The 72089-nt window shown below is 47.9% G+C and overlaps 1 protein-coding gene across 1 annotated transcript; it reads right to left on the bottom strand.

The window, feature by feature from the left end:
* Positions 1-38232: 38232 nt before the first annotated feature.
* Positions 38233-39165, bottom strand: LOC138296944 (olfactory receptor 2K2-like). The gene has a single exon (XM_069236463.1). The coding sequence runs from the start codon at positions 39163-39165 to the stop codon at positions 38233-38235; it is 933 nt and encodes a 310-aa protein (XP_069092564.1).
* Between the last annotated feature and the right edge of the window lie 32924 nt (positions 39166-72089).

Here is a 72089-nt window from a genome sequence, read left to right as displayed (position 1 = left end):
CCGTCCTGTCTGGTGACGTTGGGTAGGGGTCCTGTAGGGGTGGAAAGGCATGATTATTGCATCTGTGTGTGTCATGGTGTGCAATGGGTGGGTGACCGTGTACCCCAGTGGTGGCATTCCTGTGTGGGAGCTTGTGTGATGATGGTTTAGGGGGGTGTATGGGTATGTGCAGTGGGCATGCTTCAGTGATGGTTGTCCATGCTTTGTTGTTGCATGCAGGGCTTGGTGTTGGGATGTGTGGTTTGTGATATTGGTACATTTGTGAGGAGTTGGAGTGATAGGGGTGAGGGTGGGGGTATGTGATAGAATGCAGGTAGGGTGGGGGATGTAATAGTTAAGATTTGACTTACCAGAGTCCATTCCTCCACCAACTCCTGTGAGGCCCTCAGGATGCAGAATCGCCAAGACCTGCTCCTCCCATGTTGTTAGTTGTGGGGGAGGAGGTGGGGGTCCGCCGCCAGTCCGCTGAACCGCAAGGTGGTGTCTTGAGACCATGGAACGCACCTTCCCCCGTAGGTCGCTCCACCTTTTCCTGATGTCCTCACGATTTCTTGGGTGTTGTCCCACTGCGTTGACCCTGTCCACTATTTTTCGCTATAGCTCCATCTTCTTTGCAATTGAGGTGTGCTGCACCTGTGATCAAAATAGCTGTGGCTCTACCCGGACGATTTCCTCCACCATGACCCTGAGCTCCTCCTCCGAGAACCTGGGGTGTCTTTGCCGTGCCATGGGGTGGTGTAGGTGATTTGTGGGGTGGTGTGTGTGGTGATAAGTGTGGTGATATGTAGTGGTGTGTTGTGTGAGGTGCGTGGAAGTTGTGTGGGTGATGGTGTTATGTGCCTGTGGATGCTGTTGTACTTGCTGGTGGTGTCTCTCTCTGTGCTTCGTTCTCAATTTTTGGTAGTAAGGGTTTGTGAGTGATGTGGGTGTGTGTTTTATATAGTATTTGGTGTGTGGGAGTGGTGTGTGTATGTGTATCAGGGGTGTGTATTTTGAATTGTCCAATGTGGCTGTGTTTTGTAAGAGTGTGTGTATTTTGAGAGCGGCGGTGTGTACCGCCAATGGAATACTGTGGCTGAAAGACCGCTGCGTGGATTCGTGTGTCGTGATAGTGTGGGCGTATTTCTGTTGGCGTGACGGTGGAGGTTTTGTTTCTGCCAGTTTATCACTGACCTTTGGTGCGGCGGACTTGTGTGGGTGTCTGAATTTTGGCGGGTTCCGAGATGTGGGTCATAATAGCTGTGGTGGAATTCCGCAGCCGCGGCGGTGTGTTGGCGGTCTTCTGCACGGCGGTAAGCAGCTTTTACCACCAATGTTGTAATGACCCCCTATGTTTTTCCAACTTGTGAAAAATTTGTACTCCAAAAGTGCTGATCTCTCAGCAGAGAAGTGAAACATTCCTGACATCCTGGAAAGTAAACACTTTGCAGTTTTGCTTGATCAGTAAAAATCATGCACTATTGTGGTTACTTTCTGAAGATCATCTTTTCTGGCTTCTATGGGTATACAGCTGCAGCTGCTGGTACTCTTTTGTAAAAAAAAAAAAAATGTGTTACTGATTCCAGAAACTTCAGTATTAGGGTAGCATTGTGTATGCCACCTCTCACTCAGGAGCTTCACTTCCTCCCAATGCCAGGCAGTCCCTTCAGACTACAAACATTTAAATATAAGGGATAAAGAACCCCTTGCTGTCTATTATAGGGATATTGAAAGTCACCAAGGACTTACATAACCTAATAGAGGAACAATGCCCAAGGCCATGTTCCTTTATACGATTATGGAACACAAAGGTAACTTGCAATATCCTTATCATGTAGGCCAGGGGATCCTTTATCCCATATAATACATGGTAACACCATCACCGTCCATACAATCCACTTGTTCTGTAGCTCTTTCATCGGAAAAGCAAGCGTGCTTACAAATAAATAAAAATAAAAATTAAACTTCTGGGGAAAAATTCAATGCATCAAATTCCTGTTAATTATTTGTTACAAACATGTATTAGAAACAGTTCAATGCACTGCTCTGCCTCCTGTGGCTCCACCTGGTGAGTAGAGCCCTTTTCCTGGCTCCTCTGAACTCCTGACCCCTGTCAGGAGTTCGAGACCCTCCTCCATCCGCAGACTTCTGCCTGCGCCTCATCCCTGGTGTCTAGTGGGAGAGATATGCTTTCCTACTAGACTACCTTCTGCCTCTCTCCTCCACTCCCCTCTTCTCTCTGCTTTGCTCTGCTCTTCTGTCCCTTTGTGCTCCTTTTGCTTCCCTACTCTCTTTCTCCTTTTTCTCTCACTCTGCTCTCTCTCTCACTTCCAATCTCCCACCTCTCTCTCCCCCGCCGCTGCTGTCCCCAGGTCCGCACCCCCTTTTTGTGGTCCTGCCCCCTTTTCCTGCCGTTTTTCACCCCCGCTCCCGCCTCCCAGCTGTCCTCTCCTCCCCCACCTCCCTACTTAATGGCAGCCACAGGTGCAACAAAGGCAAGCACATCTCGGCCAGTCCGCGCCTGGACCACGCCTGCACCATGCCCAGCACCACAACCCCTGGCTCCCATCCCCTCCACCGCCACCATGCATGTCTTCACTATAATGCCACCACCCTCTGCGCCCTCAACACTGACTTCTCTCCCGCCTGTCTTCAAGCCTCCCGCAGACAAACCCACGGACCCTTCTCCTGCCGGAACTGCACCATCACCAGCCTCAACGCTAACAACCCACCCACCAAGGCAGGACACAACCATCTCAGATGTATCCTCCTCAACACTCGCTCCATCCACAAGTGCGCAGTAGAGCTATGGAATCTACTCGACTCAGCTTCCCCAGACGTCGCCTTCCTGACCGAGACCTGGATGAACCCCTCCTCAGCGCCTGACATCTCCATAGCCATCCCAGACGGCTAGAAGATCACCCACAGGGACCGCTCTAACAAACCAGGAGGAGGCATCTCCGTTGTCCACAAGAACACCCTCAGGATGACGACCAGCACCGAAGACACCCTCAGCACCACTGAACACCTGCACTTCCAGTACCACACTGACCGAAACACCACCCTGTAGGAAAGTAACATCTTGCCTGGCATGTTACCCCCATTTTTACTTGTGTGTCAGTTTATTTTTGCCTTTCTCAGGGTATTGGGGTTCCAGGAGATCCCTATGGGCTGCAGCATTTCTTTTGCCACACATAGGGAGCTCAGACCAATATTACACAAGTCTGCCACTGCAGCCTGAGTGATATAATGTCCATGTTATTTCACAGCCATTTTACACTGCACTTAAGTAACTTATAAGTCACCTCTATATCTAACCCTCACTTGGTGATGGTTAGGTGCAAAGTTATTAAGTGTGAGGGCACCCTAGCACTAGCTGCGATACCTCCACATGGTTCAGGATAATTTCCCAGGACTATGTGAGTGTGGGGACACCATTACACGTGTGCACTACATATAGGTCAATACCTAAATGTAGCTTCACAATGGTAATTCCGAATATGGCCATGTAACATGTCTAGGATCATGGAATTGACCCCCCATACCAAATTTGGCATTCGGGTGCCAATCCCATGCATCCCCGGGGCTCCAGCATGGACCCTGGGTACTGCCAAACCAGCTCTCTATTGTCTTCACTGCAGCTACTGTAGGAAAGAAGCATCTTGCCTGGCATGTTACCCCCATTTTTTACTCATATGTATGTTTGTTTTTGCCTGTGTCATTGGGATCCTGTTAGCCAGGACCCCAGTGCTCATAAAGTGTGCCCTGTATGTGTTCCCTGTGTGGTGCATAACTGTATCACTGAGGCTCTGCTAACCAGAACCTCAGTGTTTATGCTCTCTCTGCTTGTAAAATTGTCACTGCAGGCTAGTGACTAATTTTACCAATTCTGATTGGCACACTGGAACACCCTTACAATTCCCTAGTATATGGTACCTAGGTACCCAGGGTATTGGGGTTCCAGAAGATCCCTATGGGCTGAAGCATTTCTTTTGCCACCCATAGGGAGCTCATATAATTCTTACACAGGACTGCCACTGCAGCCTGAGTGAAATAACATCCATGTTATTTTGCAGCCATTTTACACTGCACTTAAGTAACTTATAAGTCACCTATATGTCTAACCCTCACTTAGTGAAGGTTAGGTGCAAAGTTACTAAGTGTGAGGGCACACTTGCACTAGCACATTGTTCAAGGCAATTTCCCCGGACTTTGTGAGTGCGGGGACACCATTACACGTGTGAACTACATATAGGTCAATACCTATGTGTACCTTCACAATGGTAACTCCGAACATGGCCATGTAACATGTCTAGGATCGTGGGATTGTCACCCCAAAACCATTCTGGTATTGGGGGGACAATCCCATGCCTCCACGGGGCTCCAGCATGGAACCCGGGTACTGCCAAACTAGCTCTCTGGGGTTATCTCTTCAGCTACTGCTGCTGCAAACCCACAGACAGGTTTCTGCCCCCCCTAGGGCCTGGGCAGCCCAGTCCCAGGAAGGCAGAACAAGGGATTTCCTCTGAGAGAGGGTGTTACACCCTCTCCCTTTGGAAATAGGTGTTAAGGGCCTGAAAGGAATAGCCTCTCCTGGCCTCTGGAAATGCTTTGAAGGGCACAGATGGTGCTCTCCTTGCATAAACCAGTCTACACCGGTGTAAGTAGCCACCAGCCCCTGCTCTGGCACGAAACTGGACAAAGGAAAGGGGAATGACCACTCCCCTTTCAATCACCACCCCACGGGTGGTGTACAGAGCCCCTCCAGTGTGTCCCAGACCTCTGCCATCTTGAATGCAGAGGTTTGAGGGCACAATGGAGACCTCTGAGTGGCCAGTGCCAGCAGGTGACGTCAGAGACCCCTCCTGATAGGTTCTTACCTGGTTAGGTGGCCAATCCTCCTCTAAAGGCTATTTAGGATCTCTCCTATGGGTTTCTCTTCAGATAACGAATGCAACAGCTCAACAGAATTCCTCTGTACTTTCCTCTTCGACTTCTGCCAAGGATCGACCGCTGACTGCTCCAGGACGCCTACAAAACCGCAGCAAAGTTGCAAGAAGACTACCAGCAACATTGTAGCGCCTAATCCTGCCGGCTTTCTCGACTGTTTCCTGGTGGTGCATGCTCTGAGGGCTGTCTGCCTTCTCCCTGCACTGGAAGCCAAGAAGAAATCTCCAGTGGGTCGATGGAATCTTCCCCCTGGCCAACAAAGGCACCAAACCTTTGCATCACCGGTCCTCGCGGTCCTCTCTCATCTTGACGAGCCTGGTCTCTGGAACACAGGAGCTGGATCCAAGTGACCGTGACAGTCCAGTGGTCCTTCCATCCAAATTTGGTGGAGGTAAGTCCTTGCCTCCCCACGCCAGACAGTAATCTGTGTAATGCGTGAATGCAGCTGCTAGGGCTTCTGTGCACTTTTGCAAGACTTCCTTCAGGCACAGCAGAGCCCAGGTCCCCAGTACTCCATCCTGCATTGCCGAACTCGCTGAGTTGGACTCTGACTTCGTTGGACCCTCTTTTGTTGTGCTGAGACGACCGCTGTGCTCAGATTTTCTGAATGCCTGTTCAGGTGCTTCTGCAGGTGCTGCCTGCTTCTGCATGGGCTCCCTCTGCTGCTGAGTACCCCGTCTGTCTCCTCCTTCAAGGGGCGACATCCTGGTCCTTCCTGGGCCCTGGCAGCCCCCAAAATCCTGAACTGTGAATCTTGCAGCTAGCAAGGCTTGTTTGCAGTCTTTCTGTGTGGAAACAACTCTGCATCCTCCAGCAAGCCGTGGGACAACTTTTGATCAAAGGAGAAGTTCCTAGCACCTTCCGTTGTTGCAGGATCTTTGGCTTCTTCCACCCGGAGGCATCCCTTTTGCACCTTAATCCGGGGTTTAGTGGGCTCCTGCCCCCCCGGACACTAGCGGGACTCTTGGACTTGGTCCCCTTCCTTTGCAGGTTCTCAGGTCCAGGAATCCGTCTTCAGTGCTTTGCAGTCAGTTGCTGTCTTTGCAGAATCCCCTATCTCGACTTTACTGACTTTCTAGGGTAGTAGGGTAACTTTACTCCTTCTTTTCAGGGTCTTGGCTTGGGGTATCTTGGACACCGTTAATGTTTTCTTACACTCCCTGCGACCCTCTACACCCTACACTAGGCCTGGGGTACATTCGTGGTTCGCATTCCTCTTTTGGAGTATATGTTTTGTGCTGCCCCGAGGCCTATTGTCTCCTATTGCATTCTATTGTGTTCTACAGTATTTGCACTACTTTTCTAAGTGTTTTACTTACCTGATTTTGGTGTGTGTGTATATTTGGTATATTTTACTTACCTCCTAAGGGAGTATATCCTCTCCCTTAGGAGGGATATTGGCATATTGTCACTCAAATAAAGTACCTTTATTTTTAATAACTCTGAGTATTGTGCTTTCTTATGATATAGTGCTATATCATATAAGTGGTATAGCAGGAGCTTTGCATGTCTCCTAGTTCAGCCTAAGCTGCTATGCTATAGCTACCTCTATTAGCCTAAGCTGATAGAACACCACTAATCCATTAATAGGCGATAACTGGACCTGGCACAAGGTGTAAATACCACAAGTTACCCACTATAAGCCAGGCCAGCCTCCTACATTGGTGGTGCAGGGGTGGGATAAGTACTTGTAACTGCTTTACCACTTTGTCATTGGTTCTTTTCATTAAGAAAAACATATACCAAATACTTCAGAATATACACACTAACCTAGACAGTTTAACTTTCCTTCTCTAAAACTTTCTTTAAAGTTTCTGAAAAGTTTCTGAATACTTTCAAAAGTTTTCAAAAGTTTTAAAAGGTTTTTGTCTGTTCTTTTAAAAGTTCCAAAAACGTTTTTCTCTCTCTGTCCTAAACATTTTCTGTCAAGTCTGCAGTAGATCTTACTCCCACAGTTGTCCAGGCAACATATGTGAATATAAACTTTAATAGTTTGAGGGGTCTCTGCATTGAAAGAGGTTTAGCAATTGGTAAGAATCCAACAAAAGATCTTCTCCTTAGCCTTCTCCTAGAAAGTGATCAGAACCAGTCTGGCCCATCCCAGGATCAGGAGGTAGAGGAGAGGATGCTGGGGAGGGTTCTTCCAAGGACCTGTCAGCTAACAGGCCACCTAGTGACACTGGTAGTGGGAGGGGGTCACACGCTAGTAGGGCACCTTTCACTCCTAAAGGCCAGGTTACTATGGTCCAGCCAGTCAGGGACAGGTCTCTCTGTGCCAATTCCCACATTTCTTCTGTGTCTCACAATTCTCAAGCCTCCCACCCTGAGGATAACTTAATGGAAAGGGAACTCAGAAAGCTGAGGTTGGAAGAGGCCAGGCTGAAGCTTAAACAGCAGTAGCTGGCCTTAGACAGGGAATCTCTGGATGTGGAAAGGGAAAGGCAGAGGTTAGGGTTAGTTGCCTATGGTGGCAGCAGCAGTGCTTTTGATAGCAATTCTGTTAGAGAGCAAGATTCCAGAAACCTGCATAAAATAGTACCCCCTTACAAGGAGGGGGATTACATTAACAAGTGGTTTGCTGCACTTGAGAGGGCCTGTATGGTACAGTTGGTCCCTCAAAGGCAGTGGGCTGCTATCTTGTGGCTATCGTTCACTGGTAAGGGTAGGGATAGGCTCCTTACTGTCAGAGAAAGTGATGCTAACAATTACACAGTTTTGAAGGATGCACTCTTGGATGGATTTGGCTTAACCACTGAACAATACAGGATTAAGTTCAGAGACACCACAAAATAATCCTCACAAGACTGGACAGACTTTAATAGACTGTTCAGTGAAGGCCTTGGAGGGGTGGTTACGTAGCAGTAAGGTGACTGACTATGAAAGCCTGTATAATCTAATCCTGAGAGAGCATATTTTAAACAATTGTGTGTCTGATTTGTTGCACCAGTATTTGGTAGACTCAGATCTGACCTCTCCCCAAGAATTGGGAAAGAAGGCAGACAAATGGGCCAGAACAAGAGTGAACAGAAAAGCTTATACATGTGGTGTCAAGGAAGGCAAGAAGAAGGAGGGTAAGTCTTCTGACAAGGGTGGGGACAAAGGTAAAAAAACATTCTGAGTCTTCATTAGGCCCACAAACATCCTCTGGGGGTGGTGGGTCCAAATCCTATTCTCACAGTCAGAAAAAAATATGGTGGTATTTATGAAAAGTAAAAGGCAATTGGGCAAGTGATGCCACTTGCCCAAAGAAAAACACCAGGGCTCCCACTACCACAACCCCAACTGCAACCTCTAATTCCCCTAGTAATAGCAGTGGTGGTGGGGAGTCTACTACAAATAGCCAATCAAAGGGTACAGCTGGGCTCACTATTGGCAGTGTAGTTGGGGTTGCTCTTGTTAGGGAGACCACAGAGGCTGTTTTAGTCTCTGATGGTGGCATTGACTTTGCCACCCTGGTTGCTTGTCCCCTTAATATGGGTAAGCACAAGCAACTAACTCTAATTAATGGTGTTGAGGATGAGGCCTACAGGGACACAGGAGCAAGTGTAACTATGGTTACAGAGAAACTGGTCCACCCTGATCAACACCTACTTGGTCACCAGTACCAAGTGACAGATGCTCATAACAACACTCTTAGCCACCCCATGGCTGTTGTGAATCTCAATTTGTCACGGGTTTCAATGGGCTTACCGTCGAAGTTGAGAAGCGTAGGGGAACGGCCCCGGTTCCAGCAGGTTCTGCTCTGGCCGAGGTAGGGGCGACCCCTTCCGGTAGCCACGGTGCTGTTTGGCAAGAGCAAACCACTACAGTCCGTGCCCTCCAGAAGGAGTCCCAGAGGAAAAACCCCAGTAGGGTAAAAAACCTCCACAGGAACTCCCTGAAACGAAAGGAGGACACCAAGGCGTTAGGACTGAAGATCAGGAAGACTGGAGAACAAGACAGGCCAGGAAACACTGGATTCGCAGGAAGAAATCAATCAGAGCGTGACTACCACCAAGGAGTGTTGCAACGCAATGAACCAGCAGCTGAATTCCCCTTATATACCCCTGGGCAGGAAGTAGGAGACAGGAAGTAGAAATACCACCATCTTGGATTGGGGAAAAGAATGCAATAGTGAATCAGGTACATGCACCTAAAGAAGAAAAAACAATGCATGCTGGGAAGAGAGGAAGTGCTCAGCATTCTGGGAAAGGAAAAGGCAGGTACAAAAATACCACCATGTGCAAGGGTTCGGCTTTTGACTGAGGACATGGTAAGTGGTGAGCAGATGTGAAAAGCAGAATGCAGAGATTAGATGTAAACGCGCATAATGCGCTACACGCGGTCAGACCTGAAACCCCCTCGGGGTCTCAAGCCCTGCCGCGTCTGCCTTTATGGCAGAACTTAAAGAAAGGGGCGCGGCGAGTGCCGCGACCCCTAATCAGGCTCCTTGTAACATCCACGGCCTGCGCCCAAACCGCGGCGTCCCCCGCGGCCTGCGCGCCAGCCGCGGCGTCCCCCGCGGCCCGCGCGCCGGCCGCGGCATGAATGAAGTGCCGCGCCGCGGCGACCTGAGCCCGCGGCCGCGGCTGCCGCAAGAGCCGCGGCCGCCGCGGCATGACAGTATGCCCCCCCGAGGCCCCAGGTTTGTGAGGGAAGAGTTGAAAAAAGCGACAGACCAAAAGAGGAGCATGGATTGAAGGGGCATCCTCCCAGGAACACTCACTCATAGGGTATCCCTTCCAATGAATAAGATATTGGAGGCGCCCATGGAAAAACCGAGAGTCACAGATTTCCTGAACCTCGTATTCAGGCACATTATCAACCAACAGAGGAGGGGGACAGGGTAATTGCCTATGAAAAGGATCGGGACGGTAAGGTTTTAGTTGAGAGACATGAAATACAGGGTGGATCTTCCACGTCCGGGGCAGGCGAAGACGCACAGACACTGGGTTGATCTTTTTGAGAATTAGGAAGGGACCATAAAAGCGAGGTTTGAATTTGTTCTGAGTGAGTCGGAGAGGTAGGAATCTCGAGGAGAGCCAGACCTTATCATGAACCTGATATTGAGGAGCCGCACAGCGTCTCCTATCTGCTATCTTTTTCATGCGGAACTTAGTGGCCACAAGGTTGGAATGGATAACTCGTTGTATACCCCGTAGCTGTCGAACATAGGAGGAGATGGCAGGAAGATTGGAGTTATCTCTCAGGGGAGTTGGAAAGGCCTTGGGATGGAAACCGTAGGAGCCATAGAAAGGAGAGACCTTCGAGGCACTGTGTAGGGAGTTGTTATAGGAGAATTCTGCAAGCGGTAAATAGGTAGCCCAATTACTCTGTGTAGCATTGCAGAAGCTACATAAATACTGTTCGAGACCTTGATTGAGTCGTTCCGTCTGTCCGTTGGTTTGAGGGTGGAACCCGGATGACAAGGCCACCTTGATTCCCAAGGTCTTACAAAATTGATTCCAGAATCGGGAGATATATTGAGGACCCCTATCCGATATAATGACCTGAGGTAACCCATGAAGCCGAAATATTTATTGAGTAAAGATCTGACCCAATTCTTCTGCCGTTGGTAACTTTTTTAAGGCCGTGAAGTGAGCCATCTTGGTGAAGGAGTCCACGGTTACCATTATTACGTGGTTTCCCATTGAGGAAGGTAATGCGCACATAAAATCTGTGGAGATAGTGTGCCATGGGCCGGGGGGAACTGGTAATGGACGGAGTAATCCTACTGGTCTGGTACGGGTGTCTTGGCTTGCGCACATATAGGACAAGATGATACATATGTCTCAGTATCAGTCTTGAGAGTTGGCCACCAGAAGGAGCGCAGCAAAAGTTCTTGGGTAGCTTTCATTCCTCGATGACCTGCGATAGGGGAATCATGGCACATATGTAAAGCTTCAGTTTGTACTACTTTAGTGTGTAAAAACAGGGCCTTGTCATGATAATAATAGCCATGATCTGTATGTAGTTGCGGACGCAACTTATTCAGCTCTGTTTCGTCTAGACGGGCATATTCGGACTTGACTTGGTCTAAGAAAGTCTGTGCTACCCCAATGATCTTGTCGTTGTCAAATAAGTTCTGAACAGTAGAATCGCTGCACTCAGGATAACGTCGGGACAAGGCATCCGCCAGGCTGTTCTGAGAACCAGGGATGTAAGTGATATAGAAGTCATATTGGCTGAAAAAGAAAGCCCATCGAGCCTGCCGGCTATTTTGACACTGAAAGTTTCTTAAGCACTGTAGATTTCTGTGATCTGTCCGGGCTTCAAAAGGTTCCTTTGATCCCATCAAAAAGTGTCTCCATTCTGTGCACGCGGTTTTTAAGGCGAGTAATTCACGTTCTAACACAGAATAGTTCCGCTCGGAATCAGATAAAATGTGTGATAGGTAAAATACAGGGTGTTCTAAATCATCATCGTCTTGTCTTTGCAATAAGGCAGTTCCAATGGCCCTTTCTGAGGTGTCTGCGACAACAATGAATTGTTTGCTGGTGTCTGGGTGTCGTAGGATAGGGGCTTGAATAAAGGCTTTCTTTAATTCCTGGAAGGCTAACTCTGCACCTTGTGTCCAACAAAAACCCTTCTTTAGATGTTCTTTTTTAAGGGTTTGAGTAATATAGCTGGTTCTCTGGGCAAAGTCTGCTATGAACTGTCGATAGAAGTTGGCTAGTCCCAAAAAACACTGAGGGGGTGATTCTGAGTCTGGCGGGCGGCGGAGGCCGCCCGCCAGACTTCCCCCAACAAAATACCGCTCCGTGGTCGCAAGACCGCTGAGGGTATTTTGAGATTTGCCATGGGCTGGCGGACGGCCGCCCGCCAGCCCAGGGCAAATCAACCTTCCCACGAGGACGCCGGCTCAGAATTGAGCCGGCGTAGTGGGAAGGTGCGACGGGTGCAGTTGCACCCGTCGCGTATTTCAGTGTCTGCTGTGCAGACACTGAAATACTATGTGGGGCCCTCTTACGGGGGCCCCTGCAGTGCCCATGCTATTGGCATGGGCACTGCAGGGGCCCCCAGGGGCCCCGCGGCACCCCCTACCCCCATCCTGTTCCTGGCGGGAGACCCGCCAGGAACAGGATGGCGGTAGGGGGTGTCAGAATCCCCATGGCGGCGGAGCGCGCTCCGCCGCCATGGAGGATTCTGTAGGGCAGAGGAAAACCGGCGGGAGACCGCCGGTTTTCCCTTTCTGGCCGCGGCTGAACCGCCGCGGTCAGAATGCCCTTAGGAGCACCGCCAGCCTGTTGGCGGTGCTCCCGTGGTCGGTGACCCTGGCGGTCAACGACCGCCAGGGTCAGAATGACCCCCTGAGTCTCCTTGATGGAAGAAGGAGATGGCCAATTCAATATAGCCTGCACCTTGTCTGAATCCATGGCGACTCCGGTTTGGTTTATGCAATATCCCAAGTATTTTACTTCCGTCTGATCAAATTCGCATTTTTCAGGTTTGCAGAATAAATGATGTTGTCGGAGTCTCTTTAGGACTTGGCGAACATGCTTGGAATGTTCCTCTGGATGAACAGAAAAGATTAGAATGTCGTCAAGATACACCACCACTGTTTGTTGCAAAAGATCAGAAAAGATAGAATCCATGAACCTTTGAAAAATGGAAGGGGCATTAGTGAGCCCGAATGGCATTACTCTATATTCGTAGTGACCAAAAGGTGTTCTAAAGGCGGTCTTCCACTCATCACCTTCTCTTATTCTTAGAAGATGGTAGGCTCCTCGGAGATCCAGCTTGGTGAATCTCTTTGCTCCTCTGACTGCTTCTAAGATGTCCTTTATGAGGGGTAACGGATACCGATCTTTAATAGTGATCCTGTTTAACCCTCTGAAATCGATACAAGGACGCAAGTCTTTAGTTTTCTTTGGTAGAAAGAAAAGAGGAGCCCCGGCGGGTGAAGAAGAGGGAGTAATCAACCCGCTTTATTGGTTCTCATCAAGGTACTCCTTCAGAATCTGTTTCTCCGGTTCTGTGAGAGAGTACATCCGTCCAAAAGGAACCACTGTGTCTGGTTCTAAAGAAATGGCACAGTCGTATTCTCTGTGGGGTGGCAATTCAGGTTTTTCTGGCTTCTGGAATACATCGGCATAATCCTGATAATGCCTGGGAACTCCCTGTAGGACGTTAATGGAGCATCCCACCTTAGGAGGTGCTGCTGAGAGACCTTTTGGGGACCAATAATCCCCAGCGTGATAGTAGTGGTGTTGGCAAAAGTGAGAGGACAAGGAAATGGTTTTTGTTTCCCAGTTGATGTAAGGATTATGCCGTGTGAGCCATGGAATTCCCAGGATCATGACGTGGTGTGGTGATGAAATTAAATCAAACAAAAGATTTTCTTGGTGTTTTCCAAACTGTAGACAGAAGGTAGGGGTGGTATATTGTACAGGTCCAGAGGCCAAGAGTGACCCATCCACGGTGTGTACCTGTTCTGGTACTTCCTTAGGTATTTGTGCTATCTGTCGTTCTTTGGCCCAGGCTTCATCTAAATAGATGCCACTTGCTCCGCAGTCCAATAAGGCCAAGGTTCTTTCTTCCCGGCCATCAGTTAGATGAAGGATAACTGGTAAGAGAAAAAGAGCAGTTCCTTCCTCCCTGGAAGAGCAAATAGAAGGTATGTCACGATATCCCGTCCTCACCCTTCTTACTGAGGACGGGAGTTGGCGTTTCCCAAGGGCTTGGTTGGACGAATGGGGCAAGTGCGAATTAGGTGACCAGCTGCACCACAATATAGACAAAGCCCCTTCCTTCGTCTATGTTCTCTTTCACTGGCTGATAAAGGTCCTCGAGCCGTGTCAATCTGCATTGGTTCTGCCTCGGTATTCCCCTTAGGTTCAGGACGGACTTCCTCGGTACGATGAGAGAAGGAGCGAGACGGTACTGAGTGAGATGGCAGACGACTCTTCTTTTTCTCCATTCTTCTTTCATTCAACCGATATTCTATCGTCAGAGCCTGGTCCATCAATCCTTTAAGGTTCTCTATTCTAGCAGAGTGCACTAGTTCATCTTTAATGTCCTCTCTGAGACCTCTACGGAACAGTGTCACCAAGGTACGTTCCACCCAGGTTGTTTCTGCTGCTAATTGTCTGAAACGGTTGATGTATTGTAATACATCTAGATTCCCTTGTTGGACATCGCAAAGAGCTTCTTCTGCTGACGCCTCGAGTCCAGGGCGTTCAAACATCTGTTTAAAAGTAGTGATAAAGGTGGAGTAATTAGATAGGCAGGGATCGTTTCTGGTTACTAGAGGAGTGGCCCAAGCCAAGGCTGGCCCCGATAAGGCACTAATCAAATACCCCACCTTGGTTTTGTCTTGTACAAATTGCGAGGGGCGAAAGGCAAAATAAACTGTCAAGGCATCCAGGAATTCTTTTAATTTGTTAGGATCCCCAGCAAAACGAGGTGTAGTGGCAGCTACTGAGGGGACATCTGTGGTCCTGGATGCAAAGGCTTGTCGATAGACGGTATTTTCAGTACGTAACTGTTGGAGCTCTTGAGCCTGTTGTTGTATCGTCATAAGCAGGGTCTGGCTCGTAGGTTCCGAGTTTGCCACTGGATTATCCATGATACCGGACTGCAACTGGAGTTTTGGGCGTTGCAATCTGTCACGGGTTTCAATGGGCTTACCGTCGAATTTGAGAAGCGTAGGGGAACGGCCCCGGTTCCGGCAGGTTCTGCTCTGGCCGAGGTAGGGGCGACCCCTTCCGGTAGCCACGGTGCTGTTTGGCAAGAGCAAACCACTACAGTCCGTGCCCTCCAGAAGGAGTCCCAGAGGAAAAACCCCAGTAGGGTAAAAAACCTCCACAGGAACTCCCTGAAACGAAAGGAGGACACCAAGGCGTTAGGACTGAAGATCAGGAAGACTGGAGAACAAGACAGGCCAGGAAACACTGGATTCGCAGGAAGAAATCAATCAGAGCGTGACTACCACCAAGGAGTGTTGCAACGCAATGAACCAGCAGCTGAATTCCCATTATATACCCCTGGGCAGGAAGTAGGAGACAGGAAGTAGAAATACCACCATCTTGGATTGGGGAAAAGAATGCAATAGTGAATCAGGTACATGCACCTAAAGAAGAAAAAACAATGCATGCTGGGAAGAGAGGAAGTGCTCAGCATTCTGGGAAAGGAAAATGCAGGTACAAAAATACCACCATGTGCAAGGGTTCGGCTTTTGATTGGGGACATGGTAAGTGGTGAGCAGATGTGAAAAGCAGAATGCAGAGATTAAATGTAAACGCGCATAATGCGCTACACGCGGTCAGACCAGAAACCCCCTCGGGGTCTCAAGCCCTGCCGCGTCTGCCTTTATGGCAGAACTTAAAGAAAGGGGCGCGGCGAGTGCCGCGACCCCTAATCAGGCTCCTTGTAACATCCGCGGCCTGCGCCCAAACCGCGGCGTCCCCCGCGGCCCGCGCGCCAGCCGCAGCGTCCCCTGCGGCCTGCGCGCCGGCCGCGGCATGAATGAAGTGCCGCGCCGCGGTGACCTGAGCCTGCGGCCGCCGCCGCATGACACAATTGGGGGGGGGTTACTGGTCCAAAGAAATCTGTGGTAGCCACTGAATTACCTGTAGATTGCTTACTAGGCAATGATTTGGAGACATCAGCTTGGGCTGACGTGGAGTTGGAGGCTCATGTAGCAATGCTGTGAATTCCTGGGCATATTTTTGCTTTGACAAGGGCTCAGGCCAAAAAGCACAAAGGACAGGGAAACCTGGATCATGAATCAATGGACCAAGTGCTCCCAAAAGCAAGGGGTAGGAAGGGTAAATCCTTGCTCACTATCCCTCCCTCACCAGAAGATTCCCCTTTTGAGTAAGAGGAATTCTCTCCCTGTGCAGAACCTACACCAGATGAGTTGGCAGCAGACACTGCTGAGCTTTTGGGTGCAGGGGGGCCTGCAAGGGAAGAGCTGAGTGTGGCACAGCAGACCTGTCCCACACTAGAGGGTTTAAGACAGCAAGCTGTGAAACAGTAGAATGGGAATGTCAGTGATAGCCATAAGGTGTATTGGGAAGACAGCCTCCTGTATACTGAATCAAGTGACCCTAAACCTGCAGTTGCCAGGAGATTCGTTATCCCTTTGCAATACAGAGAGTTTCTTCTTACCTTGGCACATGTGTAGGAGGCTGGCCTGGCTTGTAGTGGGTACCAAGGGGTACTTACACCTTGTGCCTGGTCCAGTTATCCCTTATTAGTGTAGAAAAGGTGTTTCTAGCAGCTAAGGCTGATAGAAGGTAGCTATGGCAAAGCAGCTTAGGCTGAACTAGGAGACATGTAAAGCTCCTACTATACCACTGGTGTCATATGCACAATATCATAAGAAAACACAATACACAGATATACTAAAAATAAAGGTACTTTATTTTTATGACAATATGCCAAAAGTATCTCAGTGAGTACCCTCAGTATAAGGATGAGAAATATACACAAGATATATGTACACAAACCAAAATTATGCAATTAATAGCAAAAGGAAGTAATGCAAGCAATGCAAAGTTACAGTAAATTGCAATGGGAGCACATAGGTATAGGGGCAACACAAACCATATACTCCAAAAGTGGAATGCGAACCACGAATGGACCCCAAACCTATGTGAGCTTGTAGAGGGTCGCTCTGAGAGGGTTAGAAAAATAGACAACCCCAAGACCCTGTAAGGTAGGTGTAAAGTGCACCTACAACCCCCAGAGAGCACAGAAGTCGTGATACGGGTATTCTGCAAGGAAAGCCAACACCAGCAATACAAAAACAGTGGATTTCTGGACCTGAGTACCTGTAAGACAAGGGGACCAAGTCCAAAAGTCGCAAAAGTGTCGAGAGTGGGCAGGAGCCCAGGAAATGCCAGCTGAGGGTGCAAGGAAGCTGCCACTGGATGGAAGAAGCTTGGTGTTTTGTAAGAACGAAGCGGACTAGGAACTTCCCCTTTGGAGGATGGATGTCACAAGTTGGGAAGAAGCTTGCAGAGGTGTTCCCACGCAGAAAGACCACAAACAAGCCTTGCTAGCTGCAAGGGTCACAGTTAGGGTTTTTGGATGCTGCTGTGGTCCAGGAGAGACCAGGATGTCGCCACTTGCATGAGGAGACAGAGGAGCCACCCAGCAAGCCAGGGAGAGCTCACAGAAGCAGGCAGCACCTGCAAAAGTACCTGAACAGACACTTGGAAGAAGAGTGAACCGGAGTCCACGTGAAGTCACAAAAGGGAGACCCACGACGCCAGAGGACAACTCAGAAGGTTGTGCACTGCAGGTTAGAGTGTAGGGGACTTAGGCTTGGCTGTGCATGAAGGAAATCCTGGAAGAGTGCACAGGAGCCGGAGCAGCTGCATATCACGCGGTGCCCAGCAATGCAGTCTAGCGTGGGGAGGCAAGGACTTACCTCCACCAAACTTGGACTGAAGAGTCACTGGACTGTGGGAGTCACTTGGTCAGAGTTGCTGAGTTCCAGGGACCACGCTCGTCCTGCTGAGAGGGGACCCAGAGGACTGGTGATGCAGTCTTTTGTTGCCTGCGGTTGCAGGGGGAAGATTCAGTCGAACCACTGGAGATTTCTTCAGAGCTCCTGGTGCAAGAAGGAGGCAGGCTACCCCCAGAGCATGTACCACCTGGAAACAGTCGAGAAAACCAGCAGGATAAAGCAATACAAGGTTGCTAGTGGTCGTCTGGCTACTTTGTTGTGGCTTTGCAGGCGTCCTGAGCAGTCAGCGGTCGATCTTTTGGCAGAAGGTGAAGAGGGAGATGCAGAGGAACTCTGGTGAGCTCTTGCATTCGTTATCTGGTGAGATTCCCAGAGCAGAGACCCTAAATAGCCAGAAAAGGAGGTTTGGCTACCTAGGAAGGAGGATTGGTTACTAAGAGAGGTAAGAGCCTATTAGAAGGAGTCTCTGACGTCACCTGCTGGCACTGGTCACTCAGAGCAGTCCAGTGTGCCAGCAACACCTCTGTTTCCAAGATGGCAGAGGTCTGGGACACACTGGAGGAGCTCTGGGCACCTCCCCTGGGAGGTGCACGTCAGGGGAGTGGTCACTCACCTTTCCTTTGTCCAGTTTCACGCCAGAGCAGGGCTGGGGGATCCCTGAACCGGTGTAGTCTGGCTTATGCAGAAATGGGCAGCATCTGTGCCCATCAAAGCATTTCCAGAGGCTGGGGGAGGCTACTCCTCCCCAGCCTTCACACCTATTTGCAAAGGGAGAGGATGTTACACCCTTTCTCAGAGGAAATCCTTTGTTCTGCCTTCCTAGGCCAGGGTGCCTGGACCCCAGGAGGGCAGAAACCTGTCTGAGGGGTTGGCAGCAGCTGCAGTGGAGACCCCGGAGAGGCAGTTTGGCAGTACCCGGGTTCTGTGCTAGAGACCCGGGAGATCGTGGAATTGTCTCCCCAATGCCAGAATGGCATTGGGTTGACAATTCCATGATCTTAGACATGTTACATGGCCATGTTCGGAGTTTCCATTGTGACGCTATACATAGGTAGTGACCTATGTATAGTGCACATGTGTAATTGTGTCCCCGCACTCACAAAGTCTGGGGAATTTGCCCTGAACAATGTGGGGGCACCTTGGCTAGTGCCAGGGTGCCAATACACTAAGTAACTTTGCACCCAACCTTCACCATGTGAATGTTAGACATATAGGTGACTTATAAGTTACTTAAGTGCAGTGGTAAATGGCTGTGAAATAATGTGGACGTTATTTCACTCAGGCTGCACTGGCAGGCCTGTGTAAGAATTGTCAGATCTCACTATGGGTGGCAAAAGAAATGCTGCAGCCCCTAGTGATCTCCTGGATCCTCAATACCCTTTGTACCTCAGTACCATATACTAGGGAATTATATGGATGTACCAGTATGCCAATGTGAATTGGTGAAATTGGTCACTAGCCTGTTAGTGACAATTTGGAAAGCAGAGAGAGCATAACCACTGAGGTTCTGGTTAGCAGAGCCTCAGTGAGACCGTTAGTCATCACACAGGGAACACATACAGGGCACATACTTATGAGCACTGGGGCCCTGACCTGATGAGTCTTCATTGTCTAAGTGGAAATATCTGGAGAGTCCATCTGCATTGGAGTGGGTACTCCCAGGTCTATGTTCCACTGTATAGTCCATCCCCTGAAGAGATATGGACCACCTCAACAATTTAGGATTTTCACCTTTCATGTGTTTTAGCCAAAGTAGAGGTTTGTGGTCTGTCTGAACAATGAAGTGAGTGCTAAACAGGTATGGCCTCAACTTCTTCCGTGCCCAGACCACAGCAAAGGCCTCCCTCTCAATGGCAGACCAACGCTTTTCTCTAGGGGTCAACCTTCTGCTGATGAAAGCAACTGGTTGATCCTGGCCCTCAGAATTCAGTTGTGATAAGTCTGCCCCTACCCCTAATTCAGATACATCAGTTTGAACAATGAATTTCTTGGAGTAACATGGGCTTTTTAGGACAGGTGCAGTGCACATGGCCTGTTTGAGCTCCTCAAAAGCTTTCTGACAGCTAGCTGTCCACAATACCTTTTTAGGCATCTCTTGCTAGTGAGATCAATAAGTGGGGCTGCAATGGAGCCATAGTTTTTAATGAATCTCCTGTAATACCCAGTGAGGCCTAGAAAGGCTTTCACCTGGGTCTGAGTTGTAGGGGGAACCCAATCCATGATTGTCTGGATTTTCCCCTGAAGTGGTGCAATCTGTTCTCCACCTACCAGGTATCCCAGATAAACCACCTTTCCCTGCCCTATCTGGCACTTTGAAGCCTTGATTGTGAGGCCTGCCTTTTGCAGGGTCTCCAAAACTTTCCACAGGTGGACCAGGTGATCATCCCAGGTGGAGATAAAGACAGCTATGTCATCTAGATATGCTGCACTGAAAGCCTCCAACCCTTTCAGGACTGTATTCACCAACCTCTGAAAAGTGGCAGGTGCATTTTTCAACCCAAAGGGCATCACTGTAAATTGGTAGTGCCCTCCTATAGTTGAAAATGCAGTTGTAGGTTTAGCATCCTCTGCCAATTTGATCTGCCAATACCCTGCAGTCAAATCAAAGGTGCTTAGATACTTGGCAGATGCCAGTGTATCTATGAGCTCATCTGCCCTGGGTATAGGGTGAGCATCAGTTTTTGTTACCTGGTTGAGACCTCTGTAATCTACACAAAACCTCATCTCCCTTTTTCCATCTTTTGAGTGAGGCTTTGGCACAAGCACCACAGGAGGGGCCCATGGGCTTTCAGAAGGTTCAACCACTCCTAGATCAAGCATTTTCTGAACTTTTTGCTTTATGCAGTCCCTGACATGGTCAGGCTGCCTATAGATTTTACTTTTGACAGGCAAGCTGTCTCCAGTATCAATTGTGTGTTCACACCAAGATGTGGTGCCTGGCACAGTTGAAAAGCGTTCAGAAATCTGTCCAAGGAGATTTATGCAGTTGTCTTTCTGTTCTGCAGTAAGACAGCCTGCCAAAACTACTCCCTCCACTAAAGCATCATCTTCAGTGGAAGAGAAGAGATCAGGGAGAGGGTCACTCTCTTCTTCCTGTCCTTCATCTGTTTGCATGAGCATGGTGAGATCAGCCCTGTCATAGTAGGGTTTTAGGCGGTTGACATGAATCACCCTAAGGGGACTACTGGCAGTGCCCAGGTCAACCAAGTAGGTAACCACGCCCTTCTTTTCAACAATGAGGTGGGGTCCACTCCATTTGTCTTAGAGTGCTCTTTGGGCCACAGGCTCCAATACCCACACCTTCTGTCCTGGTTGCCACTGAATCAGAACAGCGCTCTGGTCATGCCATTGCTTCTGGAGCTCTTGGCTGGTCTGAAGGTTTTTACTGGCCTTTTTCATGTACTCAGCCATTTTGGATCTTAGGCCAAGTACATAGTCCACTATGTCCTGTTTGGGAGCTTTTAAAGGTTGTTCCCAACCCTCCTTCACAAGTGTTAGTGGACCTCTTACAGGGTGCCCAAAGAGGAGTTCAAAGGAGCTGAAGCCCACTCCTTTCTGGGGTACCTCCCTGTAAGCAAAAAGGAGGCAAGGTAACAGGACATCCCATCTCCTCCTGAGTTTTTCAGGGAGTCCCATTATCATTCCTTTGAGAGGTTTATTAAACATCTCTACCAGTCCATTAGTCTGTGGATGATAAGGTGTGGTGAATCTGTAGGTTACACCACATTCCTTCCACATAGCCTTCAAGTATTCTTGCTACCCCTGTCTGATACAACCTCTTTTGGAAAACCCACCCTGGAAAAGATTCCCAGGAAGGCTTTTGCCACTGCAGGTGCTGTAGTGGTAGTGGTCCTTAGAGGAATTGCTTCAGGATATCTTGTGGCATGGTCCACAACCAACAAGATAAACCTATTGCACTATGTCAACCCCTACCCTTTCAAAGGGGACCCCAACCACAGGTAGTGGAATAAGGGGAGCCTTTGGTGTGACACCAGTCTTGCCACTGGCTTGGCAGGTCACACAAGACCTACAGAAATATTTTGGGGGTGATTCTCACCCTGGCGGGTGGCGGAGGCCGTCCGCCAGAGTTCCCCCCTCCAAAATACCGCTCCGGGTTTTGGGTTTTGCACTGGGCTGGCGGGCGACCGCCAAAAGGCCGCCCGCCAGCCCAGTGCAAAACACCCTTCGCACGAGGACGCTGGCTCAGAATTGAGCCGGCGGAGTGGGAAGGTGCGACGGGTGCAGTGGCACCCGTCGTGTATTTCAGTGTCTGCAAAGCAGACACTGAAATACAAAGTGGGGCCCTCTTACGGGGGCCCCTGCAGTGCCCACGACAACCCATACCGCCATCCTGTTCCTGGCGGGCGAACCGCCAGGAACAGGATGGCGTTATGGGCTGCGCCGCCATGGAGGATTCTTAAGGGCAGCGGAAAACCGGCGGGAGACTGACGGTTTTCCGCAACTGACCGCGGCCAAACCGCCACGGTCAGAATGCCCTGCGGGGCACCGCCGGCCTGTCGGCGGTGCTCCCGCCGACCCTGGCCCCGGCGGTCTCTGACCGCCGGGGTCAGAATGACCCCCTTTGTGTCCTCTGACATCCTAGGCCAGTGAAACAGGGGGACAAGCCTTTGCCATGTTTTGATCTGGCCCAAATGCCGAGCCAAAGGAATGTCATGTGCCAGAGTTAGGAGTAACTCTATACTGCAGGGGAATGACCAATCTCCTGGCTGCTCCAGGTTTTGGGTCCCTTGCCTCTGTATACAAAAGGTTGTCCTCCCAGTAAACTCCACGTGAGTTACTGACATCCCCATTTTGCTGCTTGACAGCTTGCTGTCTGAGACCCTCTAATGTGGGACAGGATTGCTGTGCCACACTCAGCTCTTCCCTGGCAGCCCCCCCCCCACCCAAAAGCTCGGCAGTGTCTGCTGCCAGCTTATCTGGTGAAGGTTCTGCACATGGAGGAAATTCTTCTTACTCAGAAGGAGAATCATCTGTAGAGGGATGGATAGTGGGTAGGGATTTAACCTTGCTACCCCTAGCTTTAGGGAGAACTTGGTCCATTGTTCCAGGATCCAAGTCACCCTGTCCTTTTCGCTTTTCGGCCTGAGCCTTTGGCAAAGCAAAAATATGCCCAGGAATGCCCAGTATTGCTCCATGAGCCTCCAACTCCACTTCTGCCCAAGCTGATGTCTCTAAATCATCTCCTAGTAGACAGTCTAAAGGTAAATCTGAAGCAACCACAACTTTCTTTGGACCAGTAACCCCCCCAAGTTGAGATTCACAACAGCCATGGGGTGGCTAAGAGTGTTGTTATGAGCATCTGTCACTTGGTACTGGTGACCAAGTAGGTGTTGTTCAGGGTGTACCAGTTTCTCTATCACCATGGTAACACTGGCACCTGTGTCCCTGTAGGCCTGAACCTCAACACCATTGATTAGGGGCAGTTGCTTGTACTTATCCATATTAAGGGGACAAGCAACCAAGGTGGCCAAATCAATGGCACTTTCAGAGACTAACACAGCCTCTGTGGTATCCCTAACAAGACCAACCCCAACTAAATTACCAAAAGTGAGCCCAGCTACTCCCTTGGATTGGCTATTAGTAGGTTTGCTCCCACCACCACTGCTATTACTAGGGGCACTAGAGTTTGCAGTAGGGGTTGTGGTAGTGGGAGGTTTGGTGTTTTTCTTTGGACAACTGGTATCAGTTGTTCAATGGCCTTTGACTTTACACAAATAACACCAAGGCTTTTTAACTTGATTTGAAGAGGATTTGGACCCACCATCCCCACCAGAGGATTTTTGTGGGCCTGATGAAGACTCATTTTTAGATTTGTCCCCACCCTTGTCAGAAGACTTACCATCCTTCTTCTTGCCATCCTTGTCACCTCCTGTATGAACTTTTCTGTTCACTCTTGTTCTGACCCATTTCTCTGCCTTCTTTCCCAATTCCTGGGTAGAGGTCAGATCTGAGTCCACTAGATATTGGTGTAACAAGTCAGACACACAGTTATTCAGAATATGCTCTCTCAGAATAAGATTATACAGGCTTTCATAGTCAGAAACTTTACTGCCATGTAACCACCCCTCCAAGGCCTTCACTGAACAGTCAACAAAGTCTAACCAGTCTTGTGAGGACTCTTTTCAGGTGTCTCTGAACTTAATCCTGTATTGTTCAGTGGCTAAGCCAAATCTATCCAAGAGTGCATCCTTCAAAACTGCAAAATTGTTAGCATCACTTTCTCTAACAGTAAGGAGCCTATCCCTATCCTTTCCATTGAAAGATAGCCACAATATAGCAGCCCACTGCCTTTGAGGGACCCCCTGTACCATACAGGCCCTCTCAAGTGCAGCAAACCACTTGTTGAAGTCATCCCCCTCCTTGTAAGGGGGAACTATCTTGTGCAGATTCCTGGAATCATGCTCTCTCACAGGATTACTATCAGGAATACTGCTGCTGCCACCATGGGGTCCTAACCCCAATCTCTGTCTCTCCTTCTCCAGGTCTAGGGATTCCCTGTCTAGAGCCAGCTGTTGCTGTTTAAGCTTCAGTCTGGTCTCTTCCACTATCAACTTTTTGAGTTCCCTTTCTAACATGTTGTCTTCAGGGTGGGTGGGTTGGGAATGCTTGGACACTGAGGACAAATTGGAAACAACAGAGGGAGATCTGTCCCTAACAGCTTGGACTCTAACAACCTGGCCCCCAGGAACAAAAACATCCCTACTATGATGGGAGCTCCTATTACTACCAGCATTGCTCTGTGGTCTTCTGAGGGGCAGGTTTGGAATAGAACCCTCCACACCACCCTCAAGGGGTTCCCCTGACTCAGAATGGGAGCTATATACTAACTTCTCAGTTGAAGTGCCTGCTAGGGACTTATCATTCTCAATGAGCATGATATATAGTAATTCTCTTGAAGGGTTCTTTCCCATCACTAAACCTCTATCAATGCAGAGACTCCTTAGGTTCTTGAAGTTTAAATTGTCATAAGTAGTATTGACCATTTTAAGAGCAGCCCCTACATCAGACATGATAGAGGAAGGTTTAGAGACAGTGAGAAGAGAGAAAAAGTTTCAGGACTTTTTAAAGAACAGGGAAAAAAAACTTTTTCTAACTTTTTGGAAACTTTTCCAAGTTTAGGAGTACTTTTCAGCACTTAGTAGAAAGTGTAAGAGAAGGCGCGCCAAAGGCAAGCCTGTCTGCGCCCGTCCGCGCCTGTCCCTCCTGTCCCGCTTGTCCCGCGCCCAGTGCCACGACCCCTGGTCCCCAGCTCTCCCAAACCCTGCTGATCCGCTACGACCCCACGACCCTCCTCGCCCTCAACCCAGGACGCTCCAACACCTGCTTCCAAGCTCACCCCAAACGCACCCATGGACCCTTCGTCTGCAACTCCTGCAAACGTATCTTCCACCACGCAACTACCACGACCACAAGCCCACGAGTCATCAACCACCTCAAGTGCATCCTGGTCAACGCTCGATCCGTCCACAAGCATGCCGTTGAACTCTGGGACCTCCTGGACTCCACAGCACCGGACGTCGCCTTCATCACAGAGACCTGGATGAACGCCTCCTCTGCTCCAGACATCGCCACAGCCATCCCCGAAGGCTACAAGATCTCCGGAAAAGAACGCACCAACCAAGTAGGAGGAGGTATTGCCATCGTCTTCAAAGACTCCATCAGCGTCACCACCTCCAGCGAAGACACCCCTCTCGCCGCTGAACACCTGCATTTTCAGATTCGCACCGACCCGAGGACCACCCTCAGAGGATCCCTCGTCTACCGTCCTCCTGGACCGCGCGCCCCCTTCAGCGACGCCATCGCCGACTTCATCTCCCCGCACGCCCTCGCCTCACCGGACTACATCCTCCTAGGCGACCTCAACTTCCATCTGGAACAAAACAACGACCCCAACACCACCACCCTGCTCTACAACCTCACCAACCTCGGCCTCAAACAACTGGTGAACACCGCCACCCACATCGCCCGACACACGCTTGACCCTATCTTCTCCGCCAGCAAACACGTCTACTTCAGCCACACCTCCGCTCTACACTGGACCGACCACAGCTGTGTCCACTTCACATTCAGACGCGAGACCCGCCACCTCCGCACTCAACCCATCCCTCGTTGACAGTGGAACAAGATCCCCGAAGAGCAACTCTTCTCAGCACTCGCTGCCAACCAACCCACCCTCACCACCGACCCCAACGACGCAGCCCTCAGCCTCACAAACTGGATCTCCAACTGCGCAGACAACCTTGCTCCCCTCAAACGCACGCATCGACAGACCAACACCAAAAAACCTCTCTAATTCTCTGACACCCTCAAAGAATCAAAGAAAACTTGCCGCGCCCTCGAGAAGGCCTGGTGCAAGGACCACTCTGCTGACAACATGACCGCCCTCAAGAACGCTACCCGCGAACACCACCGCCTGATCCGCGCTGCTAAAAATAACTTTTTCACCGACAGACTGGACAAAAACAGCCACAACAGCAAAGAACTCTTCAGCATCGTCAAGGAGTTCTCCAACCCCAACGCCAACGCCAATGCCGTCACGCCCTCACAGGATTTGTGCGAATCCCTCGCCACTTTCTTCCATCGCAAGATCAGCGACCTCCACGACAGCTTCGGACACCAGACCCAACATAACACCACCGAACCCGCATCCCCGGCCATTACCCTCAACAACTGGACCCACATCAACACTGAAGAAACCAAATCCATCATGAACTCTATCCACTCCGGCGCCCCTTCGGACCCCTGCCCTCACTTCATCTTTAACAAAGCCGACGACATCATCGCCCCGCACCTCCAGACCGTTATCAACTCTTCTTTTTCTTCGGCTACCTTCCCCGAATGCTGGAAACACGCCGAAGTCAACGCCCTACTAAAGAAACCTACGGCTGACCCGAGCGACCTGAAAAACTTCCGCCCCATCTCTCTTCTGCATTTCCCAGCCAAGGTAATAGAGAAGACCGTCAACAAACAGCTGACCACCTTCCTGGAAAACAACAACCTGCTCGACCCTTCACAAACCGGATTCCGAACCAACCACAGCACGGAAACCCCCCTCATCTCAGTCACTGACGACATAAGAACCCTGATGGACAACGGTGAAACAGTCGCCCTCATTCTCCTCGACCTCTCGGCTGCCTTCGACAGCGTCTGTCACCGCACCCTAATCAGCCGCCTCCGCTCCACCGGGATCCAAGGCCAGGCCCTGGACTGGATCGCCTCCTTCCTCTCAAACCGTTCCCAAAGAGTTTACCTCGCTCCGTTTCGCTCAGAACTCACCGAGATCATCTGCGGCGTACCTCAAGGCTCATCGCTCAGCCCGACACTCTTCTATGTCTACATGAGCCACCTCGCCAGCATCGTTCGCAAGCACGACATCATCATCACCTCCTACGCCGACGACACCCAACTAATACTCTCCCTCACCAAGGACCCCGCCAGCGCCAAGACCAACCTACAAGAGGGCATGAAGGACGTCGCAGATTGGATGAGGCTCAGCCGCCTAAAGCTGAACTCTGAAAAAACGGAAGTCCTCATCCTCGGCAACACCCCGTCCGCCTGGGACGACTCCTGGTGGCCCACGGCCCTCGGCACCGCACCGACCCCCACAGACCACGCCCGCAACCTCGGCTTCATCTTGGACCCTCTTCTCACCATGACCAAGCAAGTCAATGCCGTGTCCTCCGCCTGCTTCCTCACCCTCCGCATGCTCCGCAAGATCTTCCGCTGGATCCCCGCTGACACTAGAAAGACCGTGACCCACGCCCTCGTCACGAGCCGCCTGGACTACGGCAACACCCTCTATGCCGGGACCACAGCCAAACTCCAAAATCGCCTGCAACGCATTCAAAACGCATCGGCACGCCTCATCCTCGACGTACCCCGCAACAGCCACATCTCCGCACACCTGAGACACCTGCATTGGCTCCCAGTCAGCAAAAGGATCACCTTTCGACTTCTCACCCACGCACACAAAGCCCTCCACAACAAGGGACCGGAATACCTCAACCGACGCCTCAGCTTCTACGTCCGCACCCGCCTCCTCCGTTCCTCTGGTCTCGCACTTGCTGCCGTCCCTCGCATCCGCCGCTCCACGGCGGGTGGGAGATCTTTTTCCTTCCTGGCGGCCAAGACCTGGAACTCCCTCCCCACCAGCCTCAGGACCACCCAGGACCACTCCGCTTTCCGGAGACTCCTAAAAACCTGGCTATTCGAGCAGAAGTAACCCCCCCTTTCCCCTAGCGCCTTGAGACCCGCACGGGTGAGTAGCGCGCTTTATAAATGTTAATGACTTGATTTGAAAAGCAAAACTTTTTGGTTAGGTGTACATACACTGAACTTGTTTTGTATATTATTCTCTTATGAAAAGTACACAATGACAAAGTGGTAAGTAGTTACAAGTACTTATCCCACCGCTGCACAACCAAAGTAGGAGGCTGGCCTGGCTTGTAGTGGGTACCTTAGGTACTTACACCTTGTCGCCAGGTCCAGTTATCCCTTATTAGTGTAGAAGAGGTGTTTCTAGCAGCTAAGGCTGATAGAAGGTAGCTATGGCAAAGCAGCGTAGACTGAACTAGGAGACGTGTAAAGCTCCTACTATACCACTGGTGTCATATGCACAATATCATAAGAAAACACAATACACAGATATACTAAAAATAAAGGTACTTTATTTTTATGACAATATGCCAAAAGTATCTCAGTGAGTACCCTCAGTATGAGGATGACAAATCTACACAAGATATATGTACACAAACCAAAATTATGCAAGTAATAGCAAAACGAAGTAATGCAAGCAAAGTAAAGTTACAGTAGATTGCAATAGGAGCACATAGGTATAGGGGCAACACAAACCATATACTCCAAAAGTGGAATGCAAACCACAAATGGACCCCAAACCTATCTGAGCTTGTAGAGGGTCGCTGGGACTGTAAGAAAACAGTTAGGGTTAGAAAAATAGCCCACCCCAAGACCCTGTAAGGTAGGTGTAAAGTGCACCGACAACCCCCAGAGAGCACAGAAATCGTGATGGGGGATTCTGCAAGGAAAACTAACACCAGCAATGCAACAACAGTGGATTTCCGGACCTGAGTACCTCTAAGACAAGGGGACCGAGTCCAAGAGTCACGACAGTGTCGAGAGTGGGCAGGAGCCCAGGAAATGCCAGCTGAGGGTGCAAGGAAGCTGCCACCAGATGGAAGAAGCTTGGTGTTTTGCAAGAACGAAGAGGACTAGGAAATTCCCCTTTGGAGGATGGATGTCCCACATCATGAAGAAGCTTGCAGAGGTGTTCCCACACAGAAAGACCACAAACAAGCCTTGCTAGCTGCAAGGGTCACAGTTAGGGATTTTGGATGCTGCTGTGGGCCAGGAGGGACCAGGATGTCGCCATTTGGATGAGGAGACAGAGGAGCCACCCCGCAAGTCAGGGAGCCCTCACAAAAGCAGGCAGCACCTGCAGAAGTACCTGAACAGACACTTGGAAGGAGAGTGAACCCGAGTCCACGTGAAGTCACAAAAGGGAGTCCCATGACGCCGGAGGACAACTCAGAAGGTTGTGCACTGCAGGTTAGAGTGTCGGGGACCCAGGCTTGGCTGTGCATGAAGGAAATCCTGGAAGAGTGCACAGGAGCCGGAGCAGCTGCAATTCCCATGGTACCCAGCAATGCAGTCTAGCATGGGGAGGCAAGGACTTACCTCCACCAAACTTGGACTGAAGAGTCACTGGACTGTGGGAGTCACTTGAACAGAGTTGCTGAGTTCCAGGGACCACGCTCGTCAGGATGAGAGGGGACTCAGAGGACCAGTGTTGCAGTCCTTTGGTGCCTGCGTTAGCAGGGGGAAGATTCCGTCGATCCACTGAAGATTTCTTCAGAGCTCCTGATGCAAGAAGGAGGCAGGCTACCCCCGGAGCATGCACCACCTGGAAACAGTCGAGAAAGCCGGCAGGATAAAGCGATACAAGGTTGCTAGTAGTCGTCTGGCTACTTTGTTGCGGTTTTTTCAGGCGTCCTGAGCAGTCAGCGGTCGATCCTTTGGCAGAAGGTGAAGAGGGAGATGCAGAGGAACTCTGGTGAGCTCTTGCATTCGTTATCTGGTGAGATTCCTAGAGAAGAGACCCTAAATAGCCAGAACAGGAGGTTTGGCTACCTAGGAAGGAGGATTAGCTACTAAGAGAGGTAAGAGTCTATCAGAAGGAGTCTCTGACGTCACCTGCTGGCACTGGCCACTCAGAGCAGTCCAGTGTGCCCCCAACACCTCTATTTCCAAGATGGCAGAGGTCTGGGGCACACTGGAGGAGCTCTGGGCACCTCCCCTGGGAGGTGCAGGTCAGGGGAGTGGTCACTCCCCTTTTCTTTGTCCAGTTTTGCACCAGAGCAGGGCTGAGGGATCCCTGAACCAGTGTAGACTGGCTTATGCAGAGATGGGCAGCATCTGTGCCCATCAAAGCATTTCCAGCGGCTGGGGGAGGCTACTCCTCCCCAGCCTTCACACCTATTTCCACAGGCAGAGGGTGTTAACCCTCTGTCAGAGGAAATCCTTTGTACTGCCTTCCTGGGCCAGGGCTGCCTGGACCCCAGGAGGGCAGAAACCTGTCTGAGGGGTTGGCAGCAGCAGCAGCTACAGTGGAGACCCCGGAAAGGCAGTTTTGCAGTACCCGGGTTCTGTACTAGAGACCCGGGGGATCATGGAATTGTCTCCCCAATGCCAGAATGGGATTGGGGTGACAATTCCATGATCCTAGACATGTTACATGGCCATGTTCGGAGTTTCCATTGTGACGCTACACATAGGTAGTGACCTATGTATAGTGCACGCGTGTAATGGTGTCCCCGCACTCACAAAGTCCGGGGAATTTTCCCCGAACAATGTGGGGGCACCTTGGCTAGTGCCAGGGTGCCCACACACTAAGTAACTTTGCACCCAACCTTCACCAGGTGAAGGTTAGACATATAGGTGACTTATAAGTTACTTAAGTGCAGTGGTAAATGGCTGTGAAATAACGTGGACGTTATTTCACTCAGGCTGCACTGGCAGGCCTGTGTAAGAATTGTCAGATCTCCCTATGGGTGGCAAAAGAAATGCTGCAGCCCATAGGGATCTCCTGGAACCCCAATACCCTAGGTACCTCAGTACCATATACTAAGGAATTATATGGGTGTACCAGTATGCCAATGTGAATTGGTGAAATTGGTCACTAGCCTGTTAGTGACAATTTGGGAAGCAGAGAGAGCATAACCACTGAGGTTCTGGTTAGCAGAGCCTCAGTGAGACAGTTAGTCATCACAAAGGGAACAAATACAGGGCACATACCTATGAACACTGGGGCCCTGCCTGGCAGGGTCCCAGTTACACATAGACTAAAACAACATATATACAGTGAAATTTAGGGGTAACATGCCAGGCAAGATGGTACTTTCCTACAACATGACATTCCTTTGGCTGGGCATTTGGGCCAGAGTAAAACGTGGGACAGGCTTGTACCCCTGTTTCACTGGCCTCATATGTCAGAGGACACTAAAGAGTTGTGTTGCTCTTGTGTGACCTGCCAAGCCGGTGGCAAGACTGGTGGCACTCGAAAGGCCCCCTTAATTTAAGTTCTAGTGGTTGGGGTGCCCTTTGAAAGGGTAGGGGTTGACATAGTTGGCCCCCTTGGCCCTCCAACAGCTTCAGGCAATAGGTTTTTCCTTGTGGTAGTGGACCATGCCACTAGGTACCCTGAAGCAATCCCCTTATGGACCACTACAGCTCCTGCAGTGGCAAAGGCACTCCTAGGAATCTTTTCCAGACTGGGTTTCCCTTAGTAAGTGGTGTCAGACAGAGGTAGTAACTTCATGTCTGCATACCTCAAAGCAATGTGGAAGGAGTGTGGTGTAACATACAAGTCCACTACTCATTATCATCCACAAACAAATGGTCTGGTTGAGAGGTTTAATAAAACTCTCAAAGGAATGATAATGGGACTCCCTGAAAAACTCAGAAGGAGATGGGATGTCCTGTTGCCTTGCCTCCTTTTTGCTTACAGGGAGGTATCCCAAAAAGGTGTGGGCTTTAGTCCCTTTAAACTCCTCTTTGGGCACCCTGTGAGAGGTCCTCTTGCACTTGTTAAGGAGGGTTGGGAACAACCTTTAAAAGCTCCTAAACAAGACATTGTGGACTATGAACTTGGCCTAAGATCAAGACTAGCTGAGTACATGAAAAAGGCCAGTAAAAACCTTCAGGCCAGCCAGGAGCTGCAAAAGCAATGGCATGACCAGAATGCTGTTCTGATCCAGTACCAACCAGGACAGAAGGTGTGGGTATTGGAGCCTGTGGTCCCAAGATCACTCCAAGACAGGAGTCTGCCAGGAGTCCCTTTATGGTGCTCCATGTCAACCACCGAAAACCCTACTATGACAGGGCTGATCTCACCCTCCTCATGGCAATTGATGAGGGACAGGAAGAAGAGAGTGACCCTCTGCCTGGTCTCTTCTCCACCACTGAAGCTGATGGCTTAGTGGAGGGGGTAGTACTTGCAGATTGTCTTAATGCGAAGCAGAAAGATAACTGTGTAAATCTTTTAAGTCAGTTTTTTTAACTCTTCTCACTGATACCAGGTACCACTACTTGGTGTGATCATACAATCAATACTGGAGACAGTTTACCTGTCAAAAGTAAGATTTATAGGCAGCCTGACCATGTCAGAGACTGCATTAAACAAGAAGTTCAGAAACTGTTATAGTTAGGATTGATTGAGCCTTCAGAAGGCCCATGGGCTAGCCCAGTGGTGCTTGTCCCAAAACCTCACAGTAAGGATGGAAAAAGAGAGATGAGGTTTTGTGTTGACTATAGAGGGCTCAACCAAGTAACCAAAGCAGATGCTCAGCATATACCCAGGGCAGATGAGCTAATTGATACACTGCCTTCTGCCAAGTATCTGAGCACTTTTGACTTAACTGCAGGGTATTGGCAGATTAAGTTATCGGAAGATGCAAAACCTAAAACTGCATTCTCAACCATTGGAGGGCACTATCAATTCACTGTGATGTCCTTTGGTCTGAAGAATGCAATTGCCACTTGCCAAAGGTTGGTGAACACAGTCCTGAAAGGGTTGGAAGCTTTTAGTGCAGCATAACTGGATGATATAGCTGTCTTTAGCTCTACCTGGGATGATCACCTGGTCCACCTGTGGAACGTTTTAGAGGCCCTGCAAACGGCAGGCCTCACTATCAAGGCCTCAAAGTGCCAGATAGGGCAGGGGAAAGTGGTTTATCTGGGCCACCTAGTAGGTGGGGAACAGATTGCACCACTGCAGGGAAAGATCCAGACCATTATGGAATGGGCTCCCCCTACAACTCAAACCCAGATGAGAGCCTTTTTAGGCCTCACAGGGTACTATAGGAGGTTTATTAATAATTATGGCTCCATTGCAGCCCCTCTTAATGACCTCACTAGTAAAAAGATGCCTAAAAAGGCATGGCCTAAAAACCATGTGAAAGTGGCGGCAATTTTGAAATGGCACCTTTTATGTATAATGCAATCGGCATGCCAGTAAAATCTAATTTGAAAACATATACTGGTGGCGGCCAATTTAGAAAGGCACCTTTTACCTTATATTTGTACAGAATCTACATAAGCGAATTTGATGTAAGTTGTTATTTTCATCGTCTACTAAGACAAAATAGACGTTTTAATACTTGTGTGATCGCTTCCACCTTAAACAAGCAAAATGACCTCCTTTTAAGACATATAACAATAATGACGTTTTAAACCTCGTTTTAAAATATGTAACAGTGGCGGCCATTTTAGAACCACACTTTTTATTTTCCCCACATTTATATTGATCATGTACAAAGAGTTATAAAAGATATATTATTGTTTTGTCTTCTACTAAAACAGGATAAAATATACCTGCTACAACATATAACAATAATGCAAATTATTAAAGTGGAAACACCAGTCCATACCTCACGGTTAATACCTATAACGTGCTCCACTGCCAAAAGCCATCAGGCCACATATCACTAAGACGTCGATTGTATTTTTATACATCATTTTAATACTCATACTAGACACTTTTACCTAACACAGTTATAGAAAACCTCACTTTAAATCATGTAACAGTGATAGCCATTGAAAAGTGGCACTTTTAATCACACATTTCATTAAGTTCCCAAAAAGTAATGAAATTCGCTATTAATATTGAATCCTTCTTGCACTGTTTGTAATCTATTTATCCATTTTGCCTCAGATGTTCTTACTGTCAATTCCCTGGTGTCTCCCCTTTCATCATGAGGTACATGTTCTAAACCATGAAACCAAATCTGAGTGTTGGTGGGATGGGAAGACTGTACGTGTGTAGCCACAGGAGATTTGATATCTCTGTTTTTTATAGCTCTTATATGTCCCATCACTCTTGTCTTTAGACTTCGTATACTACTGCCGATATACAATACTCTAAAAAATATACTGTGTCCCAGTTACGTAAACGATAATCACAATAATTCTGAGGTAGGAACATGGTTGGATGTGAAACCAGAAGGTTTTTATATGTGTGGGGGTTGCTCCATATGTAAAATAGGAGTTAACAAAAAAAAGTTCAAATACAATACCCCGAAGGAATGCACCATCAATTTGTTTATTAATTGTAACACAACATTTGTGGTCTACGTCTTTGGATGTTCATGTGGCAAATTGTAGATTGGCAGTAGTATACGGAGTCTAAAGACAACAGTGATGGAACATATAAGAGCTATAAAAAACTGAGATATCAAATATCCTGTGGCTACACACGTACAGTCTTCCCATCTTGGACACCCTTAGTGTTTTCTGACACTCCCAGCGACCCTCTACACACTACATTAGGCCTGGGGTCCCTAAGTGGTTCGCATTCCACTTTCTTAGTATATGGTTTGTGTTGCCCCTAGGCCTATTGCATCCTACTGTATTCTACAGTGTTTGCACTACTTTTCTAACTGTTTACTTTCCTGATTTTGGTTTGTGTGTATGTTTTGTGTACTTTACTTACCTCCTAAGGGAGTAATATTTTGAGATATTTTTGGCACATTGTCACTAAAATAAAGTACCTTTATTTTTAGTAACTCTGAGTATTGTGATTCTTATGATATAGTGCTATATGATATAAGTAGTATAGTAGGAGTTTTGCATGTCTCCTAGTTCAGCCTAAGCTGCTCTGCTATAGCTACCTCTATCAGTCTAAGCTGCTAGAACACTACTAATCTACTAATAAGGGATAACTGGACCTGGCACAAGGTGTAAGTACTATCAGGTACCCACTATTAGCAAGGCCAGCCTCCTACACACCCTCTGAGGAACCCTCACCTACAAGCCCCCCGTCCCCTGACTGCAGTTCAGCAACTCCATCACCTACATCATCAGCACGCACGCTCTCGCATTCATTGACTACATACTCCTCGGGGACTTAAACTTCCACTTTGAGAATACCAATGACAACAACACCACTATCCTCCTCGACAACCTCTCCAAACTTGGCCTCAAAGAGGTCATCAGGACATCGACCTACTCCGCAGGACACACACTTGACCCTATTGTTTCTGCCAGTAATCACGTCACCTTCAGCCACACCACCGAACTCCACTGGACAGACCATGGCTGCATCCACTTCTCCTTCAAGAAAGCCACAACACAACACTACCCACAACGGATCCCCACAGCAGTTGGAACAAGGTCACCAAAGACAAACTTATCGTGACCCTCTCCAGGAACCCATCCATAGACACCACCAACACTGATGTAGCTGCGTGCAAATTCAGGAAATAGGTTCACACCTGTGCCAAAACTCTCACCCCAATCAAGAATCCCTCCAACAGACGCACCGACAGAAAGGCCTTCTGGTTAACCGCCAACCTCCACTAAACAAACTTGCCGAAGACTCAAAAGAAAGTGTCGCCAAGATCAGACTCTGTACAACCACACAGCCTTCAAAAACGCCATCCGCAGACACCACCAGCTCATCTGAGCTGCCAAGAGAACCGCCTTCAAAGACCGAAGCAATAACAACGCACACAGCCACAAGTAGGCCTTCAGTGTCGTGAAGGAACTCTCCAGTCCCAGTCTCCAACGCCAACAACATCCCACCATCCCAAGACCTCTGCGACTCCCTTGCATCCTACTTCCACAGCAAGATTGCAGACATCCAACAACAGCTTCAGCACCCAGATCCCCCCGGCAACTTCCAACATCACAGATTCACCTCTGACCAACCTCTTGCTCTCCTGGACCCCCGTCAATGACAACAACATCATCGAAATCGTGAACAGCATCCACTCCTGCTCTCCATCTGATATCTGCCCTTACCACATCCTTAACAAAGCAAGCTCCGTCATCGCACCCCAACTACAGAAGATCATCAACAGCTCCTTCGAGTCTGCCACCTTCAGGGAGAGCTGGAAACATGCCAAGATCAACGCCCGCCTCAAAAAACCCAAGACAGACCCAAAGGACCTCAAGAACATCCGGCCAATCTCCCTGCTCTCCTTCCCAGCAAAAGTCTTTGAGATGGCTTTCAACAGACAACCAACCCGCTTCCTTGAGGAGAACTGCACCTTGGACTCTTCCCAATTCGGATTCCACAGCAACCACTGTACTGAAACTGCCCTCATCGCCGCCTCCGACGACATCAGAACCATACTGGACAGTGGCTAAACAGTGGCCCTCATCCTCCTGGACCTCTAGGCCGCTTTCAACACCGTCAGCCACCACACCCTACGCTCACTACTCAGCAATGCAGGAATCCACAACAGAGCCCTGGACCGGGTCACCTCCTATCTCACTGGCAAAACCCAGAGAGTCCACCTCCCCCATTCTGTTCAGAGGCCACCAAAATCATCTGTGGCGTACCCCAGAGTTCGTCCCTGAGCCCAGCCACCTTCAACGTCTTCATGGCCCCGCTCGCTATCATCACCCGATCCCACAACCTCAACATCATCTCATATGCCGACAACACCCAGCTGATCCTCTCCCTCACCAACGACTCCGCCACGACCAACCTCCATGAAGGAATGAAGGCCATCGCCGAATGGATGAAGAGCAGCTGCCTCAAATTCAATTCCAACAAGATAGAAATCCTCATCTCCAGCTCCACCCCCTCCACATGGGATGACTCCTTGTGGCCTGCCACTCACAGAGCCACTCCAACTCCCACCTACCATGCACGCAACCTAGGATTCATCATGGACTCCTCATTATCCATGACCCAGCAAGTCAACACCATCTCCTCCTCCTGTCTCAACACCCTTCGCATGCTTCAAAAGATCTACAAATGGATTCCGACCGAAACCAGAAGAACAGTCACCCAAGCCCTCGTAATCAGTAAACTGGACTACGGCAATACCCTCTAAGCAGGAACCACGGACAAACTCCAGAAGAATCTGCAACACATCCAGAACCCCTCCGCACGTCTCATCCTGGACATACCCTGCCACTGCCACATCACAGACCACCTGAGAAACCTGCACGGGCTCCCAGTCAACAAGAGAATCACATTCAAACTCCTCACCCACGCTCACAAAGCATTGCACAACACCGGACCACAATACCTCAACAGACAGCTCTCCTTCTACACCCTGACTCGACATCTCAGCTCCGCTGAACTCACCCTTGCAACCATCCCATGCATCCGCAGAACTACAACCAGTGGTAGATCATTCTCGCACCTCGCCACAAAAACGTGCAGCACTCTTCCCAGCCACCTGCGCCAGACCAAAGACCTCCTTACCTTCAGGAAACTTCTCAAGACCTGGCTGTTCGAGCAGTAGCAGCACCCCCCTCTATCTCCCCCCTCAACCCCTTGAGACCCTCACAAGTGAGAAGTGCACTTTACAAATTCCTGATTGATTGAAAGCCAGCCATTTAAAAAAAAGAAAAAGCTAGAACAGCTCAAATGTATAAAAGCTTGGAGTGCAAAAATGAAACATGCTCTCTCTGCTTGTCGTTGTAAGCTAAATAAATTGAACAGAAGAAAGAAAAACAACTTTCTGTTTCTGTTGCATTAAACGGCTGCTATAATTAAGCTTCCTGAACTGACCTGCCTTTCAACTCAGCTGATGGTTCTCGCAGCCGGCATTGTAATGTCAGAACTAAACTGAAATCAACTGCAATAATTTATTGTAAATGAGTTCTGGTGCCTTTTCTTTGCAATCGGCGACTGGGTGCATTACGTCAGTTGTAAATAAAATAGAGCCAGGTTAATATACGGGGATTACAGACCTCCGTGTACTATAAATACATTATTAGACTCAACCAAAACCCAAAATCAGAAATTCCCTCGAGTGCATAAAGTGAACTCCATCTATTCTGCTGCACACTTAGAAAGGGGAAACACCTCTTCTGATTGTTTTTGTGCAGCAAGGTGCTCCTTCCTGCACAAAAACAATAAATCCTGCAACACAGTCCCCCTTGCACCATGATGTAAGGGTGTCTGCGCTTGAGCGTGGCAGCCTATTGTGCACCAGCCAAGATCCAAAGGATAGGAATGTGCTGTATCCCAAAGATATGGCGCATTCCTGCCCTTTTCTTGTGATGCAGGGCAGTTCCAGAAGAACCCTTGCAGCACTGTCCTGCGTCAAAACTTTGTAAATGAGGCCCTAAGTTTAGAGTTAGGTAGAGATGTATGGTTACAGTTGGAGCTAGGGTTAGGGTCAGGGTCAGGGCTAGAGTAAAAGTTAGGTTTATAGTTAGGGTTAGTGTTAATTTAGCTTTACGGCTAGGGTTAGTGTTAGGGTAAGGGCTAGGGTGAACGTGATACTGCTGTGGAAGCCTCGGTGTCCAACTTTGCTTCTGCTTGATTGAAAGAATCACAGTAAAATGTTGAATAGTTCAGGGTATTGCAGCATTTTCCCATAATGATTTATAAATCATCATCTTTACTAGGATATATTTGGGTGACCCAATTTCTTGAAAGCCACTGTCACATCCTTGTTTCTCAGAGTGTAAATAAGTGGATTGAGTGCTGGAGCCACCTGTCCATAGAATACCGCAGACACCTTGTCCACCTCTGAGGAGAGCGTTGACTTGGGCTTCAAGTAAATCCCCATGGCTGTTCCATAGAAGAGAACAACGACCAGGAGGTGGGACCCGCAGGTGGTGAATGTCCTGTGCCTTCTGTCCGCTGTTGACATTCGCAATATGGTGGAAAGGATCCGGAGATAGGTGAAAAGAATCAGACAAAGTGGAGCAACAAGACTGACAAAGGCAAAGAAAGGAGTCGAAATATCAGAGAAGTTGGTGTGAGTGCAAGTCAATCTGGATACAGCTTGTAGTTCACAGAAAGTATGGTCAATGTCCTTGTGCCCACAGAAGTGTACCACTGGCAGGATGACCACTGATGTCAAAGAGATGAGAAATCCACTGGCCCAGCAAAGTACTGTTAACTTGACACAGACTTGACTGTTCATAATCTGATGATAGTGAAAGGGTTTGCAAATGGCTGCATAGCGATCCCAGGCCATCACTCCCAGAAGGAAGCATTCGGCCTGACCCAAGGAGAGCGCAATGTACATTTGAGTCATGCATCGGGAGTAGGCAATGCTGATGCGCTGAAAAAGTAGCCCTTCCAGGACTGTGGGACCACTGACCGATGAGTAGCAGAGATCCAACAATGCCAGATTGCAAAGAAGGAAGTACATGGGCAAGTGGAGCTGAGAAACAGCAAGCGTAATTATGATGAAAAGGCTGTTTGCAATGAGGGTGACCAAATAAATTGCAAGGAGCACTACAAATAAGGCAACCTTGGTTTGAGGGTGATAGGGGAATCCAAGAAGAATAAACTCAGTCACTTGGGTTTCATTTCTATTTTCCATGTGATCTAATTATCTGCAGAGAGAAAACACAAACAGCAGAGACATGCTAAAAGTATAATCATTGCACCAAAAAGTGGTAATGCATGAAACCCATTTTCTTACATGAAGTAGACCTGATGGAAAGTAATTAACAATGCAGATTTAGACAGGGGGAGAACAAAACACAGAGTTAAGAACTGAGATAAATTGAACACCATATTCTGAGAGGTGTTCATTCTTATTTTACCCTGGATTACCACCTCTTCTCAAGAATGTTCTTGAAATTGGTACACATGAGAGCAACAGGCGTGCCTGTAGGAAGGTAGCCTCTTTCTAGCTTTGTTACCCCCACGTTTGGCCTGTTTGTGAGTATATGTCAGGGTGTTTTTACTGTCTCACTGGGATCCTGCTAGCCAGGGCTGTAGGAGGCTGGCCTGGCTTATAGTGGGTACCAAGGGTACTTACACTCTGTGCCAGGTCCAGTTATCCCTTATTAGTGTAGAAGAGGTGTTTCTAGCAGCTTAGGCTGATAGAAGGTAACTATGACAAAGCAGCTTAGGCTGAACTAGGAGACATGCAAAGCTCCTACTATACCACTGGTGTCATATGCACAATATCATAAGAAAACACAATAGACAGATATACTAAAAATAAAGGTACATTATTTTTATGACAATATGCCAAAAGTATCTCAGTGAGTACCCTCAGTATGAGGATGCCAAATATACACAAGATATATGTACACAATACCAAAAATATGCAGTCATAGCAAAAGGAAGTAATGCAAGCAATGTAAAGTTACAGTAGATTGCAATAGGAGCACATAGGTATAGGGGCAACACAAACCATATACTCCAAAAGTAGAATGTGAACCACGAATGGACCCCAAACCTATGTGAGCTTGTAGAGGGTCGCTGGGACTGTAAGAAAACAGTGAGGGTTAGAAAAATAGCCCACCCCAAGACCCTGAAAAGTAGGTGTAAAGTGCACCTATATTCCCCAGAGAGCACAGAAGTCGTGATAGGGGAATTCTGCAAGGAAGACGAACACCAGCAATGCAACCAAAGTGGATTTCCGGACCTGTGTACCTGTGGAACAAGGGGACCAAGTCCAAGAGTCGCGACAATGTTGAGAGAATGGCAGATGCCCAGGAAATACCAGCTGAGGGTGCAAAGAAGCTGCCACCCAATGGTAGAAGCTGTGGATTCTGCAAGAATGAAGAGGACTAGGAACTTCCCCTTTGAAGGATGGATGTCCCACGTCGTGAAGAAGCTTGCAGAGGTGTTCCCACACAGAAAGACCACAAACAAGCCTTGCTAGCTGCAAGGGTCGCGGTTAGGGTTTTTGAATGCTGCTGTGGCCCAGGAGGGACCAGGATGTCGCCACTTCGATGAGGAGACAGAGGGGGCACCCAGCAAGTCAGGGAGCCTTCACAGAAGCAAACAGCACCCTCAGAAGTACTGGAACAGGCACTTGGAAGAGGAGTGAACCGGAGTCCACCTGAAGTCAGAAAAGGGAGTCCCACGACGCCGTAGGACAACTCAGAAGGTTGTGCATTACAGGTTAGAGTGTCGGGGACCCAGGCTTGGCTGTGCACAAAGGAAATCCTGGAAGAGTGCACCGGAGCCGGAGCAGCTGCATATCATGCGGTACCCAGCAATGCAGTCTAGCGTGGGGAGGCTAGGACTTACCTCCACCAAACTTGGACTGAAGAGTCACTGGACTGTGGGAGTCACTTGGACAGAGTTGCTGAGTTCCAGGGACCACGCTCGTCGGGCTGAGAGGGGACCCAGATGACCGGTGATGCAGTCTTTTGTTCCCTGCGGCTGCAGGGGGAGGATTCTGTCATCCCACGGGAGATTTCTTCAGAGCTCCTGGTGCAGAGAGGAGACAGGCTATCCCCAGAGCATGCACCACCAGGAAACAGTCAAGAAGGCGGCAGGATAAGCGATACAAGAATGCAGTAGTCGTCTTTGCTACTTTGTTGCGGTTTTGCAGGCGTTCTGAGCAGTCAGCAGTCGATCCTTTGGCAGAAGGTGAAGAGAGAGATGCAGAGGAACTCTGGTGAGCTCTTGCATTCGGTATCTGAAGAATTCCCCAAAGCAGAGACCCTAAATAGCCAGGAAAGGAGGTTTGGCTACCTAGGAAGGAGGATAGGCTAGCAACACAGGTAGGAGTCTATCAGAAAGAGTCTCTGATGTCACCTGCTGGCACTGGCCACTCAGAGAAGTCCAGTGTGCCAGAAACACCTCTGTTTCGAAGATGGCAGAGGTCTGGAGCACACTGGAGGAGCTCTGGGCACCTCCCCTGGGAGGTGCAGGTCAGGGGAGTGGTCACTCCCCTTTCCTTTGTCCAGTTTCGCGCCAGAGCAGGGCTGGGAGATCCATGAACCGGTGTAGACTGGCTTATGCAGAGATGGGCACGATCTGTGCCCATCAAAGCATTTCCAGAGGTTGGGGGAGGCTCCTCCTCCCCAGCCCTGACACCTTTTTCCAAAGGGAGAGGGTGTAACACCCTCTCTCTGAGGAAGTTCTTTGTTCTGCCTTCCTGGGCCAGGCCTGGCTGGACCCCAGGAGGGCAGAAATCTGTCTTAGGGGTTGGTAGCAGCTGCAGTGAAACCCCAGGAAAGGCAGTTTGGCAGTACCCAGGTCTGTGCTAGAGACCCGGGGGATCATGGAATTGTCTCCCCAATGCCAGAATGGCATTAGGGTGATAATTCCATGATCTTAGACACGTTACATGGCCATGTTCGGAGTTACCATTGTGACGCTATACATAGGTAGTGACCTATGTATAGTGCACGCGTGAAATGGTGTCCCCGCACTCACAAAGTCCGGGGAATTTGCCCTGAACGATGTGGGGGCAACTTGGCTAGTGCCAGGGTGCCCACACACTAAGTAACTTAGCACCCAACCTTCACCAGGTGAAAGTTAGGCATATAGGTGACTTATAAGTTACCTAAGTGCAGTGTAAAATGGCTGTGAAATAATGTGGGCATTATTTCACTCAGGCTGCAGTGGCACGCCTGTGTAATTATTGTCAGAGCTCCCTATGTGTGGCTAAAGAAATGCTGCAGCCCATAGGGATCTCCTGGAACCCCAATACCCTGGGTACCTCAGTACCATATACTAGGGAATTATAATGGTGTTCCAGTATGCCAATGTAGATTGGTAAAATTGTTCACTAGCCTGTTAGTGACAATTTTGGTATACAGAGAGAGCATACCCACTGAGGTTCTGGTTAGCAGAGCCTCAGTGAGACAGTTAGGCATCACACAGGGAACACATACATATAGGCCACAAACCTATGAGCACTGGGGTCCTGGCTAGCAGGGTCCCAGTGACACATAACAAACATACTGAAACCATAGGGTTTTCACTATGAGCACTGGGCCCTGGCTAGCAGGATCCCAGTGAGACAGTGAAAACACCCTGACATATACTCACAAACAGGCCAAAAGTGGGGGTAACAAGGCTAGAAAGAGCCTACTTTCTCTCACCCCTAGGCCTATTTCTACCTATTGCATCCTATTGTGATTCTAAATTTTTGCACTACTTTTCTTACTGTTACTTACCTGTTTTGGGTTTGTGTACATATAATTTGTGTATAGTACTTACCTCCTAATTGAGGGTATCCTCTGAGATACCTTTGGCATATTGTCACTAAAATAAAGTACCTTTATTTTTAGTAACTCTGAGTATTGTGTTTTCTTGTGATATTGTGCTATATGATATAAGTGGTATAGTAGGAGCTTTGCATGTCTCCTAGTTCAGCCTAAGCTGCTTTGCCATAGCTACCTCTATCAGCCTAAGCTGCTAGAAACACCTCTATTCTACTAATAATTGATAACTGGACCTGGCACAAGGTGTAAGTACCACAAAGTACCCACTATAAGCCAGGCCAGCCTCCTACAGTGCGATCATTTCATTGGGAATACATACAAGTATATAATTGAAACCATCTGTGTGGTACTCTTGACTTACTACATGGACCAAGGTCTCTGAACTTCTCCTCCAGCACAAGGAAGGTATCAACTATGTGACAAAGAAGGATAAGTCCACGTTTCTAAAGGTTTGTGGCCGCTCTGATCCATACTGAAGCAAGGAACTTTGAGCTACTGTAGGAAAGTACCATCTTGCCTGGCATGTTACCCCCATTTTTCACTGTATATATGTTGTTTTAGTTGTATCTGTCACTGGGACCCTGCCAGCCAGGGCCCCAGTGCTCATAAGTGTGCCCTGAATGTGTTACCTGTGTTATGACTAACTGTCTCACTGAGGCTCTGCTATCCAGAACCTCAGTGGTTATGCTCTCATTTCTTTCCAAATTGTCACTAACAGGCTAGTGACCAATTTCACCAATTCACATTGGCATACTGGAACACCCTTATAATTCCCTAGTATATGGTACTGAGGTACCCAGGGTATTGGGGTTCCAGGAGATCCCTATGGGCTGCAGCATTTCTTTTGCCACCCATAGGGAGCTCTGACAATTCTTACACAGGCCTGCCACTGCAGCCTGAGTGAAATAACGTCCTCGTTATTTCACAGCCATTTACCACTGCACTTAAGTAACTTATAAGTCACTTATATGTCTAACCTTTACCTGGTAAAGGTTGGGTGCTAAGTTACTTAGTGTGTGGGCACCCTGGCACTAGCCAAGGTGCCCCCACATGGTTCAGGGCAAATTCCCCGGACTTTGTGAGTGCGGGGACACCATTTCACGGGTGCACTACACATAGGTCACTACCTATGTGTAGCTTCACAATGGTAACTCCGAATATGGCCATGTAACATGTCTATGATCATGGAATTGTCCCCTCTATGCCATCCTGGCATTGTTGGCACAATCCCATGATCCCACGGGTCTCTAGCACAGACCCAGGTACTGCCAAACTGCCTTTTCAGGGGTTTCACTGCAGCTGCTGCTGCTGCCAACCCCTCAGACAGGTTTCTGCCCTCCTGGGGTCCAGCCAGGCTTGGCCCAGGAAGGCAGAACAAAGGACTTCCTCAGAGAGAGGGTGTTACACCCTATCCCTTTGGAAAAATGTGTTAAGGCAGGGGAGGAGTAGCCTCCCCAGCCTCTGGAAATGCTTTCATGGGCACAGATGGTGCCCATTTCTGCATAAGCCAGTCTACACCGGTTCAGGGATCCTTAGCCCTGCTCTGGCGCGAAACTGGACAAAGGAAAGGGGAGTGACTACTCCCCTGACCTGCACCTCCCCTGGGAGGTGCCCAGAGCTCCTCCAGTGTGCTCCAGACCTCTGCCATCTTGGAAACAGAGGTGCTGCTGGCCCACTGGACTGCTCTGAGTGGCCAGGGGCAGCAGGTGATGTCAGAGACTCCTTCTGATAGGCTCTTAACTCTCTTAGTAGCCAATCCTCCTTCCTAGGTAGCTAAACCTCCTTTTCTGGCTATTTAGGGTCTCTTCTTTGGGGAATTCTTCAGATAACGAATGCAAGAGCTCACCAGAGTTCCTCTGCATCTCCCTCTTCACCTTCTGCCAAAGGATCGACCGCTGACTGCTCAGGACGCCTGCAAAACCGCAACAAAGTAGCCAGATGACTGCCAGCAACCTTGTATCGCTTCATCCTGCCGGCTTTCTCGACTGTTTCCAGGTGGTGCATTCTCTGGGGGTAGACTGCCTCCTTCTTGCACCAGGAGCTCTGAAGAAATCTCCCGTGTGTTGACGGAATCTTCCCCATGCAACCGCAGGCAACAAAAGACTGCATCAACTGTCCTCTGGGTCCCCTCTCAGCACGACGAGCGTGGTCCCTGGAACTCAGCAACTCTGTCCAAGTGACTCCCACAGTCATGTGACTCTTCAGTCCAAGTTTGGTGGAGGTAAGTCCTTGCCTCCCCATGCAAGACTGCATCGCTGGGTACCGTGTGATTTGCAGCTGCTCCGGCTCCTGTGCACTCTTCCAGGATTTCCTTTATGCACAGCCAAGCCTGGGTCCCCAACACTCTAACCTGCAGTTCACAACCTTCTGAGTTGTCCTCCGGCGTCGTGGGACTCCCTTTTGTGACTTTGCATGGACTCCGGTTCACTCTTCTTCCAAGTGCCTGAGGGTGCTGCCTGCTTTTGTGAGGGCTCACTGACTTGCAGGCCGCCCCCTCTGTCTCCTCATCCAAGTGGCGACATCCTGGTCCCTCCTGGGCTACAGTAGCATCCAAAAACCCTAACCGCGACCCTTGTAGCTAGCAAGGCTTGTTTGTGGTCTTTCTGCATGGGAATACCTCTGCAAGCTTCTTCATGATGTTGGACATCCATCCTCCAGAGGGGAAGTTCCTAGTTCTCTTTGTTCTTGCAAAACACCAATCTTCTTCCATCCAGTGGCAGCTTCCTTGCACCCTCAGCTGGCATTTCCTGAGCTCCTGCCCACTCTTGACACTGTCGCGACTCTTGGACTTGGTCCCCTTGTCTTACAGGTACTCAGGTCCAGAAATCCACTGTTGTTGCATTGCTGGTGTTAGTTTTCCTTGCAGAATCCCCCTATCACGACTCTGTGCTCTCTAGGGGTTGTAGGTGCAATTTACACCTACCTTACAGGGTCTTGGGGTGGGCTATTTTTCTAACCCTCACTGTTTTCTTACATTCCCAGCGACCGTCTACAAGCTCACATAGGTTTGGGGTCCATTCGTGGTTCGCATTCCACTTTTGGAGTATATGGTTTTTGTTGCCCCTATACCTATGTGCTCCTATTGCAATCTACTGTAACTTTACATTGCTTGCATTACTTCCTTTTGCTATTACTTGCATAATTTTGGTTTGTGTACATGTATCTTGTGTATATTTCTCATCCTCATATCCTCATATCTGTGTATTGTGTTTTCTTATGATATTGTGCATATGACACCAGTGGTATAGTAGTAGCTTTACATGTCTCCTAGTTCAGCCTAAGCTGCTTTGCCATAGCGACCTTCTATCAGCCTTAGCTGCTAGAAACACCTCTTCTACACTAATAAGGGATAACTGGACCTGGCACAAGGTGTAAGTACCTCTGGTACCCACTACAAGTCAGGCCAGCCTCCTACAGAGGGTATTGCAGCAATGGCTGTCTGAGGGTACACCATTTCGATTACAACTTCAATGACCCTGGCTTTTTCTTTTCCACCAACTTGGAGGATTGCCAGCAGACAACAGGCAGCCACTTGCTTGTCTTTCAGGTATGCCTGATTGGGATAGGAAGAAGGGCTAATACCACAATGCTTTCAGGTATGGACATCAGGGTGTAGGTAGGAATTACCAGATTCATTATTAGACCGCCAGCTAGCGTCATTCCTGGACGCCAGAAGGGCTTCATATTTAAGGAACGATGCTAGCCGGCAGTAATGCCCAGTTAGCGTCAAAATAAATTGCGCTAACCGGGTGGGGAAGGCATAGGGGAAACAGGAGGTCTTGCGTCAAAGAATGACGCTAGTCAGTTTAGAGTCAGAAAAATTACTCTAACCTGACTTGCGTCATTTTTTTACACACAACCCCCATTCATGGTAGGTTTTGTCCGTAAAAAAATGCGGTTAACACCAATATTTTGACTCTAAATGGGTCTAACATCAAAATATGAATATATGGAGTTAAGTTTGCACCAAATTTGCGTAAACAAAATTACGCAGATCCGGCGCAAACAAAGTATAAATATGCCCCTTACTTTCTAGTTTTGGGTGAGGTGCTGCCAGCTAGCCGACGAAGTCAGTAGGAGAATTACGTACTTTATACAACAATCTTGTTGATATAGGCAGCGTTTTAATACAATTTGTAATGTGGACATTAGATACCCACACAGCTAGAGCTGCTCCTGCTTACCTCAATTTGTTGTAACAGGGTTAAATCTGTTTTAAAATTGCACAAAAAACAAATCAGCTGGAATCAGTGTTTCCCCATATGGGACCCCATGATAAACATGGAATTCAGTATTTGCTGCAATCTATATCACTACGCATGGCATGCCAACACTGGCGAATCTCCCAAGAGTGTTAAAATAAATTCAAAATGAACACAGGGTGGCCTCTATACTGGATTTGAGACAAAAGTAATGGGCAACTTTGTCACAGTCTCCTCAATCATTGTAAGTAATATTAGAGGGGAAGCAGCAGTTTTGGTAAAATATGAGTGGCTCAGAAATGTTCCTCAACAAGATCAAGAACGTGAGCTGCCGAAGATTAATTCCAAAGCTTATATCAGTAGAGGTTGGGATAATCTGGGTCCCAGGCCAAATAAACAACAATTACAAAGTAATTCCTGTAGGGATAATACTAAGCAAGTGCAGGAGGGGTCTAAAAAATGCTGGTACAAATAAGAACTTAAAGAAGGAAATTAGAAACCAAAGAGGAGAATCTCCACATTAGGACACTGCAGAGAGAAGATACAATTGTATAAATCTTAATAATTAAAAACCTCCAGACACATTTCAGTATGCTAAATCACGCCCATATCATTCATTCAGGACTCACTCTACAAACGGGGCAAGAGAGGAGGGTGATCAGACCACCGAAACAAGTACTTGAAACCAAAAGAGGAGTCACAACGCTCTTTGGAGATTTTGGGTAAAAAGAAGTAGGATCTCCACAACAAAAAAAAACAGTTAAAAAAAAAAAGTTTGCTGCAATTTTGGCTAAGCATTCCACATATATTGAGAACATTACTGAAGAACAGGAGCACAAATTCCTTGAATTGAAACTGCGGACAGGCATGTCTACCCACCCAATACGGTTTATAGATTAAGGATTCAAATTGCGGAAGTCATTGAGCTCACCATTAAAGTGATCTTCTGGAGAAGATTAACACTGGTCTAGGGATTCCCTGCACCATGTCATTCCGATATGATCTATTTCACAGCTACAACCTCAATATCCCACTAAAGATGAGGCTGACGCACCAGTGAGGAATTTTCTCTCACAATTTCAGTACCAGGGAGTAATTGAACCCTGTGTGCCACCAATGAATAACCCTTTGTTTCAAGTAGCTAAACCGAACCATTCATACTGAATGGTCTTTCGATTACAGACATTTAAACAGTGACACACGCCCATTTGCCATACAAATCTCACATAGTACAGCACTAATGATCAACAGAGTGCGCAAAAAATACAAAACAACCTTGGATATTTCCAATAGTTTTTTCTGCCAAAATCTAGGGCCTGAAAGCTCGGATTTAAGCACATTCTCCGCATTGGGTTCCCAATGGAGATTTTGTTGTTTACCTCACGGATATAAGAACAGTCCACAATTGTTCTCAGTAATGATGTGTGACATCAATATTGCATTACAATGGATCTGAGGCGTTGTCTTATGTAGGTGACATCTATCTGACAGATGATGACCTCAACACATACCTAGTCAGCCTAGATTGCATTGTTTTGTGATTCCCCGCACAGGGCTACAAATGTAATTTCAAGAAAGCAAAGATTGCTTTTTTTTGTGTCCCATTTCTAGGATACAAACTATCAGATGAGAGAAAAAGTCTGGCTCTACAATTCCTAGAAATGTGCGCAATTGCAACCACCAAATACCCTCAATAAACTGCTTATTATTGCTAGGTTTCTTTATTTTTGGTCGAACTTACATTCCAGAATATCACAGCACATTAAACCACTTTTCAATGTAATTCATCCAGACTTCTAAAGTAAACACTGGACACCACAACATACACAAATTCTTAGAGCATTACAGATTGACATGCTCGAAGCAAAACATTTCCACACAATTGACAACAAAACAAATATGGTAATCCAGGTCAAGCCAGGTGCTATCGGGTTTACATATGTCACATTCAATTAAGGTGCCACTGTACCCATGGCATACAAATCACACTTGTACTCTAATGCAGAACAGTGCTTTCCACCAAAAGGAAAAATACTGACTGCTGTTCAGATGGTGGTCATAAAGGAGATAACACTCGCCCAAGGTAAACACATTATTGCTGTTACTCCAATACTAGCCCTTGAGGAAGTTACAAAAGCAAGTGTCCTGAACACAAAAGCATTAAATCCACATTGGATACAATGGGCTACCTCATTGACTGCTAGTGATGTGGATTATGTCTTTGATTTAAATTGCAGATCCAATAATTTCTCCAGTTTGAAATTCATTACCCCATGTCCACCAATCATTTGCCTCTTGATCAATACAGAATCATAATTTATACTGATGCAACCAGCAGTAGGTAGCTGTTATCACACTATTGCAGAAATGCTGTAACAGACCAAGCAAATGTCCTTAGTTGTGACATTTGCAAAGAAATTCAAAGAGCCCACCATCCTGCACTTTAGACAACGGGAATTCTTGGGTAGTTCCCTCACACTTGCCTTTTTGCTTCTGCTGACACTTAGGCCTCGCTGGCCTTTGCTGTTCAGGCTTTCTCCTCAGGCTGAGGCTTTTGCTTTTTGTTGTTCAGGCCTCCCCTCCCCTCCTGCCTCTCCCACATCTCAGCTCCCCCATACTCCCCCTTTTCCCTTCTACCATCGTTCAGGGCAAATTCCCCGAACTTTATGAGTGCGTGGAAACCATTACACACGTGCACTGCACATAGGTCACTACCTATGTGTAGCGTCATCATGGCAACTCCGAACTTGGCCAAGTAACATGTCTAAGATCATGGAATTGTCACCCCAATACCATTCTGGTATTGGGGGGACAATTCCATTGATCCCCCGGGTCTCTAGCACAGAACCTGGGCACTGCCAAACTGCCTTTCCAGGGTTTTCACTGCAGCTGCTGCTGCTGCCAACCCCTCAGACAGGATTCTGCCCTCCTGGGGTCTGGGCAGCTCCGACCCAGGAAGGCAGAACAAAGGATTTCCTCTGAAAGAGGGTGTTACACCCTCTCCCTTTGGAAATAGGTGTGAAGGGCTGGGGAGGAGTAGCCTCCCCCAGCCTCTGGAAATGTTTTGATGGGCACAGATGGTGCCTATCTCTGCATAAGCCAGTCTACACTGGTTCGGGGATCCCCCAGCCCTGCGCTGGCACAAAACTGGACAAAGGAAAGGGGTGTGACCACTACCCTGACCTGCACCTCCCAGGGGAGGTGCCCAGAGCTCCTCCAGTGTGTCCCAGACCTCTGCTATCTTGGATTCAGAGGTGTTGGGGGCACACTGGACTGCTCTGAGTGGCCAGTGCCAGCAGGTGATGTCAGAGACCCCCTCTGATAGGCTCTTACCTCTCTTGTTAGCCAAACCTCCTTTCTTCATAGCCAAACCTCCTTTTCTGGCTATTTAGGGTCTCTCCTCTGGGGTATTCTTCAGATAATGAATGCAAGAGCTCACCTGAGTTCCTCTGCATCTCCCTCTTCGACTTCTGCCAAGGATCAACCGCTGACTGCTCCAGGACGCCAGCAAAATCGCAACAAAGACAACTACCAGCAACATTGTAGCACCTCATCCTGCCGGCTTTCTCAACTGTTTCCTGGTGGTGCATGCTCTGGGGGCTGTCTGCCTTCACCCTGCACTGGAAGCCAAGAAGAAATCTCCAGTGGGTTGACGGAATCTTCCCCCTGCTGACGCAGGCGCCAAAAGACTGCATCACCGGTCCTCTGGGTCCCCTCTAATCCTGACGAGCGTGGTCCCTGGAACACAGGAGCTAGATCCAAGTGACCCCCACAGTCCAGCGATCCTTCAGTCCAAGTTTGGTGGAGGTAAGTCCTTGCCTTCCCACGCTAGACTGCAAACCTGTGTTCTGCGTGATGTGCAGCTGCTCCAGCTTCTGTGCACTTCTCCAAAGATTCCTTTGTGCGCAGCCTAGCCTTGGTCCCCAGCACTCCGTCCTGCAGTGTTCAACCCTCTGAGTTGGACCCCGACGTGGTGGGACCCTTCTTTTGTGACTCCAGTTTCACAAATATTCTAAGTGTCTACTCTGGTACTTCTGCGGGTGCTGCCTGCTTCTGCTGGGGCTCTCTGAGTAGCTGAGCACCCCCTCTGTCTCCTCCTCCAAGGGGCGACATCCTGGTCCTTCCTGGTCCCCAGCAGCACCCAAAAACCTCTACTGCAATCCTTGCAGCTAGCAAGGCTTGTTTTCAGTATTTCTGCGTGGAAACAGTTCTGCAATATCCAGCACGCCAGTGGACATCTTCCTTCCAAAGGAGAAGTTCCTATCCCTTTTCGTTGTTGCAGAATCTTTGGCATCTTCCACCCAGAGGCAGCCCTTTTGCACCTTTATCTGGGGTTTCCTGGACTCCTGCCCCTCCTAGACACTATCGCGACTCTTGGACTTTGACGCCTTGCCCTGCAGGACCTCACGTTCAGGAATCGGTCTTCAGTGTTTTGCTGGTGCTTGTGGTTCTTGCAGAATCCCCCTATCATGACTATTGTGTCTTTCTGGGGTAGTAGGGTAACTTTACTCCTACTTTCTAGGGTCTTGGGGTGGGCTATTTTTCTAACCCTCACTGTTTTCTCACAGTCCCAGCAACCCTCTACAAGCTCCCATAGGTCTGGGGTCCATTTGTGATTCGCATTCCACTTTTGGAGTATATGGTTTGTGTTGCCCCTAGACCTATGTTCACCTATTGCATCCTATTGTGATTCTAAACTGTTTGTACTACTTTTCTTACTGTTACTTAACTGTTTTGGGTTTGTGTACATATAACTTGTGTATATTACTTACCTTCTAAGTGAGGGTATTCTCCGAGATACTTTGGGCATATTGTCATAAAAATAAAGTACCTTTATTTTTAGTCACTCTGAGTATTGTGTTTTCTTATGATATTGTGCTATATGATATAAGTGGTATAGTAGGAGCTTTGCATGTCTCCTAGTTCAGCCCTAACCTGCTTTGCCATCGCTACCTCTATCAGCCTAAGCTGCTAGAAACACCTCTATTCTACTAATAAGGGATAACTGGACCTGGCACAGGGTGTAAGTACCACAAGGTACCCACTATAAGCCAGGCCAGCCTCCTACACCCATGTGAAGATATCTTGGTGAACAGAGTGAAAGAGTTTTGACAATAGCCTAATTAACAGAGATGACTTCTGTCTCATTCAAAATGAAATGTGTTACATGGGTTATGTAGGAGAATCTTGTTTGAGAAACAGCTGTATGTGCGGATAAAAACAACTTTTATGGCCAATACCTATACTCTGAACATAGCAGATCTCCACATATACAAATTTGAAACATCTCTTTAAGCCCTTAAGGTCCACAAATTAAAAAAATGAAATAGGTACATCAATAGGATATTGGTCATCTGGGATCCTAAGAATGTGAATTTATCCACAAATAAGATACTTCATTTTAGAAGTACCCCCAGGAAAAACTATCTAGCTCTTTTAGACCTAGTGGTATTTTGTGAAGTGTGGTCCTTTTCAAAACGCACATAGGTAAGAGCAGGCTGCAACGTTTGGAAAGTTTCAGTCTAAAAGCTCTGGGGTCAAATTTGTCATTAGGACAGTTTTTATTATTGCAGAGGAATTGTTCAATACATGGTACTTTTGAGAAACAAGAGAGTTGCTGGACTGGAAAATTAATTGAGAAATCCCCCCCCCCACAAAATAATGCAAGAGGCTAATAAAATGGCAGGAACATTAACAGAACCATCCTTCTAGAATCCCATCTGAAGGCATGTGTTGGTAGATAATTTAAGTAAGACCTGGCTTATATCTCTGCCCCCCCCCAATGCCACCCCTGCCAGGTCTGCCTGATGTCTGCTGCCCCAGAGGCATCACCAAGCATTACACATAAAGAGCATGAAGAAAGGTCTGTCAAGACCTGCAGCCTTCACAATGGAAAAGCCAACCAAACTGTCCATCAGGTTATGATATTTTGGATTGGCTGTGGCAATGCCCTCCTGCCCGAAGTCAAAGTATCCCCTAAACGTTACACTCCATGGGACAGCACAGCCAACATAACCTGCCTCCCTTACATGCCAGCCCTGCATACCATACTGAAAAACACACAATCTTGTGAAGCTTACGCACAGAGAAGAAAACTTCCATCTGCTCTGGCTCCCTCCTCCTCAGGACTGACCTTCGGCCGCTGCTACCATCAAGACAAAAACCGTATGCTTGAGAAGTGTCACATGACCCTTTAAATCTTCCACCCCCGATACCTGCCCACTTCCTGTCTGACCCTACATTTTTATCCTACCGTTTACTGTGTGGCTATCATGAACAGTAATCATTGTTTTTCATTCTTCCTTCATGTCTTGACATCACAGGGATCCTGCATTGATGTTTATCTTCTCACCTTGGCACTGTAACCGGTCATGTTATAGAAAGCTGACCCCCTATATCACAACAGCTGACTCTGACTGGTGAACAATTATTTTATATATCAAAATGATCTCTTACTTCTTTTATAATGTAACTTTAACATACAAATTGCAATGTGTCACTTCCATTACTTGTTACTACCTTCACATTGATTTTTCTCCCTGTATAGATGCATACCTTTGCATCACTTGTACATATGCAGACCCATTACTGTAGGAGGCTGGACTGGCTTGTAGTGAGTAAAAAGGGGTACTTACACCTTACACCAGGCCCAGTTATCCCTTATTAGTGTATAGGGTGTCTAGCAGCTTAGGCTGACAGATAATGGTAGCTTAGCAGAGCAGCTTAGGCTGAACTAGGAGACATGCAAAGCTCCTACAGTACCACTAGTGTCATATGCACAATATCATAACAAAACACAATACACATATATACTAAAAATAAAGGTACTTTATTTTTATGACAATATGCCAAAAGTATCTCAGTGAGTACCCTCAGTATGAGGACAGCAAATATACACAAGATATATGTACACAATACCAAAAATATGCAGTATAGTCTTAGAAAACAGTGCAAACAATGTATACTTACAATAGGATGCAATGGGGACACATAGGGATAGGGGCAACACAAACCATATACTCCAAAAGTGGAATGCGAACCACGAATGGACCCCAAACCTATGTGACCTTGTAGAGGGTCGCTGGGACTATGAGAAAATAGTAAGGGTTAGGAAAATAGCCCACCCCAAGACACTGAAAAGTGAGTGCAAAGTGCACTAAAGTTCCCCAAAGGATATAGAAGTCGTGATAGGGGAATTCTGCAGGTAAGACACAAACCAGCAATGCAACAACAATGGATTTCCAGTCGAGGGTACCTGTGGAACAAGGGGACCAAGTCCAAACGTCACAAGCAAGTCGGAGATGGGCAGATGCCCAGGAAATGCCAGCTGTGGGTGCAAAGAAGCTGCTACTGGACAGTAGAAGCTGAGGATTCTGCATGAACGACAAGGGCTAGAGACTTCCCCTTTGGAAGATAGATCCCCCACGCCGTGGAAAGTTGTGCAGAAGTGTTTTCCCGCCGAAAGACCGCCAATAAGCCTTGCTAGCGGCAAATTGTGTGGTTAGGGATTTTGGATGCTGCTGTGGCCCAGGAGGGACCAGGATATTGCCAATTGCATCTGGCGACAGAGGGGGCATCGAGCAAGACAAGGAGCCTTCTCAGAAGCAGGCAGCACCCGCAGAAGTGCCAAAACAGGCACTACGAAGAAGAGTGAAATGGTGCTCACCCGAAGTTGCACAAAGGAGTCCCACTTCGCCGGAGACCAACTTCGCAAGTCGTGCAATGCAGGTTAGAGTGCCGTGGACACAGGCTTGGCTGTGCACAAAGGATTTCCGCCGGAAGTGCACAGAGGCCGGAGTAGCTGCAAAAGTTGCAGTTCCCAGCAATGCAGTCTGGCGTGGGGAGACAAGGACTTACCTCCACCAAACTTGGACTGAAGAGTCACTGGACTGTGGGAGTCACTTGGACACAGTTGCTGGATTCAAGGGACCTCGCTCGTTGTGCTGAGAGGAGACCCAGGGGACCGGTAATGCAGTTCTTTGGTGCCTGCGGTTGCAGGGGGACGATTCCATTGACCCACGGGAGATTTCTTCAGAGCTTCTAGTGCAGAGAGGAGGCAGACTACCCCCACAGCATGCACCACCAGGAAAACAGTCGAGAAGGCAGCAGGATCAGCGTTACAGAGTTGCAGTAGTCGTCTTTGCTACTTTGTTGCAGTTTTGCAGGCTTCCAGCGCGGTCAGCAGTCGATTCCTTGGCAGAAGGTGAAGAGAGAGATGCAGAGGAACTCTGATGAGCTCTTGCATTCGTTATCTAAGGAAATCCCCAAAGCAGAGACGCTAAATAGCCAGAAAAGAGGGTTTGGCTACTTAGGAGAGAGGATAGGCTAGCAACACCTGAATGAGCCTATCAGAAGGAGTCTCTGACGTCACCTGCTGGCCCTGGCCACTCAGAGCAGTCCAGTGTGCCAGCAGCACCTCTGTTTCCAAGATGGCAGAGGTCTGGAGCACACTTGAGGAGCTCTGGGCACCTCCCAGGGGAGGTGCAGGTCAGGGAAGTGGTCACTCCCCTTTTCTTTGTCCAGTTTCGCGCCAGAGCAGGGCTGAGGGGTCCCTGAACCGGTGTAGACTGGCTTATGCAGAGATGGGCACCATCTGTGCCCATGAAAGCATTTCCAGAGGCTGGGGGAGGCTACTCCTCCCCTGCCTTCACACCATTTTCCAAAGGGAGAGGGTGTAACACCCTCTCTCTGAGGAAGTCCTTTGTTCTGCCATCCTGGGCCAGGCCTGGCTGGACCCCAGGAGGGCAGAAACCTGTCTGAGGGGTTGGCAGCAGAAGCAGCTGCAGTGAAACCCCTGAAAAGGCAGTTTGGCAGTACCAGGGTCTGTGCTACAGACCACTGGGATCATGGGATTGTGCCAACTATGCCAGGATGGCATAGAGGGGGCAATTCCATGATCATAGACATGTTACATGGCCATATTCGGAGTTACCATTGTGAAGCTACACATAGGTAGTGACCTATGTGTAGTGCACGTGTGTAATGGTGTCCCCGCTCTCACAAAGTCCGGGGAATTTGCCCTGAACAATGTGGGGGCACCTTGGCTAGTGTCAGGGTGCTCTCACACTAAGTAACTTTGCACCTAACCTCTACCAGGTAAAGGTTAGACATATAGGTGACTTATAAGTTACTTAAGTGCAGTGGTAAATGGCTGTGAAATAACGTGGACGTTATTTCACTCGGGCTGCAGTGGCAGGCCTGTGTAAGAATTGTCAGAGCTCCCTATGGGTGGCAAATGAAATGCTGCAGCCCACAGGGATCTCCCGGAACCCCAATACCCTGGGTACCTTAGTACCATATACTAGGGAATTATAAGGGTGTTCCAGTAAGCCAATGTAAATTGGTAAAATTGGTCACTAGCCTGTTAGTGACAATTTGAAAGAAATGAGAGAGCATAACCACTGAGGTTCTGGATAGCAGAGCCTCAGTGAGACAGTTAGTCATAACACCGGTAACACTTTCAGTCACACTTATGAGCACTGGGGCCCTGGCTGGCAGGGTCCCAGTGACACATACAACTAAAACAACATATATACAGTGAAAAATGGGGGTAACATGCCAGGCAAGATGGTACTTTCCTACAATTACTGCGCCCAATTTACAAATAGATAGCCTTGTAACTTCACATCAATTTTTCCTGTCCACACATATTACTGCACATCGCTTGTACCTGTGCAGACACATTACTGTGCGTAACTTATACCTGTGCGGACACATTTCTGCACATCACTTGTATATGTATGGACACATTACTGTACATCACTTGTACCTGTGCGGACACATTACTTCACATCACTTGTACGTCTGCACACACATTACTGCACATCACTTGTACCTGTGCGGACACATTACTGCACATCACTTGTACCTGTGCGGACACATTACTGCACATCACTTTTACCTGTGAGGACACATTACTGCACATCACTTGTACATGTGCGGACACATCACTGTGCGTCACTTGTATGTGGGTGGACACATTACTGCACATCATTTGTAAATGTGCAGACATGCTACTGCACATCACTTGTACCTGTGAAGATACATTACTACACATCACTTGTACCTGTGCAGATACCTTACAGTGCACCACTTATACCTGTATGGACACATTACTGCACATCACTTGTACCTGTGTGTACACTTTACTGCACATCACTTGTACCTGTGGGGACACATTACTGCACATCACTTGTACCTTTGCGGACACATTACTGCACATCACTTGTACCTATGCAGACACATTACTGCACATCACTTGTACCTATTGTTGGAAAATGGGTTATTGGTAAGGGCAGGTAGGTACCTACACTTAGCAATAGGCCACTAACCTCCCCTTAGGTCCAGTTAGGTCTCAGTAAGTTAAACCCAGCTCAACCCTTGGTAGCTTGGCAACGAGCGTCAAGGCTTAACTTAGGAGACAGAGTGTAAAGCATTCAAATATCACAAAACAGTAATTAAATTAAACACAGGAAACAGTTTAAAAATCCAAAACCAATTTATAAAAATAGATTATATGTTTATCTTTAAAATGACACCAAAACGAATAAAATCAGATAAGGGGAACCGGAGATATGAATTTTTAAAGAATTATTATTTCTTTAGCGCCTAGAAACAAAAGCACCAGTCCGGTCATCTGGTTGCACCTCGACCGGGGCAAAGTCAAAGTTTCAGGCCGACCACGATGGAGCCCTGCTCGGCTGCAGGCCACGGGAGGCCTCGGTTAAAAGTTTACCTTCACACTTAGTCTTTTTTTCGAAGATTTTCCTCAGCGGGACGAACCTGCCAGTCCAATCCGACCTCCTGGAGCCCTTCTCCGTATACGCGATGCTGGAATCCTCGGTGGAGATTTTTACCTTCGGACTTAGTCGTTTTTTCGAGGTAAAAATCCTTCGACCGGGGTATACCTGGATCTTGATCCGACGTCCATGGAGCCCTCCTCGGATACGCTGGCTGGGAGGTCCCGGTCAACTTTTTACCTTCGGACTTAGGCCCTCATTATGACCCTGGCGGTGTTGCACCGCCAGGGCCAACGGGGGCGGGAGCACCGCCGACAGGCCGGCGGTGCTCCCTTGGGCATTCTGACCGCGGCGCTTTGGCCGCGGTCAGAAATGGAAAACCGGCGGTCTCCCGCCGGTTTTCCGTTGCCCATTTGAATCCCCCATGGCGGCGCAGCTCGCTGCACCGCCATGGGGGATTCTGACACCCCCTACCGCCATCCTGTTCCTGGCGGTTCGCCCGCCAGGAACAGGATGGCGGTAGGGGGTGTCGCGGGGCCCCCGTAAGAGGGCCCCGCTAGTATTTCACTGTCTGCATAGCAGACAGTGAAATACGCGACGGGTGCAGTAGCACCCGTCGCACCTTCCCACTCCGCCGGCTCGATTACGAGCCGGCTTCATGGTGGGAAGGTCGTTTTCCCCTGGGCTGGCGGGCGGCCTTTCGGCGGCCGCCCGCCAGCCCAGGGGAAAAGTCAAAATACCCGCCGCGGTCTTGCGACCGCGGTACGGTATTTTGACGGCGGGACTTTGGCGGGCGGCCTCCGCCGCCCGCCAAGGTCCGAATGAGGGCCTTAGTCTCTTTTTCTGAGATTTTCTTTACCGGGACGAACCAGCAAATCAGGCCAGGTCGCGGTTGAGGCAAGCCGGCTTGAGTTGCCGCGGCGGGTCGGTCCATCTATGGAGCTTTTTCTCAAAAGTTGTTCAAACTTCTCCAAACTTCTGGGACTTCTCCCAGATGTCATTTTAAGGTTCTTTTGAGGTCCACAGCTCACCCCAAGGGTCCAGAAGTTCTGAGATGGTCCTTGGGGATTGCGGACTACAACTCCCAGAATGCACCTGGCGCAAACTCCTTTTTGGCCACTGGACAGTGGTCAGTTGGTCACTTTCTTCAGGAGTTGGTGCAGGGGTCTCTGGTTAGAAATTTTTCACCTGTAGCAAACAGGGAGTCCCTCCTTGAACCAGTTGAAGCCAGGCAAAGTCCTTCTTGTGGTGAAGCCCAAGTGTGCAGCTGGTGCAGTCCTTCTGAGTGCAGGTTCCAGGTGCAGGCCAGGGGTCCAGCAGGGCAGTCCTTCTTCTTATGTTGTTCTTCCTTGTTGGATGTGGTAGGGAACTGAGGTGTGGGTGCAGGTCTGCTAGTTTTTTCCTTGCTCCTGGGTGAAAAGCAGGGGGTTCCTGGTTCTCCAATCAGGTGCAGGGTCCTTCCCCCTGTGATGACCACTTCCTGGGAAGTGTGGCAAAAATCAATCCCAGGAGGCAACATTCTCCAAACATCCATCATTGCTGAATCTGATTTTTGGAGGTTACATCTGGCTGAGCCCACCCACTGGTGTGGCTAAAAATCATAAACACACCCCTCTCCTGCCCTCTCCTAATCTAATCAAGGGGGCACCTAGTTGTCTGGGGTTGCAGGATGTGGGGGTGTTGCTGGTTGCTCCAAATGTCCTTCTCTGCCTTTGAAGACCAGTTTGGCAGCCCTCCCCCTTCCTGCCTCACCATCTGCTGAGGGGAGATTCCCTCCCACAGGCACATTCCTTTGTGTGAAGCCAGGACACTTCACACCTCATCAAGTAGCCTGGCCAGGCTGCTAGAGGCTGGCCAATCAGAGCAGAGCAGCAAAAACAATGCAGGGCTGAAATTGGCAACTTTTCAGGTAAAGTTTTAAACTCTTTACCTGAACAAGTTATATTAAATCCCACAACTGGAAGTTGTGGGATTTATTACAACAATTAATTTGATACCAAACCCTTGGTCTGCATCATTTAAGGAGACTTTAAAAATTAAAATAAAGTCTCCCCATTCTAGCCTATGAAGGCCATTTACTACAATGAGGGAAAAACAAATTTGGCTGTTTTTACCTCACCAGGGCTTATAAAACTATTTTTATAATGGTCCCTGCTTATAGTTACATGGCACCCAGCCCTAGGGGCACATAGGGCACACTTTAGGGGTGACTTATATGTACAAATAAGGTAGTTTAAGACTTTGGAACTACTTTTAATTCCAAAGTCGAATTTGCATATAACTTTAATTTAAAAGGAGCCAGCAAGGAAGGCCTACCTTTAAAATGACACTGGGCACCTCAGCAGTGCACCAATGGGTGCACTACCTATGCTTTGGTCCCTAAATCTACATGCCCTACCATATACTAGGGGCTTATAGGTAGGTTAACTTAGCCAATTATAATTAGCCTAATTTGCATATCCATTTTACACAGAGCACAGGCCCTGGGACTGGTTAGCAGTACCCAGGGCACCCTCAGAGTCAGGAAAACACCAGCAAAAAGTGGGAAATGGGGGCAAAATGTTAGGGGGCCTCTGCAATCAGCCCTGTTTTCTCACACCTATGCAGACAAATTACTGCACATCAATTGTACCTGTGTGTATACATTACTGCACATCACTTGCACACGTGTGTACATATTACTGCACATCATTTGCATCTGTGCGGACACATTGCTACACATCACTTGTACCTATGCGGACACATTACTGCACATCATTTGTACATGTGCAGACACATTACTGCACATCACTTGTAAATGTGTAGACACATTACTGCACATCACTTGAACCTGTGCGGACACATTACTTCACATCACTTGTATCTATGCGGACACATTGCTGCACATCATTTGTATGTGTGCAGACACATTACTGCATGTCACTTGTACCTGTGCGGAGACATTACTGCACGTCACTTCTAACTGTGGGGACACATTACTTCACCTCACTTGTACCTGTGCGGACACATTAATGCACGTCACTTGTAGTTGTGCGGACACATCACTGCACATCACTTTTAAATGTGTAGACACATTACTGCACATCACTTGTACCTGTGCGGACACATTACTGCACATCACTTGTACCACTGAGGACACATTACTGCCATCACTTGTCCCACTGAGGACACATTATTGCACATCACTTGTACGTGTGCGGACACATTACTGCGCGTCACTTGTGTGAGGGTGGACACATTACTAAACATCACTTGTACCTTTGAGGATAAAAGGATACACATCACTTGTACCAGTGCAGATACTTTACTGTGCGCCACTTTTACCTGTACGGACACAGTACTGCACATCACTTGTACCTGTGCGGACACATTACTGCACATCACTTGCACCTGTGCCGACACAATACTGCACATCACTTGTACTTGTGCGGACACATTACTGCACATCACTTGTACATGTGTGGACAAAATACTGCGCGTCACTTGTGTGTGGGTGGACACATTACTAAACATCACTTGTACCTTTGAGGATAAAAGGATACACATCACTTGTACCAGTGCAGAGACTTTACTGTACGCCACTTTTACCTGTACGGACACAGTACTGCAATCACTTGTACCTGTGCAGACACATTACTGCACATCACTTGTACCTGTGAGTACACATTACTGCAAACCACTTGTACCTGTGCAGACACAATACTGCACATCACTTGTAAATGTGTAGACACATTACTGCACATCACTTGTACCTGTGGGGACACATTACTTCACATCACTTGTACCTATGCAGACACATTACTGCACATCATTTGTATGTGTGCAAACACATTACTGCACATCACTTGTACCTGTGAGTACATATTACTGCACATCACTTGCACCTGTGTGTACATATTACTGCACATCACTTGTACATGTGCGGACACATTACTGTGCATCACTTGTACCTGTGCAGGCACATTACTTCCCATCACTTGTACCTGTACGGACACATTACTTCACATCACTTGTACTTGTGCGGACACATTGCTGCACATCACTTGTAACTTGTGGACACATTACTGCACATCACTTGTACCTGTGCGGACACATTACTGCACATCACTTGTACCTGCGGGGGCACATTACTGCACATCACTTGTACGTGTGCAGACACATTACTGTGCGTCACTTGTACCTGTGCCGGCACATTACTGCACATCACTTGTACCTGTGTGTACACATTACTGCACATCACTTGTACCTGTGGGGACACATTACTGCACATCACTTGAACCTGTGCGAACACTTTACTGCACATCACTTGTACCTATGCAGACACATTACTTCAAATCACTTGTACCTGTGCGGACACATTACTGCACATCACTTGTACTTGTGGGGGCACATTACTGCACATCACTTGTACGTGTGCAAACACATTACTGTGTGTCACTTGTACCTGTGCGGACACATTACTGCACATCACTTGTACCTATGCAGACACATTACTGCACATCACTTGTACCTGTGTGTATATATTACTGCACATCACATGCACCTGTGAGTACATATTACTGCACATCATTTGTATGTGTGCAAACACATTACTGCACATCACTTGTACCTGTGAGTACATATTGCTGCACATCACTTGCACCTGTGTGTACATATTACTGCACATCACTTGTACATGTGCGGACACATTACTGTGCATCACTTGTACCTGTGCAGGCACATTACTTCCCATCACTTGTACCTGTACGGACACATTACTTCACATCACTTGTACCTGTGCGGACACATTGCTGCACATCACTTGTAACTTGTGGACACATTACTGCACATCACTTGTACCTGTGCGGACACATTACTGCACATCACTTGTACCTGCGGGGGCACATTACTGCACATCACTTGTACGTGTGCAGACACATTACTGTGCGTCACTTGTACCTGTGCGGACACATTACTGCACATCACTTGTACCTGTGTGTACACATTACTGCACATCACTTGTACCTGTGGGGACACATTACTGCACATCACTTGAACCTGTGCGAACACTTTACTGCACATCACTTGTACCTATGCAGACACATTACTTCAAATCACTTGTACCTGTGCGGACACATTACTGCACATCACTTGTACTTGTGGGGGCACATTACTGCACATCACTTGTACGTGTGCAGACACATTACTGTGTGTCACTTGTACCTGTGCGGACACATTACTGCACATCACTTGTACCTATGCAGACACATTACTGCACATCACTTGTACCTGTGTGTATATATTACTGCACATCACATGCACCTGTGTGTACATATTACTGCACATCATTTGCACCTGTGTGTACATATTACTGCACATCACTTGCACCTGTGTGTACATATTACTGCACATCACTTGTACCTGTGGGGACACATTACTTCACATCACTTCTTCCTGTGGGGACACATTACTTCACATCACTTGTACGTGTGTGTACACATTACTGCACATCACATGTACCTGTGAGAACACATTACTGCACGTCACTTGCACCTGTGTGTACATATTACTGTCCACACTTGTACCTGGGCGGACACATTACTGCACATCACTTGTACCTATGCACACAGATTAGTGCACATCACTTGTACCTGTGCGGACACATTACTGCACATCACGTGTACCTGTGTGTACACATTATTGCATATCACTTATACCTTTGCGGACACATTACTTCACTTAACTTGTACCTGTTTGGACACATTATGCACATCACTTGTACCTATGCAGACACATTACTGCACATCACTTGTACCTGTGCGGACACATTACTGCACATCACTTGTACATGTGCAGACACATTACTTCACATCACTTGTACCTGTGGGGGCATATTACTGCACATCACTTGTACCTGTGCGGACACATTACTGCACATCACATGTACCTATGCAGACACATTACTGCACATCACTTGTACATGTGAGTGGACACATTACTGCACATCACTTGTACCTGTGTGTGGACATAGTACTGCACATCACTTGTGTAGGAAAGTACCTGTGCGGACACATTACTGCACATCACTTGTACCTGTGGGGGCACATTACTGCACATCACTTGTACGTGTGCAGGCACATTACTATGCGTCAGTTGTACTTGTGCGGACACATTACTGCACATCACTTGTACCTGTGTGTACCCATTACTGCACATCACTTGTACCTATGTGTGCACATTACTGCACATCACTTGTACCTATGTGTGCACATTACTACACATCACTTATACTTTTGCGGACACATTACTTCACTTCACTTGTACCTTGTGGACACATTACTGTACATCACTTGTACCTATGTGTACACATTACTACACATCACTTATACCTTTGCGGACACATTACTTCACTTCACTTGTACCTGTGCAGACACATTACTGCACATCACATGTACCTATGCAGACACATTACTGCACATCACTTGTACCTGTGCGGACACATTACTGCACATTACTTGTACGTGTGTGGACACATTACTGCACGTCACTTGTACCTGTGCGGACACATTGCTGCACATCACTTGTACCTGTGTGTACACATTACTGCACATCACTTGTATGTGTGCGGGCACATTACTGCGCATCACTTGTACCTGTGGGGACACATTACTTCACATCACTTGTAGCTATGAGGACACATTACTGCACATCATTTGTACGTGTGCGGAGACATTACTGCACATCACTTGTACCTGTGGGGACACATTACTGCATGTCACTGTCAGTGTATAGACACATTACTGCACATCACTTGTACTTGTGCGGACACATTACTTCACATCACTTGTACCTATGCAGACACATTACTGCACATCACTGTCACCTGTGCGGACACATTACTGCACATCACTTGTACCTGTGCGGACACATTACTGCACATCACTTGTATCTGTGCGGACACATTACTTCAGATCACTTGTAACTATGTAGACACATTACTGCACATCACTTGTACCTGTGCGGACACATTACTGCACATCACGTGTAGCTGTGCGGACACATTACTGCGCATCACTTGTACCACTGAGGACACATTACTGCACATCACTAGCACCTGTGTGTACATATTACTGCAAATCACTTGCACCTGTGTGTACATATTACTGCACATCACTTGTACCTGTGTGTACACATTACTGAACATCACTTGTACCTGTGCGGACACATTACTGCACATCACGTGTAGCTGTGCAGACACATTACTGCGCATCACTTGTACCACGGAGGACACATTACTGCACATCACTTGCACCTGTGTGTACATATTACTGCAAATCACTTGCACCTGTTTGTACATATTACTGCATATCACTTGTACCTGTGTGTACACATTACTGCACATCACTTGTAGCTGTGAGGACACATTACTGCAAACCACTTGTACCTGTGCAGACATAATACTGCACATCACTTGTAAATGTGTAGACACATTACCTCACATCACTTGTACGCTTGCGGACACATTACTGCACATCACTTGTACTTTTGTAGACACATTACTTCACATCACTTGTACCTGTGGGAGCACATTACTGCACATCACTTGTACCTATGCAGACACATTACTGCACATCACTTGTACCTGTGGGGACAAATTACTGCACATCACTTGTACCTGTGCGGACACATTACTGCACATCACTTGTACATGTGCAGACACATTACTTCACATCCCTTGTACCTGTGGGGGCATATTACTGCACATCACTTGTACCTGTGCGGACACATTACTGCACATCACATGTACCTATGCAGACACATTACTGCACATCACTTGTACATGTGAGTGGACACATTACTGCACATCACTTGTACCTGTGTGTGGACATAGTACTGCACATCACTTGTGTAGGAAAGTACCTGTGCGGACACATTACTGCACATCACTTGTACCTGTGGGGGCACATTACTGCACATCACTTGTACGTGTGCAGACACATTACTGTGCGTCAGTTGTACTTGTGCGGACACATTACTGCACATCACTTGTACCTGTGTGTACCCATTACTGCATATCACTTGTACCTGTGGGGACACATTACTGCCCATCACTTGTACCTATGCAGACACATTACTGCACATCACTTGTACCTTTGTGTATATATTACTGCACATCACTTGCACCTGTGTGTACATATTACTGCACATCACTTGTACCTGTGCGGACACGTTACTTCACATCACTTGTACTTGTGCGGAAACATTACTGCACGTCACTTGTACCTGTGGGGACACATTACTGCACATCACTTGTACCTGTGGGGACACATTACTGCACATCACTTGTACCTATGTGTGCACATTACTACACATCACTTATACTTTTGCGGACACATTACTTCACTTCACTTGTACCTTGTGGACACATTACTGTACATCACTTGTACCTGTGTGTACACATTACTACACATCACTTATACCTTTGCGGACACATTACTTCACTTCACTTGTACCTGTGCAGACACATTACTGCACATCACATGTACCTATGCAGACACATTACTGCACATCACCTGTACCTGTGCGGACACATTACTGCACATTACTTGTACGTGTGTGGACACATTACTGCACGTCACTTGTACCTGTGCGGGCACATTACTGCACATCACTTGTACCTGTGTGTACACATTACTGCACATCACTTGTATGTGTGCGGGCACATTACTGCACATCACTTGTACCTGTGGGGACACATTACTTCAGATCACTTGTAGCTATGAGAACACATTACTGCACATCATTTGTACGTGTGCGGAGACATTACTGCACATCACTTGTACCTGTGGGGACACATTACTGCATGTCACTGGGAGTGTATAGACACATTACTGCACATCACTTGTACTTGTGCGGACACATTACTTCACATCACTTGTACCTATGCAGACACATTACTGCACATCACTGTCACCTGTGCGGACACATTACTGCACATCACTTGTACCTGTGCGGACACATTACTGCACTTCACTTGTATCTGTGCGGACACATTACTTCAGATCACTTGTAACTATGTAGACACATTACTGCACATCACTTGTACCTGTGCGGACACATTACTGCACATCACGTGTAGCTGTGCGGACACATTACTGCGCATCACTTGTACCACTGAGGACACATTACTGCACATCACTTGCACCTGTGTGTACATATTACTGCAAATCACTTGCACCTGTGTGTACATATTACTGCACATCACTTGTACCTGTGTGTACACATTACTGAACATCACTTGTACCTGTGCGGACACATTACTGCACATCACGTGTAGCTGTGCAGACACATTACTGCGCATCACTTGTACCACGGAGGACACATTACTGCACATCACTTGCACCTGTGTGTACATATTACTGCAAATCACTTGCACCTGTTTGTACATATTACTGCATATCACTTGTACCTGTGTGTACACATTACTGCACATCACTTGTAGCTGTGAGGACACATTACTGCAAACCACTTGTACCTGTGCAGACACAATACTGCACATCACTTGTAAATGTGTAGACACATTACCTCACATCACTTGTACGCTTGCGGACACATTACTGCACATCACTTGTACTTTTGTAGACACATTACTTCACATCACTTGTACCTGTGGGAGCACATTACTGCACATCACTTGTACCTGTGCGGACACATTACTGCACATCACTTGTACCTGTGTGTACACATTACTTCACATCACTTGTACCTGTGGGGGCACATTACTGCACATCACTTGTACCTGTGCGGACACATTACTGCACATCACTTGTACCTGTGTGTACACGTTACTGCACATCACTTGTACCTTTGGGGACACATTACTGCACGTCACTTGTACCTGTGCGGACACATTGCTGCACATCACTTGTACCTATGCAGACACATTACTGCACGTCACTTGCACCTGTGTGTACATATTACTTCACATCACTTGTACCTGTGCGGACACATTACTGCACATCACTTGTACCTATGCAGAAACATTACAGCACATCACTTGTACCTATGCGGACACATTGCTGCACATCACTTGTACATATGCAGACACCTTACTGTACATCACTTGTACCTGTGGGGGCACATTACTGCACATCACTTGTACCTGTGGGGACACATTACTGCGCGTCACTTATACCTGTGCGGACACATTACTTCACATCACTTGTACCTATGTAGACACATTACTGCACATCACTTGAACCTGTGCGGACACATTACTGCACATCACTTGTACCTGTGCGGGCACATTACTGCACACCACTTGTACCTATGCAGACACATTACTGCACATCACTTGAACCTGTGCAGACACATTACTGCACATCACTTGTACCTGTGGGGACACATTACTGCACATCACTTGTACCTATGCAGACACATTGCTGCACATCACTTGTACCTGTGCCGACACATTACTGTACATCACTTGTACCTGTACGGACACATTACTGCACATCACTTGTAGCTGTGTGTACATATTACTGCACATCACTTGTACCTGTGTGTACATATTACTACACATCATTTGTATTTGTGCAGACACATTACTTCACATCGCATGTACCTATGCAGACACATTACTGCACATCACTTGTACCTGTGTGTACATATTACTTCATATCACTTGTACCTGTGTGTACACATTACTCCACATCACTTGTTCCTGTGCTGACACATTACTGCACAACACTTGTACCTGTGTGTGCACATTACTGCACGTCACTTGTAGTTGTGCAGACATATTTCTGCACATCACTTATATGTTTGTGGACACATTACTGCACATCACTTGTACCTGTGTGTACATATCACTGCACATCACTTGTACCTATGGGGACACATTACTGCATATCCCTTCTATCTTGACAGACATGTAACTGCTCATCATTTATTGTACATGTGTGGACACACTACTGTGCATCGCTTTTACCTGCACAGACATGTAACTGCACATCACATATGGTACTTGCATGGAGTGTGCTTTGTTAAAGAGCTGTGTTGAACCTTCTATTTTGTCTCGGTGTGGCCTATACCCTCTTACTGATTATTTATATTTGTTATCAATTAGATAAAAATACTGCAGAATTGTGAAATTCTGTGCATCCTTGTCAAGGTAGCTCTTTGCTGGCTGTCCAAAACATTCTTACATTTGACCTGGATGCTTTGCAACAAGAAAGACATCCTGACAAGACACAGGAAGAGTGTCTCAAAAGCAAACAGTATGACCTATGCACAAACTACAGAACTGCCAGTGCTTAATCTGTGCTTATTGTTTCCGGTGTTCTGCCTCAACCATTTACTGCGAGCAAAAGCCACATTTGTGAAAGACAGAGGAAGAGAAAAACAAAAAAAGAGTCAGAAAGGGGGAAAGCAGGAAGCTGCAAGAGTGACCTGAAGGGGCAAGGAGTGGCTGTAAATGGATTTAAGAGGCCCCAGATGGCTTTAGGTTTATGCTGCCTCAGTATTTCATGTTCGCACATTTAATTGCAGCAGCCATATGCTTAAGAGGACAGCTTTAAGCACCGGCACTTTATTGTTTACAAATTAAGCACTGAGAACTGAAAGCCCTTTAAGGGAAACATCTGTTACTCAATTCCTGCTGTCTGCATTGTCTGCTCTCTTGTTACATGAAGGTCTCTGTGAGGCTGTCATGTTAGTGTGGGAGAGACAGGCTTCAGGTTTAACCTCTCTCAGTGAAGAGGATGGCTCAAAAAACATCAAACTGTGAACTCATAGCTCATTAAGACCATTCTCATACTAAGCCTCTGTGAAATGTTAATTATACCACAATATTGAGTTATTTGGATAATTATAGTTTGCAATTGATATGCTCAATTAACGAAAATGACTCAATTACACCTGCTGTCGGAATTTAGATTAATTAGGGGCAAGATGCCTACTCCAAGAGCACAGGAACCCAGGGTGAGTGGTGGCTGATGTGCCTGTCTTATTGCATTTAGCACTAATTTATTATTAGTGTATTATTTTATTGGTAGCAACGGTGCATTTTGTGCTTCACAAATAGTGCTACATGCAGGGTATGCTCCAAATATGATTCAGCACTGGTAATGCCCACCCGTAGATTATAGTTAAACATCACTGTTTGCACATGTAGCTCACCCAGTCCCCAGTCTGTTCCAATTACACAAGTCTGAACATTGCTTACTCACTAGAGCAGAATGGGGGGGTTTCTGCACCCCTGCTGTGTTTGGACATGGTGGCCGTAGGTGCTTACCTAAAGTGCTTACCATACAAAGGTAAGCTCTGCCATCAGTGGGACCACAAGTGTGTCACATCCATTCCTGCCTGCTCTGTGGCAGCGTCCCACAACATGTGCACACAGACTGGCACACTCCAGGCTTTAAAGAGCTGGCAAAGCACATGGAGATAGAAGGTGCTGTCGCAGAACTCCCACAGAGTGAGCCTTAAGGGGATACTGAAGACAAGCACATCTCAGGGACGTCTATGTCCCAGAACTCCTCTCAGAGAGTTGATAAAGCTACGGCGCATGCGCAGCTTCCAACCCTCATGGGACTGACATCCAAGACAGACCTGCTCTCAAAGAGCAGACAATGTCACTGTAGAGGGAAAGTCAAGTGTCCATCGTTTCCAACCAAGATACCAAGAATCAGCAGCAGAAGCAACAACTGCAGAACATGAACTCTCAAGACACTGTCACTCTCAATTCTTATCAGAACTACCCAGACCCAACATGTGCAGTGTGGAAATCAGCCCAATGCATCCCCTCCCTACCCCACATCCACAACCACAGCAAGGACAGCACACACTCCTACAGAGCCAATCTGGGTAGCAGATCAGAACCTTAATATGTGACACAATCTGTTACACAGTATGGTTTGACATTGACAGGTACAAGGAGAATAGTGAGACCGGGGACATTGTATGCCTTCGTCATCTTAACCTCCTTGGTTGCTTAAATCTTCCCAGATGACAGCATCTTTATAAACAGGCACAGTCAACAGTTCATTCTTATTCCACACCTTACCATTGCTCCATACTTCACATCTTCCCTCTCCAATACCACTCACCTTTGAACCACAGCTACCTTTCCCTCATCTCCATTACTGTGGGACTCCACTTGCTTGGCTTTAATGTCCAGCTCCTTCTGACTCAGTTCATGAGTCAACACAATATTTTTCTCTTCCCTTCTCAGATTGGCCAGCTCAAGCTTGAAGTTGGGTTCCTCCCTCCTGTCCTCCACCTCTACTTGTGGCAGGCTTCTGGAAGACACACTGCTCCCTGCTGAATCCCGGGTACCCTGAATCTCCGCTTGGCAGTAGAAGGGTTCTCTGTGTAGCTCTGGATTTTCCTCTGAGTTCTGAATCTCATCGTCATTTGGTCCCAGGCCCCCCTCCCCGCCAGGATCATCCAGGACTGGTGCTGCTTGCAGCCTCTTGACCTCCTCATAGGCGTGGAGCGCTACCTGCAGGTCGGCTTTGGATGCTTTCCTGCCTATATTCAGCATCCTCCCCTTGCAGAGCTTTTGCAGCTCAACCTTAGTGAGATCCTCAACATTCGTCACTTTCATCTCCATTGTCGTACTTTCATCTCCATTGTAGTAGAGGAAGGTAGGGTTACTTAAATTTAGAAAAAAATAAAAACATCCATTGGAGACTAGGGAGAATTTTATAAAAAGGTCACTCTGGTGCCAAATTACTTATCTTGAATTTTTGTGTAACACGAATCAGTGTATGGTACTGCACAAACACAAGTCCTAATCTACATTGCTGAACACAAATGTGAGAAAGTGGGTTGTTGGTTGACTGGGGCGTGAACCCTGGTCAAGCAATAGCCACAATCCCTTGCAGGGTGAACCACAAGAAGTCACTAAATTAACATGTTCTTAACCCTAGGTAACTTGGCACAAAAAAGCAGCCAGGCTTAACTAAGAGGCAATGTATAAAGTATTTATGCAGCATACAAACAGTAATAAAGTGAAAAAACAACATAGTAAAAAGTCCCAGACCAATTTAGAAACATAGAGACAATTTTAATACATTATTTGACACCACAACCATAAAAATCCTATGAGTAGAACCGGAGTTATGAATTTTTGAAGTTTAAGTTTCAAAATGGAGCTTAAAAGCAAAAAGCAACAAATGCGGTGATCAGGTCTTGCTAGACTGGACCAAAGTCAAAAGCTAAGGCCAACCACTATGGAGCGTGGTTTGGATACATGTAGTGGATTGGTCCCAGTCGGAGACATAGAACATTTTTGAAGAAAAAAGTCTCTGAGAAGGTAGAAGTTCAGAGGGGCAAGGCTGCAGGAGTGCCCGAGTAGGGAATGCTCTTACCAGATAGCGATGGAGCAAAGCCATGGTG

Source organism: Pleurodeles waltl, chromosome 5 (genome assembly GCF_031143425.1).
Source record: "Pleurodeles waltl isolate 20211129_DDA chromosome 5, aPleWal1.hap1.20221129, whole genome shotgun sequence".
Classification (NCBI taxonomy): Eukaryota; Metazoa; Chordata; class Amphibia; order Caudata; family Salamandridae; genus Pleurodeles; species Pleurodeles waltl.
The sequence above is the reverse complement of the archived record's forward strand: the minus strand, read 5'-3'. Positions and strand labels throughout refer to the sequence as shown.

Bases quoted from the DNA above. Each gene is read 5' to 3' on its own strand.
- LOC138296944 (XM_069236463.1), bottom strand. From the start codon at position 39,165: ATGGAAAATAGAAATGAAACCCAAGTGACTGAGTTTATTCTTCTTGGA.